Source organism: Mustela putorius, unplaced genomic scaffold (assembly GCF_011764305.1).
Source record: "Mustela putorius furo isolate JIRA1106 unplaced genomic scaffold, ASM1176430v1.1 tig00537227_pilon_pilon_pilon, whole genome shotgun sequence".
In the NCBI taxonomy this organism is placed as follows: Eukaryota; Metazoa; Chordata; class Mammalia; order Carnivora; family Mustelidae; genus Mustela; species Mustela putorius.
This window is the reverse complement of record NW_025422368.1, coordinates 36,568,405-36,629,352: the sequence shown is the minus strand read 5'-3', so window position 1 is coordinate 36,629,352 and position 60,948 is coordinate 36,568,405. Positions and strand designations below refer to the sequence as shown.

The following is a 60,948-nucleotide window of genomic DNA, read 5'->3' as shown; positions in this document are numbered from 1 at the left end:
AGTAAAGGTAGAAGATAATATATGTACAATGCTTGGTACTGAGGTTACTTGAGTGAGAGTTATATAAACAAGAGAAAAGTACAAAGATATGCTTGTACTTTTCCCTTGAAATGTGTAAAAATGAACTTTCATTAAAATTCACTGTTTTCATATAAAAGTGACAATGGTACACTCTGTCAGGGGGTCCACATATCACAAATGGAAGATGGGGTTCCTGGGGAAAAGAATGGCAATCACATGCAACAAAGGAGTTGGTCATTTGCAAGATGTATTTGTTCACGTAGGTTTAACATAATACAAACTATGATGATATCACTGTGGTTTATCCTGTAGCACCAAAACCATTAAGTAGTATAAACATAGCAATACTTAGAAAGCAAAGGGGAGTAATCCTGAAAACCATTTGCCCTAGAGTGAGCATCGCACAAAGAAGTCGAATCACTATGTTGTACGCCCAACACTGATGTGATATTGTATGTCAACTCTACTCACAAAAATTACAAGTTAAAAAAAAAATAAAGGAAAATAAAGGGAAAAAATTGTCCTATTCAGATGCTTACTGTTTTAACAACCATCAAAGTACTTAAGAGAATTGTCACATTTAAAATGTTATCCATTTTCCTTTTCTATAAAGGCGGGTCTCCTAGATTTGCTATCTTTTCTGTGATCCGTGACTGGCAGGTGCCCCTTAGCAGATAGTTTAAAAAAAAAAAAATAACATCTTCAAAGCAAAAGTGATTTTCTTTACAATGAGTAAAAGTGTCCACAGTGAGCAAAAATGGATTTTTTTTTTAAATAACCTTTGCTGTGGGTTTTCAAAATAGGTTTCTGGAAATGTTCCTATTCATCTTTTGTTGCTGAAGTGAAGTACTGCCCATCTATGAATTCTCTCACATTTACATACTATAAAACTTAAAAGAATTTACTAACCTCTTTATCTAGTTTCCATTTATTTTGAAAGTTATTGGTATATAACAATTTCTAACTGGTTTACATAAAGTATTTTGATACCAGGTAAATGGAAATTTTCAATGCAAATTTCAACAAAAACATTTCAATAATTGGTGAATGCAGTAAAAACTATATATGACAGCAGCAAAATACTTCTCTTCCATTCGAGCCCATATATTCTTTTCAGCTTTTAGAGCCATGGAAACCAACTATCAAGTTACACTGAACAAAGAAATAGAATAAGCCAATACCTTTACAAATACTGAAACATTTTAAATCACCATACTATTATTAAAATATTTTAGTTAAGACGTTTGGTACATTAATACAAACTTTTTGCCCAGTATTTCATCTTTCATCCTTATTTTTTATAACATATGCTATGCGTATATACTCATATATACATACATACATGGGGTCTATATAAAAAAATATAGATGTATCGAGGTGCATGCTCACTTTAAAAAATTTATTCAAATTGATTTATTGGAATGGATGATTCAAAGAACAGGGAGAGGACTGCTCTCAATGGTAGTGATGCTATCTAAATTTTAAATAAATTTACATGGAATCACTAGCAAAGTATCATGAGAAAAACTGCACGGTGGAGTTTTCCGCTTATTAACTTCAGGGAATTTATTCCTGAGAGGGGTGGCAGGAGAAAAACACAAGCCCCCTGCACCCTCCAAGTTAGAAATATACAAACGGGGGTTGTGAGGAGTGAGATTGAGAAAGGAAATGCAAATCAAAGGCACTGGAAAATTCTTCCTGGGTTTTCTCTTTCAACTGCCCTGGTATCTGTAAGGGAAGATGGCACTGGGATGATTAACAACCACTATCTTGATGTCTACCGATTGCTGCTTATCTGGGAGATGGAAATGATTAACTGCACACAGCACCAGCAGTAACTGAATGTCTATGAAGAGAGGGGAGAGGGCGAAGCAGAGATACAGGTAGGGAAAGACCTGGAAAGTTCAGCTCTGTAAAGAGTATGACTTCAGTCAATTCTTAACCATTACTAGTCTATTTTACTTTGAACAGCTTCAGGGTTATCTCAAACTATGCTTGTCAAAAGCTCTAGTATTAACAACTTAAACTATCCTAAGCCGACACAAAGTGAGCGGAGGGCAGAGTATGCCATCCACATTCAGCCTCTCACTTAACTGAGTTAACACTCACGGTGCAAGGCTGTTCCCACACACCTGGAACCTACATTGGCTGTTGCCTCCACGAACCTTTGCCCTGTAATTATATACAGATATAGATTACGAATCTCAACCAGTGAAATAAAGTTCTCCGGTCCCAGCCCTAGGTGTGACCAGAGGCAGAGTAACGCACAAAGGACAGCGGTGTATTAGAGTGGAGGGAAGGCTAAGGATAATTCTGAAATGACTTCGCTCTAACCACCAACTAACAACCGGATTCAGGGCACCTAAGTGGCTTGATGGGTTAAGCATCTGCCTTCATCTCAGTTCATGATCCTGAGTTCCTGGGATCAAGTTCCGGGTGGGGCTCACAGGGAGTCTGCTTCTCCCTCTAGCCCTCCTCCCACTCATTCTCTCAATCTCTAATAAATTAAATCTTAAAAAATAAAAAACAAAAAATTCACACACACACACACACTATTGCCAGTATTTATATTACTTGAGTTCTGTTCTCAACTGATGAAAGGGACTTTTACCCCTGGTGCCATGTCCATGCAGTAGGCACAGGAGTCAAGTTTTGAACCCCACATGAAGTCCTCTTTAAACAGTGAGATCGAGGCACGAGAAGATACTATGGTAATAACGTAGAAGTGATTTCTCATCTCTTCTGTCACATGCCTCCATTACGTAATTCTCTTAACAGAATACTGAGGAGACTCCAGAGGTGTAGGGAGGCACGGACAAGCTAAGCAACCTGTCATGTGACCAGCATGGACAAGCTAAGCAACCTGTCACGTGACCAGCATGGATTTCAGCTCCGTGGTGATTCCAGCCTTCCACCCCGTTGTGAAAATCTGGGTGGTTCTGGAGCTAGAGTGTCAAATGAAATGCTTTTACCCTAAGATAATGACAAAACTAATGTAGTATCACCCTTGTGGGACAAGATTAGCTAATTTTTAGAGATTTTTAACAGCCTGTTTCCTTTCTAGATTTCTCCTGTTTAATAAGGTTCCTATGCCATGATATACAAAATCTCTCCTCTGGAGTCAAGAGATTACATTTATTTTCTCTTTTCAACTGAAACCAACTACCACCTTCCCAGAAGTTTCAATCTGCATCCACTCTAAGACTTAAAGAACTCTATTATTCAAAATCTCAAAGTATTAGCCTGTTTAAATATCTTTTTCCATTCCATTCCACTAAAGAGCGAAAATACTTTCAGAAATGGCACTTTTGCAATAAACACAGGAGCCCCTTAGAATACTGCATCAATTGAGCTATTTGTGATAAAAAAAAAAAAAAAGCACCAAGCATCACTGTTGGCAAATAGTTGGCATGCAAATATATCAAGTTGTGTAGGGTTTCTCTGTGGGGGCTGTTCCATCACCTATGCTACTGTGGGATCACTGAGGACAGGATGACAACTTTCTAGTTATCTCAGCTTGGTTCCCACCCATCCAGCCTCTGTGTCTTGATAAAGCAATAAAAGTCCCTGATCCCTTGTTGTAAAAAGAAACAAAAACACAAAAACAAAAACAAAACCAACTTATTTCAGGCCCATCCTCACATCACACCCAATTCACATTCTTTCTTTGGTACCTACAGTGTTTTAGGGTTGTACTTCTACCCACTCCCAAAGATTTTCCCCCCAACTCTTTGCATGCATCATGACATTGTTTTTTTTCTCTAGAAATAGAGTAACAGTAAACCTGGAAACAGATGGATAGAATTTAGAGGTAAGGATGTTTAACTGTGAAGTACTGTTTATAATTTTTAAAAAGGTCTCAATATCCAGAAAGAGGGCAGACACAACTATGGACAGCTCTATAACTGAAATGTTGTGCAGCCAGTACAAATGAGGGGAGGACTCTACCTATGCTTGATAATGCGTAACAGTAAGGATAATCAGATGGGCAAAAAATGTCACTGCCAAATGTATATTGTTAGGACACTTCACAACAATATCTGAAAGACACCACAACAAAATTGTTTTAAATGAGCAGGAAGGGGTGAGGGACAGTTAGAACACCAGCTGGGCAGTAAACTCACCCATAGGATTCTAGAAACAGATCTAATGTTTGTTGTAAGAATAACAATTAAAACCTCTTCCCCTTCCCTGAAGTGCATCAGTTTGCCAAACACACACACACACACACACACACACCCACACACACACACCCATGAACATAAAAGATCTGAAAGAGACTGGTCAAAACAAAAAACAGAAAAAGACTTCCTGGTGGTCTTGAGGGAATCAGAACTAAGATGACATTTCTTCTTAAAATACTTTAAATAAAGTATTTAAATACTTTAAAATACTTTATACCTTTGAGTATTTTTGCCTTGTGCAAAAAACCAACTTCGGGGTTTTTTTTGAACTTGCAAGGCAATATAAGGTTCTTGAACAATCCACTTTCCCTTGCTTGCCATTTCTTAAACAGGCCAAGCACCCACCTTCCCTCCCTGTGGTCTTTGCATCTTTTCTCTCTGTCTGGAACGTTCTTCTCTCTAGATATTCTTACAGCTTTCCCACCTCATGAATCCATTTATAGATTATTATCATGTAGAGACCACCCCCCCATTTAAAATAAGTAAACCTCCTACAATTATGACAATCTTTATCCCTTTACTGTTTTTCTTTTTTTATCGTATATATTAGTATCTGACATTTAAATTTCACATTTATTTAATGTTTATTTATTCCCAATATTTGCTTACTAAAATGTAAACTCAGTGGGACTAGAGTCTTTTGTTGGTTTGTTCCCACCTCATCACCAGAATAATGCTTGGCACAAACCTAGGGCTCAAATGTACCTGATTTAAAGGATAAATAAATGTGAAAGGTGCAGTGTATCTGAGAAGTAACCACATAGCATTGACACATACTGTAACATTTCTCAATTCGAGGGCACCATCTTTGCTGGGGGAAGAAATTCCTCGCGTGGTTGGAAAGAAGCCCCCTTCCTCTTTTCTGAAATATGCAAACATACAACATGTAAACATACAACACGGCAGCTGGTGCTGAAAACCTGAGGCTGGACGTTCAAGAAGGTCAGAACTCCAAACTCCTTCCTTCATATAAAGAAAACTGTTAATCTAAACACCATCATGTCATCTCAGCGAAGATTAGGCAAGAGCAAAGGAATGAAGCATGCCTATTGCCGAACTCAGACAAGAACGTGTTCCTTTCCAGCTGTACCTTCCAAGAGGAATCCCATGGTCTCAAGCTCATATGCCTCCATTTATCAAATAGCATTCAGGCACCTTTACGTTTGGTTCTGAGTTTACTATTATGTGATTTAAGTAGTGTGAAAAGACAAAACAAATGCTAAGATAGGAAAGCATTCTCCAGTCATACACCTTTTTCCTTTCAAGGGTAAAAATTTTATTTTTGAGGAACTTCATACTGCACATTTTTAAAGAGTCACATAAGAAAGCAAAAATGTTATCCTCCCCTCATCCTAGAAATAAATAAGAAGGGCATAAAATTTCTTTTTTAAATCACGACACTTGGAAGTTTAGCACCAGCATCCAAAATGAACAAAAAAGGGAAAAAAAGCATTTACTATATATTTCAGATTCCTTTGGTTGGGGTTCTCCCCACGTGGTATTAATATTTCTTCTTTCAATTCATATTACCAAAACAGTAAAAACCAGGAAAAAAATATAAACCTAGTGGTTGCTGAAACTGGGGAGGTTGCTCTCTTGTCTTTTGTGCAGGCATTCCCGGGATCTCAGCTTGCTAGAAAAATTGGCTGATGTTTTCCTTTTGTAGTTGTCTGTTTCATAAAGAATAATAGTAAACATTCTAATGTCCACATCTTGGTTATTAGTCTTCCACATTATTGCTTGGATGTTTCTTTGGTGTTGGTTAAAGTCATGTTCTGCTTTCTGCTTTATTTTTTTTAATGGTCATTAATTCTTTAGGTCACCTGGAAAAAAATTAAAACCAAGAGTGACAAAATGACCAAAAGTTCAAGAATAAAAAGGCAAAATGTAATTCAAAAAACAGTGTTTCAGAAGCTCTAAATGGAATCTATCCTTGCATTTATAGATTTGTAAAGTATACATTTAGTAAAAATTTTTATAAACCAGAACATTCAGCACATGGTAGTAATATTTTTATAAAATTATTTAAGAGAAAATTACCATCATGAAGCTTTTTCAAATAAATGATTCTACAGTATCACCAATTCTTCATAATCATTTTAGTAGCTGCATAGTATTTCCTAACATGAATGTACCCCCAAACGAAGCCCTTTCCCAAGGTTCAGTTACAGGGAGTAGAAATATTTGTTTCCCTATATTTTCAATTATTTCCTTAGAAGACCTAGAAATAATGTTACTAAGTAGGAGTATGCAGCCAAATGATGGAAACACAGTTCTAAGTCAGTTAATGCAAGCAAATTTAAATAGGGACCTTAATTCTGATACACTGCCAACAGAACCTAGAGAGAAAATACAACAAATCCAGCATAACAAATGTCTGACACAACGTTACGAGTTTAACAATCTCTTTTAACTAAAAACTAATTCTTTATTTAATGAAAAGGGCAACAACCAAGAAATACTCAAAATTTAAGTCCCAGGAGTTACCAGGTAAAAAACCCAGAGTGAGAACTACTATTATGGCTTCTAAATTCCTTTAAGAGTGGCTTCACAATTGGGCTAGTCTTTCCAGTTATATTTCTTGCTACATAAAGTTTCCAAGGTCTTCACCAGGAAAATAGGAAAGCAGAAGATGTCGATAAAGATGCAAATTGACCTTCACCCAGAGGCTGCGCTTTACCACACCCTATTCAAGCCCTGTTCTCTGGCTAAATCCCGACAGAACCATAGTAAGTCTAGCTGGCACCCTGTTTTATCAGCAGCAGACACTGCTGAGGTAAAGGATAAACAAACCACCCGGTAGCATCCAGTAAATGCGTAGGAGATCCTGCATAGAGTACAGAAACCCCGACCCTCACACAGTCTACTGCACAGCCTCAAAATAAATTCTGTTGGTTATGAAAGAGAAGGAAAAAAACACTCTACGTTTATTCTGCAAATCAGTCTCGTTCAAACTGGCCAGTAGGTGTCACAAAGGTAAAACTTCCAAAGTTTTCTTAAGAGGTATTAGTATTAAAAATTGTCCTATATATATATATTCTCACTAACTCTCAGAATGCTAACACCCCCAAGGGCCTAGCAAATTAAGGTCAAATCCCGTATTTAACCACTACAAATCCTCTTTCTCCAGAACCCTCAAGGAGACAAAAGGTGGGCCCAGAGGAGCCACAGAGCTGGTCCAGGCCAGAAGCCTGGGGGCTCCTACCTGGTGATGGTGAAGGTGCTTGGGGAGCCTGGCGTCACTCAGCACTGCTCTGCTCGGTGGCTGGAGCGGGGTTCTCAGACGGCGCTTCGCCTGCCTTGGTCTCAAACACAAAACAAAACCACAGGTCAGGAATCAATCTGTCCACATGATAACTGGACAATTTGTCCAATGACAAAGTTTAAGACTAAAAGGTCTCAAAATTTGGCATCTTGCTGCTTATGAGAGTAAATCACCATGCAAAATTAACTGTTCTTAAGTAGGAGTCAAAAACCAGTACCACAGAAGAAAGGCCCATAAATGACAACAGAGCACCACCACTGTCCACAACAAAAAGTCCCTGATACCCAACTGTTTTCAATCCATACTTAAGAAAGGCTCTTCCCTAAATGCTGTCCTTTGTACAGAGGGCCCTAAACATACTAATTCTGATTCTCCATTCGTATGCATAATTGTTTCAGAGAATGTTAATTAGCTGAATTCAAATCCCATTTTGTTTGTGTTATGTACAGGCCATTCTCTCTCCATAACATATATTATATAGATATAGGTTTAAGCAAAATATTATATATTAACAATATATTATCATCTATATGAGATATAGAGTGCTGGATATGAAATTCCTATAAATGTTGTTAGAAATAACATTTTATAAAAAATGCTAATCATCAGTTACCAGGTTATGAAACCACTGTTAGGCTGGAAGACAAACTAGGGTCTGACGTGATTAAGGATGACCTGGCACCACCCCTTCCGGCTGTCTCAATCTACCTCTTTGCCATCTTGGGAAGGAGCATTAGGAGGACGGGGGCGACGCCGGTAGTTGTATGGGCGTCGGTATCCACGGCGAACAGATGGCTGGTTTGGCCCATTGGCTGCTTGTTGGTTCTCCTTGTCTTCAGCCTCGCCAACAGCTGGGGCAGGTCGGGGCCGAGGAGGGCCTCTACAGCAGAAAACACAAAAGGAAAAGAGCACAGGTGCGAAGGATAGGGGGCCTTGAGTACAATCTTTATTTTTTTAAGATTAAATTAAGATTAAGTCAATGAGGGGCGCCTTGGTGGCTCAGTGGGTTAAAGCCTCTGCCTTCGGCTCAGGTCACGATCTCAGGGTCCTGGGATCGAGCCCCACATTGGGCTCTCTGCTCACCCTCTCTCTGCCTGCCTCTCTGCTTACTTGTGATCTCTGTCAAATAAATAAAATCTTTAAAAAAAAAAAAGATTAAGTCAATGATTCAGTATTCATTGCAAGAATTACACACAGGCTAATGCAGCAAACAGAATCGAGAGTTTTGTGAAAAAAAAACCTGTTTTTCCACTATTTTCCCTTTTCTTCTGAATACCAATTTGTAGTGACCAAAGCTACACTGGACATATACCAGGACCCCACCAGGCACTGGCCAGGCCCCAAGGACAAGAAGATTTATAAAGAAAAGTGGTGTCTGGTATCTGCCCTCCTTGAACACTTTAGTGGAGGCATGGGAATTACACATGGAGGAAAACTCATATGACCATGTGCCAGACCCTGGTCTGGATAATTTGGTGTTAAATATTTCATTTCAATGCCAACTGAATCCAGGTGGATTCAATGCAGTTGAAACTGGATTTATGGTGAGAATACCAAGAGTAGTGTAGAGAGGGCAAGTATTTGGTTGAACCCTAAGGAATGCTGCTTTTTATAGGTCGACAAAGGTCAAATGGAATTTTCACAAGATCACACACAGCCAGGGATCAACAGAGCTGGAGCCGACATTACCACTGTCTCCTTTCTGTTTTCCTTAAGACACCTCCATTAAGTCTCTTATTTTTGAAAGTCCTTAGTGATTAATCATTAGGAGTGATTATTCTAAAACGGGAATGAATCTTGCAAGGATAAAGGACACACAGTGGTACAAATCCTATCTCAAAATGACAGACTTACTCTCCTTTCAATAAACCCATATTGCCAAACCTCAAGATGGTGTCAATGTCAATCAGGAGTGAAGGTCTACTTTTTTCACTCACATCAAGGACCAGGGAGAGGAACAGGAAGGCTTCTGATATAAAGAGCTTTACAAGGATCTTAAGGAGTCTAGCCCAACTCAGTCTTCACAAGGGATAAAACACAAACAACCTACTCCTTCACTAATATGAACATCACTGGTAGTAACAATGTCTCGTGCTCACTGAGGGCTTACTATAGACCAGGTACCGTTATCTGAGATTCATTCATACTTTTAAAAATTGTAAAATATTCTTAAATCTCCATCTTAAGAGACCTGGTATAAGTCTGAAGTGTTCAGGAATCTCGAAAGGAGACACAGGTCCTAATTGCCAGCAAGATGGGAATTTAAACACAGCCTGATCTGTAGCCTGACTTAATACCTACACTGCCTTGGTTATCTGAATTCAACATCCCAAATACTTTCCTGGCACACACTTCTTCTTCCATTTGTAGCTCTACCAGTAATTACCCATCAATTAATTTACTGCTTATATCATTAAATGTAATAAAAAATTAAGTATTAATTCATACCACATGAAAGTTATCAAATAACACTTGATCTTAGCCAAAAGGCCAAGAAGCAATGAAGGTTAACAAATACAAATAACATTTGGTAAAGAGGCACCTAAATACTTTGTTAGATTAGGGGGAAATGTCCCACGGCCATCTGAAAGCTTATTGCAGAGTTCCCCGAAAAGTTAGGATGCAGCCACTTCTTCTAAATATATGAGATCCATAAAACAGACCCACAACACTCTCATCCACCGTACTCACAAGTGCTTCAACTGGTCGTTAGTGAAAAACGTCACATACCTCCGGTATCTCGGGCGGTAAGTTGGATTTCGATGAACCGGTCCCTGAAGCTGTGCCCCCTCTGGAACTCCCTCCTTCATCTCTCCAATCTCACCAGCCTACAAGAAGGCAGTGAGAGCTGAAAATGAATGTCATACTACCAGATATAAGAGACATAGAGCCTCCAGTTAATTCAGAATTTTTTTTTTTAAGTAAAAAGAGGCTTCATTATAAAGCCAAGAACCATCAACTTTACCAGTGAACTGTTTACTGATTTAGATCTTCATGAATGATAGCAAAGAAAAACTTATTTCCACTAGAACAGTCCTTTGCCTATCACAGATCACCTTACTTTATAATACTAACTTAACATTTTGAAGTGCCCCATTCATCTCTTACAAAAAAACCCCCTCTACTTTATAAAAGAAAGACAATGATACGCCACATTTGACCTATGAGAACATTTTCCATTTTTCAATTCAGACCCACTGATTCTATGAACAGGGTATCCCTTCAACCATTCATGGTTTCTATATTCAAAGGTTTTCCCACACCTCTTAACTACACCTTCACCTCTAATTTCCTCCTTTCATCTCTTTGTGTTCTTTAAGTATACCCTTCAAAAAATAATAAAATTACACTTTCTTGATGGTAAATTTATTTTAGGTTGGGGATATAAAATTAGTTTACTGTAGGGGCACCTGGGTGGCTCAGTGGGTTAAGCCGCTGCCTTCGGCTCAGGTCATGATCTCAGGGTCCTGGGATCGAGTCCCGCATCGGGCTCTCTGCTCAGCAGGGAGCCTGCTTCCTCCTCTCTCTCTCTGCCTGCCTCTCTGCCTACTTGTGATCTCTCTCTGTCTAATAAATGAATAAAATCTTAAAAAAAAAAAAAATTAGTTTACTGTAGAACTCCCAGAGAAAGGAATGACTAAAAACTAGTAACAAAACCCAAGAGACATCTCTGGAATTCTTTATAATACACCCACATCTCCACTTTCTTTTCCTCCACACTAACAACCCTTCCTGCTCCATATTTCACTAAGAAAAGAGAAGCAGCTGGCAAAGAATTTCCACATTCTTTCATTCTCCAATCTGCCCACAAACCTGCGTTTGCTGTAATTTTCTCCTCTCTCCCAACCCTGGGTGACTGGTCCATGCTGAGGTCCAAAGCCAACTCCTCTCTTACCTCGAACACTCTGACTCGCTATCCCTCCTCCCCTTCACTGTATAATTTTCCCTCTTCTCTACACCCTCATTTTATCCAGGCACACAAAACAGGCTGAAAATAGCACCCATACTTGGCAATGCTTAAAAAAATAATCACAAACTTACAGAAAAGTTGGAAGGACAGAACCTAATCCCCAGGCCCCATTCAAGCTTCATGAGTTGTTCTAATAACATCCTTGACAGCAAAAAAGACCCATGCAGGACATGCAATGAATTTAGCTGTCTCTTTGCCTGGAACAGTTCTTCCATTTTTACTTGGTTTTCATGACCTTGACACTTTTAAAGATTACAGGCCAGTTATTTTATTCAATATGGGGCTGTTTGGTGTTTCCTCATGATTTAGCTTGTGCATCTTTGGCAGAGAAGCCACAGAAGTCATACTGCATTCTTCTCACTGCATCCTGCTGGAAGCCATATGGTTTCAATTTGTACCGTTACTGACAATGTTCATTTTCAGAAGTAGTTAAGGTCGTATCTGCCAAGGCTACTTCGTGGTAAATTTACTCTTTCTCTCTTTGTCCTTAATGAGGATTTGGAGAAGTACTTCCAAAGTCTCTAAGTACTTCCCTCCTCATCAAATCCTCAACATATTCATTTATGTATTTCTATCTGTATAGGCTCATGGTTTTCTATTTTATTCAATGAGTTATATCTGTTACTATCATTACTGGCCAATGGGAAGCCTTTCAAGCTGGCTCATGTCCCTCTGACATGTCTCCAACATTCTTTTGAGTACTTTCTTGCTTTTTGGCACAACAAGATGTTCCGGGCTCATATTGTACTTTCTCTGGCCCAGCTCTGAAATCAGCCATTTCTCCAAGAGAGCTTCTTTTTATTGGAGCATGGTACTTAGAAATGAAAAAATTGGGATCAGGTACGCTCAGTGTTATTAAGGAGTCTGTGTTTTCAGGCCATCTCTGTAGACAGAAACAAGGGACACACACGGTAATACATACCGATACATACACAGTATGAGCTGCACATCTATACGTGTGTGTGCGGGGACGTCAATGTAGAGCACATTAGACTCGCCCCTCTATAATGGCTTTAGGAGTAAGCGGTCGGGGAGGGAAGGGCTAGGGAGGCCAGGAAAGAATTCACTAAATGTCAAAACAAAAAGCAAACAAAACCTTGCCGTGATCCCATATCCTCCTCCAGCGGCTGCCCCACTGGAGTTCCTCTACAGACACACACACAAAAGAAAACCATTAACGCTACCGCCACAGAAACCTCAAGGGAGAATCTAATACCTTTTCTTCCTCAGCCTCTGTACTCTTCAATGCATTCTAACCAGACTTTTGCTCTTACCAGACCACTAACCTCCAAGTTACCAAACCCAGTAATCAATTCTCAGCCCAACTTCCTATGCTTAACAGCATTTAACACAGCATTTCCTCCTTGAAATATGTGCTCCCTATCTGGTTCTTCTTCATCTTCCTCGTCTTGCCTTGTCAGTGTGCCCCAGGACTCAGTCCAAGGATCAATTTTCAACCAACACTCATTTGATAGTTAATACCATCCCAGGCCAGGCCTTTTAATAAGTCCTTATGTCTCTGAAGTTCTACCTAGACCCCCCACAACTCCTGGACTCCCTTAGGCCTCTGTCCCTGCCAATCCCAGCCTTTCCCAATACCTGAAAGACTCATCCCCTCCCTTCATTTATGACCCCAAAGGCTTTGACAAACACCTAATCTAAAATGACACCTTCCTAACTTAAGCCACGTTATCCCTCTTGACTGTGCTTTCCTTTTCGGCCTACTTCACATCTCCAGGGAAAACTAATACGGAGAAGGGATGGTAGGGGGAGATCTCTAGATGAATTCTACCTTTCCTCCAAACCTGATCTTTCTTCGGTCTTACTCTATCTGTTTAAATCAAAAGCCACAGAGGTATCCTTTACTCTTTACAACACACATTCACTCCATTATCAAATGCCGTCGCTTCTGGGTTTAAAACATTTTCTAAACCTGGCCCCTTAGCCCACCTCCACCGCTAGCATTCCTATCCATGCCGTCACCAGCTCAGCACGGGGAGATTACAGCAGCTGGCCTCCCTACTTCCACTCCCGCCTCCTGTGGTCTAGCTTCCACAAATAGTCCCATGAGCTCTTCAATATGGGTCTTCCCTGTCTATATCCCTTTACTGGCTTTTTGTCACATCTAGAGCAGGTCAGCAGTCCTCACCAGTCTACCTGGCAGGCTGGAGCTGCTCTAAAACACGACCCTAATCTCCCCTCCCAGCCACCCCCTGCAGCCTCCCTCACAGCGGTCCTAACCACACAAGCCTCCCTGTAGTGCTCTTAACAAGCCAAGCTGCTTCTCCCCCAGGAACTCTGATTCACAAAAAACAGACAGAAGCAGCAATTAACATGTATGAAGGATTAGAATTTACTAGAATGGTAAGATGGGAAGAGCATCAGCAGAAACTGAGTTTAAATCAAGCTCTACAACTTCTTGCCCACGCAACCTTAAGTAAAAGTTGCCAGTTTTAAAAAATACTCAAATCTCTTCATTTGTAACACCACCAGTTAAAAATATGGAAACCACTGCCAATTTTATAAAGCTACAGGGAAGACTGAATGAGCACTGATTTCAAACATCTGTCACCTGGTCAAGGCCAAATAATTTATATGCCCTTTCCTCATACACTTCTTTTCTCAAAGACCACAAATAGCTGCTCTTCACTCAGTAACCAGTCCTACTTAACTTCCAAGTGCAAATTAAATTAAAATCAAGCTAGAATATTATCTTTAAAAAAACCAGAAGTCATTTAGTCACTGATGTATCATGCTATACATGTCCTTTGTACATAAGGGAAACACTATTGTCCTGTATATTATCATTTTTCCCTGTTGCATCCAATAAATTTCAGTATTTATGTAGTAGAAAATGTTTGCAAACACTTTTCTATCTGACCTCAAGAATTTTAACACCCTAGAGATCTCTCTACACTTTTTTTTTTTTGAGGGGTGATACAGTTTTGTTTTTTTTTTTTTTTTTTTTTTTGAGGGGTCTCTACACTTTTAAGCCATTACATTAACAGCCTGGAGGTAGCCTAGCTGTATGGAAGAGTTTTAGGGATTTTCATCTGATGCTGCTGATTGCCTTAAGCAGATTAGTATTAGAAAGACTGTTAAGGAAAAGATGTTAAAGGAATCTAAGCACAGTCTTTATTTCATATATGGAATGGATGAGAGGTTCAGCTCAAGTTAAAACAACTCCATGCAATTATCAGAATAAGCATACATTTCTCAAAATTCATTTTCAGCCAGCTTGTGCAAATGCTGCTCCCCCTAGCACTGAAGAATCATTTTGCTCTCAATCTTCAATTCCTAAGATGAAATATGATTTATTTTAAAAACACAGAAAAAAGAACCAACATGTTCTAAAAAAAAAATGACACATACAGACGTGCTAAATACTAAGAAAGATTATTTCAGTAAAGTACAACTAATGCCCTAAAAATAAATGTGTATTACAATCTCACTAACTCTTCCTGTTCTCATTTCCTAGAAGCCCTGAGTGCTGCTCTAAAGAAACCTACTATGCCTCGTGGACCCAATCTCTCCATATATGCAAGTCTAGTCATTATTTTTAGCACATTCGTCAGGGACAGCTGTTAGAGAGTGGAAGGGAAATAACAAGAAGCAATGTAGAAAGAACAGTCATGCGTGATGGGATAGGAGATGGGCAGCAAAGAACAGACTGAACATAGTGTTCAGTCAAAACACTTAGTGGAAAAACAGAAAACAAAAAACAAGGACACGAAGAGGAAGACGTTATAATGAGTGATAGCAAAAATGATATCCTATCCCAAGTCTTCCAAATTTCCTGGGGACTGTGAAATTGGTACAAGTTTATTAATTATAGGTCAAGTTCACAATAGCTGTATCAGTATTTTTCAGTAAAAAAGGAGAATCAATAACTAATCAACAATCTCCACGTCTACATTAGGTTTTCTTAATAATCAATGCCATCTCACAATATTAATATTTATTTAGAGATTTTATCTATCCTGAGGCAGTGCACTAAAATCTTTACCCTTGATTTAATCATCATAAATCCATGGAAGAGGTACCTTATTAACCCCCATTTAATGGATGAGGATTAAACTGGTTTTCTTGAAAGCTCACAGATTCTCACAGCAGAGACAAGACTCCAATCCAGGTCTGCCGACTTCAGATTTCAAGCTCTTAATGCATTCCCATCTATGTCTCTAACTTTACTACACGCTATTCACCAGGCTGCCCAAGTACAGGCATGGCTCCCGTGGCTATGCTTGTGGTACCATTACTAGCCCGGCTGCTCTGGAAACGTACACTAAAGGCCTTGCCCCAGCTTCTGCAGCATCAGGAAGCCACAGGCAAGGTTTGATTCCCGGCGGCTGACGTTGGAGGAGGAGGAGGAAGAGGAGGCAGAGGAAGGACGGAGGGGTGAGGACTGCTGAAGACAAGTCCCAGGTGCATTTTACCTGCATTCTGTTGGGATGGGGAAAGACCCGTGAGCGACGGTCAAAGGTCTGTCCCACGTGGTAAGGCGGGAATCGCCTCCGGTACTGAGGGCGATACTGGGGGCGGCGCAGCTGACTCCGGGCCCCAGAGAACTGCCCGTCAGTGGCAGGGGGCTCAAATCCTTCACTGCTGCCGCTCCCTTCCTCCTCCTCCTCCCCAGCGTACTAGCAAGCAAAGAAACAGAGATTCAGAAGAAGTTTCGGCAAGGACAGAACCACAGAATACCACTTAGGTTGAGTATCACCAAAAGAAAAAAAAAAATCCCCCCCCAAAAGAATAATTCCTTCTATTCATTTAACCCAGGTTTTCAAGGGATTACCAGGGATAAACATTGAGATCAAAGCAGGTCTGTGCAGATAAAATACCAAGCAGCAGAGAAGCGAGAGCAATCTATAATGAATTTAGCAGTCATCTAATTAGAATTGGTCACTGACTATTTGTTGATCAACCACCCCCCAAAAAACAACTACAAGGTTGGTACTAATTAGCTCTGCCAAATGAGTATTTCCCAACATTTGCCATCCACTGGGGTGAAGTCAGGACAAAGCAAGAAGAAATAAAGTACTTTGTGGTGTTCTCAATAGGTTTGTCCTAAGAGTCTAACCATCCCACAGCAGTTCTCAAAGTGTGCACAGGGTCTCGAAACCTTCCCAAGTGGGAGACAGGCACTGAATTCAAACATTCTCATAACACTACTAAGACAATATTTGCCTTTTCCCCTCTTATTCTCTCATGGGTATGTGGAGGGGTGCCAAAAAGCTACAATGACATAAAACCTCTTAGCTGACTAAATGCAGAACGAGATATGAAAATCCAGCTGGCTTCTATTAAACCAAATATCAGAGATTTTTAAAAATATAAGCAACATCACGCTTCTTACTCAATTTAAGAACAGTTTTCATTAAAAATGTTATTTATATTTGTGTAATGAGTTTAAATCAATTAAATATCTTTGAAATAGCTGCTCTAATTGCTAATATAATATTGATACATATAAACACACATAAACAAAAACTCTGGGATTGTCCATAACATTTAAGCATATAAATGGGTCTAAAAACCAAAAAGTTTGAGAACCACTGACTTATGGCATGATTCTCTTCATGTGTTTGGAATAAAGTTTTAATTGTACTTTTATAGTAGTAACAGATATGGGCAGTTTCTATATATAAACCTTATTAAAAAAGGAAACTAGACCTTATATTTTTTTCCCATTATTTAAGCTACCGTATCAAATACTAATGTTTTATATTTAAAAACAAACAGCCAAACATCCCTCAAAGAATTTACCTCAAATCTTAAAGGATAAAGATATGCAAATGCCAAAGGTAGTCAAGAGAAATTTATAGTTTTCAAAAATGAATAAATTAAAAACTAACAAAATAATGACCCATTTTTTTAAGATTTAGAACCCTCCAGAACCACCACATGGGCAACTAAATTCCCAAAGAGGAAAAGTCTCAACTGTAGTCTAATTTCAGAAAAATCAAGCCATTCTACACTTCGCAAAACCTGTATCAGACACAATGCCCAGCTATATAAGAACATACTAGCATAGGGGCGCCTGGGTGGCTCAGTGGGTTAAGCCGCTGCCTTCGGCTCAGGTCATGATCTCAGGGTCCTGGGATCGAGTCCCACATCGGGCTCTCTGCTCAGCAGGGAGCCTGCTTCCTTCTCTCTCTCTCTCTCTCTGCCTGCCTCTCAGTGTACTTGTAATTTCTCTCTGTCAAATAAATAAATAAAATCTTTAAAAAAAAAAAAAAAAGAACATACTAGCATAGAAAATATACACCAAAATAGTTCAGTGTGAGACTGCATAAAACATTATTTATTACAGCCAAATCTTTCATTAAGAGTTTTATAAAATAAGAATAATGGCACTGCCATTGCCAAACACGTTCTTTCCAGCTAAGGAGAAAAGTCTTTGAAGAAGAATTTCTTGGGACGCCTGGTGGCTCAGTCGGTTCAGCGGCTGCCATCGGCTCAGGGCACAATCACCAGGTCCTGGGATAGAGCCTCACATCTGGCTCCTTGCTCAGCAGGGAACCTGCTTCTCCCTCTGCCTGCCACTCCCCCTGCTTGGGCTCTTGCTCTCTGACAAATAAATAAATAAAATCTTAAAAAAAAAAGAAAGAAAGAAAGAAAGAAAACAAAAATTTCTCACTAAAAAGTTTGTCTACCATTTTTACTTCTGAATTAACCTACTAATCAAAATACAGTTGGCCCTTGAACAATGTGAAGGTTAGGGGTGCCAACCCCATGCAGTCAAAAACCCCAAAACTTTTAACTTCCCCAAAACTTAACTAAAGGCCTATGGTTGCCTGGAAGCCTAATGATAACAGAGTCAATTAATACCCACTTTATATGGATGAGAATAAGTAGTATTTTTAAGAAAATCATAAGGGAAATACATTTACATTACTGTACTGTATTCACCAAAAAAGTTGGCAGGTAAGTGGACCCACACAATTCAAACACTTGTTATCCAAGGGTCAACTGCCATCAAAACTAGAGTTCTGTGAATCTGATGAACGTGACAGAGTTAACTCGATATAATCAATGTTATAGTAATCTCATTCCTATCTCTACCCCTGCACGGGTTTTTACTAAAAATTGAATAGGATAAGCAAGATATGTGTAAGAAAATAACAGAACTAGGCAGGAGGATGGGGGCGATGGGTGGGTGAAACAGGTGATGGTGATTAAGGAGGGTACTGGTCGGGTTTAGCACTGGGGATGTACGAAGTGTTGAATAACTGTATTATACACCTGAAACTTATGCAGCACTCTATGTTAACTAACTGGAATTTAAAAACGTAAAACAAACAAATGAACAAAAAACCTAGAGAACAGTAAAATAAAATTTAAAAAAAAACAGAAACAGAAAACTAAGTAACAAGTGTCTGATAAAAACCAATTTGGGCAGGGTGTTAAGATGACAGAATGAAGGGGGAAAGCATTAAGGTAAGCAGAAAGCTGTAAACCTACCAAAGCATGGGGATAAATCATTCTCATTCTGCAGACATTTTATTCTGGTGAGATTTTTCAAAAGCTTTTCTTGGATAATATACACAGCCACAATCTAGTGCTCACAAAGCATCTTCAGTTTTATTCTGTAGTGCCAATCCCATGTCATAATTTTTAAAACATCAAAAATAACTCAAATCTAATGGGATCCTCATTGAGTACAAACAAATGGGATTCTTTTCAGATCCTTGAAAGTACTTTAAATAGAGCCTTCTAAGGTAAACTGCAGACAACACTTGGTTGTAAACCCTTTCACCTGGATTGGTACCAATCTAAAGAATTAAAAATCTGGAGAATTACTTACTGCTTCTTCACTTAAAAATAATGGGGAAATGCTAAGCTAAATAAAATAGTTACTTGGTCAAAGCAAATTAGTATTTCTGTGGTCAGTAGAGTTTTTTTGCCTATTCCCAAGCTATTCAGTCATTCTCCCTTGCCAACCAACACTTATTTTCTTAGAGGTCAACAGTGCTAGTGCCAAGAGATGAACAACAGGTTTGTACCAATCATGGAAATCCCATTCCCCTTTGCCAGTAAATGCCACATGACTAGGTTCTGGCCAGATAAAAGAGCCAAATAAAGAGAAAGCCCTTTGGACAACCCTGGCACAGCTTATCTTAATTAAGCCTTCTTGTTAAAGGATAATTGTCTGTTACTTGCAGCCAAATTTGTACAAACTGATACAACTTCTGCATGGCAGGTATCCAAAGAGACCTTTGGCTATGGAAAAATGCTGGACATTAAAAATTTCCCACCCAGGGGCGCCTGGGTGGCTCAGTGGGTTAAGCCGCTGCCTTCGGTTCAGGTCATGATCTCAGGGTCCTGAGATTGAGTCCCGCATCGGGCTCTCTGCTTAGCAGGGAGCCTGCTTCCCTCACTCTCTCTCTCTCTGCCTGCCTCTCTGTCTACTTGTGATCTCTCTCTCTGTCAAATAAATAAATAAATAGAATCTTTAAAAAAAAAAAATTTTCCCACCCCCCCCCAAAAAAAAATCATTTTGTGCCTCCAAGAAAAGATACATCTATCTGCTCCAAGGATGCACACTTAATTTCAGACATGAAAATTTTTTTCATCACCATTTAAGAGGAGAGACAACATACATTACGGGGAGGTCCACGGCGCCTGCCATAGTAGCCGCGTCTGTAACGGCGCCGATCAGCAGCATAACGGCTCCCTTCCACGGGAACTCCATCTGGTCCAGTCACATTGGCTGCTTCTGCACCCTGCGTAAGAAAATAAACAAAGATGGGGGCGCCTGGGTGGCTCAGTGGGTTAAAGCCTCTGCCTTCGGCTCAGGTCATGATCTCAGGGTCCTGGGATAGAGCCCCACATCGGGCTCTCTGCTCAGCGGGGAGCCTGCTTCCTCCACTCTCTCTCTCTGCCTGCCTCTCTGCCTGCTTGTGATCTCTGTCAAATAAATAAAATCTTTAAAAAAAAAAAAAAAAAAGGAAAGAAAATAAACAAAGATGGCCTCAAAATTAAAAGATGCTGAACACCATCCCCCTCCAACCTCCCAAAAAAACAGCCTGGGACAGTCAGAATGTTAAAGACTGGCAGAACATACTCACAATTCCTATCAGAACCTCAATAAAATACACCCAGGTATTAAAAAGGTGAGCAAGGTGCTTGGTGTACTAATTAGAATGTAGTTTCTTTGCTCACACAACCTCAACTTTTCCTTCCTGTTCGGCATACTAAGTTCAAGACAGGATGTACCTCTTTAAGAACATAAACTGGTAAATATAATACGATTATAAGAGAAATAATGCCAGGCCAGGAAGAATGTTGCTCAAAGGAAAATAACTGAAACATTATCTTCTTAGAATAATATTGAAACCGGACGCCTGGGTGGCTCAGTCAGTTAGTTAAGTTGTCTGCCTTTGGCTCAGGTCGTTATCCCAGAGTCCTGGGATCCAGCCCTGAGTGAGGAGTCTACTTCTCCCTCTCTCTCTGCCCCTCCCCATGCCTCGTGCACGTGCTCTCGCGCGCTCTCTCTCTGTGTCTCAAATAAAAAAGGTATTTATTTTAAAAAGGAAAAAAAGAAAAATGTTGAAACCTGCATGATTCTAAGAGGCACTAGGAGAATAGCTATTCATGGGCTCAGATGGCTCTGTCCAGCACAGAGTGTTTGAGAGAGAAACTTCTCCCATCTTGGCAGCAACAGAAAAGGGTCCTTGATTTAGCAAGACATAGTTTTCCACAAATGTAATGCCACTTTAGCCCTCCTTATTATCCTTGAAACAGACTTAACATTCTCCTTCTCAAATGGGCAGATAAAATAATGCTTCAAAAACATAAAAAATTCAGACAAGCTATTCAAAACAGTCTATTTCACTCTCTACATCAATTTGTAAAACCTCACATTCTGAAAACATACAAGGTAAAAATAACCTGGCAACACAGTTTTAAGGATTCAGTGAGGTAACAGAAATCACTACAGGTCAGCATTCACTGGTGGATGACTTGAATCATTTAAATTTCTCTATTAAATGCAGTAACTTTTGCTCTTTCAGCAAAACAGCTTGAGAGCTGTTAAGAATGTGGACCACAAAATGATGTGCATGTAAGTGGAAAGAGCACTTGCACAGTACTTCACTAGTCATTCTCTCGGTTTCTAATTCAGCTGTCACAAGCGACCATGGCAGGTATACCACATATGGTTCTTTTTTTAAATTTTTTTTTTTTTTTTTTTTTGGACAGAGATCACAAGTAGGCAGAGAGAGAGGGAAGCAAGCTCCCTGCCGAGCAGAGAGCCTGATGCGGGGCTCGATCCCAGGACCCTGGGATCATGACCTGAGCAGAAGGCAGAGGCTTTAACCCACTGAGCTACCCAGGAGCCCCCCACATATGGTTTTAAAATATTTTCTGATTCTAGATTATTTTACTGATATCTGTAATAGACTGTTGATTAAAAACAAAGCATAAAGGACATTACTAATATTGGAACAAATATGTAACAGTATAAAAAAAGTTCTGTAGATACATTTCAAGATGATCCATTAGCTTCTCGTATGGTTCCTAATCTGACCAAAACTGTTACACAGTCTACGGAGATGCTTCTGGCTTTCCAAAATCCAAGCCAAAGAGAAAACAGAGTGATTACGTTAAATTTGAATCTTTTTTGGGGTGCCTGAGTGGCTCAGTTGGTCAAGAGTCTGACTCTTGATTTGGGCTCAGGACACACTCTCAGGTTTATGAGACCGAGCCCCACCCACAACGGGCTCCAGACTCAGTGGGGAGTCTCTTGCTTGAGATTCTTTCCCTCCCCCTCCCTGTCCTGCCCCCAGCCCCAGGTGTGTTCATGCACATGCTCTCTCTCTCAAATAAAGAAAGAAATCTTTTTTAAAAATTTGAATCTTCTTGGGGTGCTGGGGTGGCTCAGCCACTTAAGTGTCTGCCTTTGGCTCAGGTCATGATCTGATGATCCCAGGGTCCTGGGATCGAACTCCCTATCAGACTCCCTGCTTAGCTGGGAGTCTGCTTCTCCCTTTCCTTCTGTGTATACACACACACACACACTCTCTCAAATAAATAAATCTTTAAAATAACTTTTTGAATCTTCTTTTATTGAGGATAAAGCATTCTTGAATGTGTACTATTTCTGCAGAAGTGCTTATAAATCAGAGTATGAAAATTTTATACTTATAAAAAAGAAATCTTTCTCCCCAAAGCAACTTTTATCTATTTTGAATACTATGAAAATTATGAGTACCTGGCTGTTTCTGCTGGCAAAGCATGCAACTCTTGATCTTGGGGCTGTCAGTTTGAGCCCATGTTGAGTACAGAGATTAAAGTTAAATTTTAATCTACACTTGAGTATGTATTTGGTAGCAAAACAAAATATTTCCTTTAAATTTTGAAAAATTAGCTTCTCCCTCCATAACTGAACAGGGTTCATCATTTATTAAATGAGAAATTAAAATGCCCTTTTATAACAAGTCAAAGAACATTTATAATGATATTCAATAATCAAAAATTTTCTACTTAGGGGCACCTGGGTGACTCAGTGGGTTAAGCCCCTGCCTTCAGCTCAGGTCATGATCTCCGGGTCCAGGGATTGAGCCCCACATTGGGCTCTCCGATCAGTAGGAAGCCTGCATTCCGCCCCCCCTTCTCTCTGGCTGCCTCTGCCTACTTGTGATCTCTGTCTGTCAAATAAATAAAATCTTTAAAATAAATTTTTTTCTACTTAAATGTCACTTCTTCCTGTCAAAAATCCAAAGGAATGTTAATTCAAAAGGAGCTGAGGCACCATTTATTATGCAAGAAAAGCACAGGCCTGCACACTCTGGGATACCCAGCCACAATATTTTCTCACCTTCTCTCCTTCAACCACATCAAATTCTACAGTCTCTCCATCGCCTACACTGCGCAGATATTTCCGTGGGTTATTCTTCTTGATGGCAGTCTGTCAAGAGAACATAAAATTCTAAATGAAGTATACATCAATACTGGCCACAGATTTCATCTTTCAAGTTTACTGTTTGTATTATTAATTATTTTTTAAAATTATTCTCCCACTAACCTGGATCTCCAAAACCAACAAAAGCATTATAAAACTATGTTACACATTATTTTCTGGATTCATGCTATCTTCTGAAATTTTTCTTGATAGATGGATTAAACAGAGTGTTTAGTTACCACACACTTCTGTTACAACCCGATTGTGATACTGGATACTATTAGTTCCCTCAAACTATTAAGCATCTAAGATTCAGACTGAACATCCATCATTTGGGGGCAGGGGGTGGGGTAGGTGCTGTGATGAGGAACACACAAATACATATTGCAGGTAGAGAGGTTTCTACAGACAAGAGATACTGCTAACTTCAAGAGGAACTGTAAAACATAAGAAAGGAGGGATGATGAAGAATAGAAAAAAGGAATTTAAAAATGCCAAAGGGATCATTTTCTGACAGAATACACAAAATTATCTCAAGAATGAAACATTACTAATCATCATAATCTGGCCTCTTCCTTCCCCCCCACCCGCCCCCACCCCCGTCACTTTATGGATAAGAAGACACAAGCCTGGTTAGTGATTTAGCAGAATGCCTAAAAGATAGAGCCTGGTGGGGGAAAGTATAGGGGGAGTGGGTGGTGGAAATGCATACCCCTGTACTGTATGATCTTTATTCAGCATTTTCCCCATCACACCATTCATCTCTCACTCATCCCTACACATATATTCCCTGATGATGCATTAAAAGGTTCATGAAGCTGTTCTGCGGCAGGAGACACCTGCCTGTTAAAAGGCCTCCCTTTCTCCCTATCTCAGGTCCGTGGAGGGGAGAGAACAATTCTGCAATGAATTTCCATTTCTTTAGCTGGTATCTCTAAATAGTTAAAGGGGCTCGGAGTTTCTGTGGAACTAGGTCAACCTTATTTTATAAAGCGATTAGGCATGTGTAATCCAGCCCTTCCCTTACTCGAGTGGGAGGGAGGAGGGAAAAAATTGAGCCAATAGGGCAGAGACCTCACCCACAGAGGAAGAAAGGCAGCTCAGGACAGGATACATGTACCCGCGGTTAGAACATTCAGCCATTCCAAAAACAGCCCCTCCCTGCCGGCTCCTTCCCTTTTTCCTGTTAAACTGGGCAGGCCTCAACACATCGAGGTGACTCACACAACCTCATGGGGGCTGGAATCAGGTCATATGCTTGCAGGCTAGTGATGCTGGCCACCAGTACAGAAACTTGGGAGGTCCTTCTACTACAGCAGTCACCAGACACAAGAGTTCTTTACCCAAAGAGTCTATTTATTAGCTTATAGGTATTAAATGCAATACTTTCAGTCCGTTATGATTTCAAAAGTCACTATATCTCAACAACAACAAAATCTATTCACCTTATCTAGGTACGACTGATACATATCCAGTCAAGCAGAAATGTAAACAAGAGAAACCACAACTAGAGAGCTTAATCTTAGATATCCCCAGCTCCCGTCACCACACCCACCTCAAAGCCACCCACAACACCAAACAGAAGGAAACAAAAACAGAAAACCAGCCACTTGACAGCCCTGCGGGTCCATGTGCTGGTACCTGGCTCTATACCTTCCTGTTATATGCTAAGAGCTCCCACATATTTGAAACAAGTCACTGAAAATTAAATATATAAAAAGAACAAGGGGAGGCATATCTTCTTTGAACCAACATTATAAAACAAGTCCAGGATACATGATGAAATAAATAGCATCCCAGGCCAGGAATGTAAGGACAGACAAAGATACCAGTAGGAGAGAAGCCTGCGGTTCTCACATATTTTACCCGTTTTCTACATTTCCTTTGAATCCAAAGGAATGTGGACCTTTTGACCTGGAGATGTGCTAACCATGCCTCATTTTTTTTTTTAAGATTTTATTTATTTATTTGACAGAGAGAGATCACAAGTAGGCAGAGAGGCAGGCAGAGAGAGAGGAGGAAGCAGGCTCCCTGCTAAGCAGAGAGCCCGATGCGGGGCTTGATCCCAGGACCCTGGGATCATGACCGGAGCTGAAGGTAGAGGTTTTAACCCACTGAGCCACCCAGGTGCCCCAACCATGCCTCATTTTAACAGGAGTGAGGACTATTCTGGGAATTGGGGAGTTTTCTCATGTCTTGGATACACACACTCTAACCATCTGCTTCACTGTGCTTTTATTTACCTCAAGTCAGAGTTCCTCCGGTAGAAGGGCTTTAACCAAGACCCACCCAGGCAAAAGTCAGATCAGTTCCAGCCAAACACTGAGGAACCACAAAGTCAGCAAAATAAGATGCTAACATGGAAACAACTTTGTTAAGGCCTCAAAGGCTTTAAAATTAGAAACTGGTCTTCACTGATTATTACTCCATTTGAATATTACTGCAAACATAAAAACTAAAAACAGTTAATATCGTGGGATAGAAGAGTTTACCTGCCAATCTTAAAAATGTGGAAATGAGCTCCCTTGAAAAAAATAAAAGTCACAGTAAGAGTTTAGAGTAGAATAATAGTTTATAGGACTTCATTTTGGAAAAAAGACAAGGGCAGATCACAGACACCCCTCCCCTCACACAGCAAATATAACATTTATTATTCTTCTTACCTGATGTACAAATACATCTTCTTTGGTGTCATTTCTGTTGGGAGACAAAAAATTCACAAATAAAAGTACTAGGTATATGGAAATACTTAAAAGAACAGATGTTTTTATGGGTTTTGATTCCAAGACTTCAAAAAGACAACATAAATTTTTGTTTAATCTCTCAACTTAACTCAGATGCCTGGAATCAGCCCTTGTGAAAAACTTTCAAACCTGCAAGATACCTGTCTTACTCCTCCATACTACCAGAGTGCTCAGATCCAAATGTGCAGATTCTACAGAAACATCCCTTCCCTCTCATCTCCTCCTAAATCACGTGGAATGTAATCAGAGCCTGCGATTTCCCTCCCAGTAAAGCAAAGTAAGACAGTTAAAAGGACAGGGCACAGCTGTGAACTAGGCTCTCCTTACACTGAAACCTAAAACAGCACCCCTACATCCTTCATGCCCTAACTCACCCCCCACCCCACCAAATCAGATAAGGAAGAAATTAAGGAATTTTTTAAGGGCGGGGGCAGGGGCAAAAAAAAATGACAATATCATGTAAAATAGCCTCATACTCCCAACAGCCTACAGCTGTGTTCTCGTTTTTATGTGGTTAGAAGCTACAATCACTTTAAAGAAAACACTACGCTTTCTACACAGGACTCAGGCCAGACCTGAGTTACAGATCCAGCTCAATTACTCACTAGTTGTGTGACCTTAGGAAAGTTGCTTAACCAGTCTAAGACTCCATTTCTCCAGCTGTGAAGTTATGGATATGGTCCCAAGTATCCTAAGTCCCTACCTGTTTCTCATTTATCTCCCTCACCTTTTTTCTTTTAATGATGGAATTTTATAAAACGTTACTTATCAGTATTCTGGAAATGTATTTTAATTAATATTCAACACCAGTAGCTTACAAATGAGAATGTTGACAGTACTTACAAATCTTAAAACTTACTCCAGACATCAGTTAAAAATAAAACAAAACAAACTTACATAAGCCTTTTAAAAAGTATGGTAAAGATTTATAAACTCCTGGTGCCATAAAGTAAACATGCATTTAAAACATGTACGGAGATATACACACATACCGATTTATAAATCCATATCCATTTCTGACGTTGAACCATTTGACAGTGCCAAGGACTTTGGTGGCTAAAATAAGATTAAGCAGATAAATTAGTATCTGACCTACAAAGAGATAAAGCTCATATCACTAAGGTCTTGATAGCATTATATAAAGCCTAAACATACCTGAGGAAACCATTAAAGGCTTAAATCTAAAATATATTTGGAAAAGAAAATGGAGCAAGGGAAGCTACCACAGGAAAACACTTTTTAGAAGACTAAACCTCTCTTCCTCGTTAAACTTTTCAGTAAAGTCATAAGATAAAGAGTGGTCATAAGTCTATACAATTCCGTAGTAATTAAAACTGGAAAGCATTATTTAAGGGAAAAAACCAAACAAAAAATATTCTAAGTTTTAAAACTCCAAGTTTTAATGCTGAAAAAAATTTTTTAAAGATTTTATTTATTTATTTGACAGAGAGAGATCACAAGTAGGCAGAAAGGCAGGCAGAGAGAAAGGGAAGGAGCAGGCTCCCCGCAGAGTGGAGAGCCCGATGCAGGGGCTCGATCCCAGGACCCTGAGAGCATGACCCAAGCCAAAGGGAGAGGCTTTAACCCACTGAACCACCCAGGCGCCCCAATGCTGAAAAAATTTTTTAAGTGCAAAAGAAGGTCACAATGAAAGATAAGGCAGACGGATGAACAAGGTTAAAGTAAGTACCAAGGACTCCAACACAGCACTTTCACATTTTGACATATAAAGCTTTGACATATAAAGCAAACTTGAGTAAGTGAATCCCGTAGTTCCTACAAAGCTACTGTTTTGTAGCTAATCTACAAAGATAGAAAGTATCTCGTGTAGTTGCCAGCTGGGGGCTTTTAAGAGGAGTCAAGAGTAATAATAGAACCAATGCTGTCTCAATCCCAGTCTGTACTCACCACCCCGAGACATGATGTAACAGGCCTTTCCAAACCAGAGTGATGAATTTGGGCTTCTGTTTCATTGTTTACCCTACTCTCTGCAGTTGGTGAGAGTCAAACTCAGCATTTTTTACAAAATCCCCCTCTTTAACCTGATTACCTCCACTTTCCATCATGAGGACAACTTCTGTACAACACACCAGAACTCAACAGAATTCAAGAGAATCTAAACAAATACTATGGTCATATAACTTGTCCTTCAGAGAGATTCATCTGTCAGCCCTCAAGCACGATTTGAGAAGACTCCTTTGAATCAACTGTGAATGCTAAATTCAGAATGTCTAGGAAACGCCTACGTTCAGGAAATACATAGAGCAGTTATCAAGACTCAATGAAACAGGAAATATGACAATAAGAGTATGGTTAAAAAAAAAGTTTAGTAGAGAATGAAAGTAACAACAATCTACACTGAGATACAAAGTTGATAATTTCCAAGGATAAACAATAAGGATTTGGTTTTTAAATTCAAGACTAAAATAGTAATTAGTGCTTTGCTTTGTTGTGGGCCAAATGCTGTCCAGTTTTGCTATATTGATTTGCCTAAAGAAGTATGTCAGCTTTCTTTGTAAAAAAAAAAAAGAAAGAAAGAAAGAAAGAAAGAAAGAAAGAAAGAAACAGAAAAGAAAAAAAAAAACTCATTATGCCTCCAAAGTCATTCAGCCCACCACTGATGAGAAATCTCCAGCTCTATGTCCAAGTAACAAAGATCTCTCCAATGCAGAGATTGAACCATTGGAATCTTCAGTTTTAGGGCATTCTAATTAGAGCAACAGGTCAAAGAAAAAAAATGTATTAGATCTAACTGTACACAGAAGAGGCTCATTTTTGATAAATCATATGCTTTTAAGTTCCACATTATTTCAAATAATAGGCTTTTTGTGCCTCCTTTCATTTGCCCAAAAATTAATGACCTGGAAAAATATAAAGACAGGAACTGTTTGATTCATTTTCGTATTTAATGTCTAACACTGTCAAAGGAATGATCTTGATTAGAAAGGCAATGTTTATGGGAAAAAAAGATGAAATTTTCAAATCTAACTTCAATCCAAGCTGAAGGCCATTTTTACTACTCAAAGTAGTTTTTTAAAATGTCCTAATTCCACAAATATTCCCAACATCATGGGATCCAACATCCATGCACACCTCTTGCTTTATAACCATAAACTCACTTCACATACCCAAAGAGAGAAGGCAGGGAGGGGGGCATGTACCGAGGAAGGCCATATGGCTTCCAGGATATTTATTAGTTTTCTTTCACTCAGGTAAACTACTTTCTCTGGCCTATGGATGGCTATCCACTGAAGTTAAAGACTGTTTGCAGGAAGTAGAATGAGAGAATCCAAAACCAGAATCCATTTCAGTCAGCACTGTGCCTGGCACATTTTAGGCACCCATGTGTTTGCCTGGCAAAGGAGAGGAGATGGCAGAACACACTGGACAGGGACAAACAGTGCTGAAATGTCATGTGGAAGGCTGTTCTTCATTTTAAGAGTTGGAGTTACAATGGAAACATGAAAAACCTCCAGAATGATCACCTGGGATGTGGTAGAGGCTTGAGCAGTTGGTAGTTAAGAAAAAACGATTAATTTATCTGTTCCTTTCATCTTTAAAGATAACTGCTTCCATCTGAAATCCAGCAGTTTAGTTTCGATTCAAAAGGATGCAAGGATCAAGTGAAAACCTGCAAACGTTCCTATATATAAAAACAAGTTGTGAATATTAAGAATATACCTTAACACTGCTTTGTATAACCCCAAGGTTGTCTCTCTCAGACATTGTACATGGACATGTTCCAAGAAACACTTGTTGGAAACAATATCTCAATACAACAGTGACTAGACTGGAGTAACTTTCAGTCCAGCAAAACTAGGGCAATTTTGTTTCTTAACCTACACAGGTTACATTTAGCATGTTGTCCCCCAGTAACTGAGTAAAAGCCCTGGAAGAACAAGAAAACGGGCCTGGGGGAGGGGGGAGGCGGGGCATGGAATTGTATTACACTTTCTTCACCTTAGTCCTTCAATTTTCTTCCTAGGAAATTGGGTAGGCAAGACTCAGAGAGGTCAAACATGCCCCACCCCAAAATACTGGAAATTGCTCTGAAGCATCCTACACCAACTCCTAACTTTCCTGTTTTAAAAAAGAGTGAATGACATAAGCACACACCCTTCAGTTTATTCACCACCCACCTGCTTAAAGCCTTGCACTGGGAGTTCGTTCAGCCTCCAGAAGGCTGAATAAGCGACAAAACCAACAATGACCGCACAAACCCTTTCCACTGCTGTGCCCCACCAACCCGAACGTCTCATCTTCCCATCTGTTTTGCTAAGTTACAAGTCCCTAGATAAGGAAATTCTGAACAAACGTCATACCCACCCTATCGACGAAGTTTTTTCAGCTGCTGCCCCAAGCGCATTCCCACAGTCCGGGGAGAAGAAAACGCGTAAGCGACTGGCAAACACAGAATGGTTTTCTTGCAGCAACGGGCAGAGGGAGGACATAGGATCAAGACCTAAGTTTCCCGGAGAGGATTGCAACACCTCCGAGCCGGCATGTGGCCGCCAGAAGCATGGCGTCTTTCCCGTGCCCATGTGGGAAGGGCATCCGGGACAGACACCTGAGCCTTCTCAGCAAGAAGCCTCTCCACCTTGCCCTCCCTGTGCCCCTCTCCCCCACTTTTCCCCGAGGGAAATCCTCCCCTCACCCAGATCCCAAGCAAGGGCTCCACAGTCCCCGTCCCACGTGTCTGTCCCTCCCTTACATCCACATCCATCCCTACCCTGGGTACCCCCTCCCAGACCGTCGCTCTTTTCTCCTCTTTGGACCGAGGTATTCGCCACTGCGGGAGTGTGTGACAGTGCCCGCGCCTAGGTGACAAAAGTGAAGCCCCCAACCTGCTGGCCCGGGACCGGGAGAGGCGCGCACGGGGCACACAGGAGCGCAGGGCGCCGCGCGCTCACCCGGGAGCCTCCGCAGGGCGGGCGGGCTGCGGCCACCGGCGCCGGGCACCCCGACTGTCACGCTGCCGCCCCGCTGGCAAATGCAGCCGGGAGCTGCCCGCACGTGCGCAGCCGCCCGCGGCCGCCGGCCCCACTCGGAGCAGCCCCCACCCTCCGCCGCCTGACTCACCGAGAACTTTTTTCTCCGCGTCTTCGCCGCCGGCGGGGGCTGAAGAGGCGGGGGCCGCGGTGCCCGTGGCTGCGGGGGCCGCGTCCCCACCGGGGTTTCCTGCGACAAGGGCGGCGGGCGCTGGGGCCGCGGCCTGGGACGCGCCGCTGCCCACCGGGCTCTTGGGCGCGGGGTCCTGGGGGGCCGCGGCGGCCGCCTCCGCCGGAGCCTGCGGGAGGGTGGTGGTGCTGGTGGTGCTGGTGGCCTCGCCCGCCTCGCTCATGCCGCCTCCTCTGCTCTCACTCGGGCACCTCGGTGGCGGTTGGTCGGCGGTTAGCGCGGCTGGTGGTCGCGGCGGCCGGGGCTCGCTCTCGGGGAGGCCGGTGCGGATCTCGCGGCGCGGGCGGCGGCGGCCGAGGTGGGGTCTCGCGGCGGAGGCGGCTCGAGCTCTCGGGCTGCGCGCTCGGTCTTGGGCTCCTCGCTCGATCTTACTGCCCCAAAAATGGCCCCGCACAAGTTTTTCTAGGCGGCGCGCTGGCCCGGGAGGGAAGGGCGGGCGAGGGAAGAGGGTGGGGAAAGTTGGCTCCGGAGTTGGGCACGACTCTCATTAGCATTTAAAGGCGCCCAGTGCCCTTTGCAGGCCACCAATCTGCCCGGGACGGGAGCGCAGGGGCCGCGTTGGAGAGGCGAGGAAGCCGGGGTAAGCTTCGCACTGCAGCCTGGGGTTCGCTGGGGACCACGCGCTGCTGGCCCTTTGTTGGAGCGGGTGCGGGGCTCCTTCCTCGCGACATCTAGACACCTGAAACGGAGCTGTGGGCGAAGTAAAATAGGGGATCCGAATTACGCGGCGCTTCTCTGCTCCATACCCTTGTTTTTAAACCCTTTCTATTTATTCATTCAGCGTTTATGAAGTACCAGAAATTATTTCTGACACAACACTTAGGAATGAAACAATCATAACTCTACTTGGCCGCTTATTCCTAAGCGATAACTTACGGATAATTTTATCTATAACCCACAAGTAAGGAAACTGAAGTGCAAACGTTAGAGAATAAATTCACATCCTACCTTCTGCTCGGGTTGCATCTCTTGCTGGTGAAAGTTGAAGCAACTGAGCCCTCTTAGCTTCAGGGATGAGGGGTACAGAGAAACAAAGCACCGAATAAACATATTCCCAGTTTGAAGGGTCCACATGGCCTTTAAAGAATGCACTGGGTGATGCTAAACGCGTAGCTAGAGGGACTATTTTATTACCTGTTCCCTGCGCCTATTTGGAATTTAGTAGGAGTATTTGGCGTTCTTTGCCTAGAGGGTCCAGGCAACCCTAAGTAAAAATTCTAGTGGTGCTGTTTATTGAGAGAGTTCACTTAGACTAGATGTGAAGTGTCACAGAGGGTGTTTCCTCCTTTTAAAGTTTCTCCAAGGCACTATGGAAAGGAGATGAGATTATCATACGTTAACTCCAGTGTCAGATCATCATATGTTAACTGCTGCTTTTGTCCAACAAAAGCTCATTTTCTTCATTTCATAGTGTCCTGAATCATTTACCTATTGATTTCCCCTGGAATTGTCTGTTTTGTGGCTACATCAAGGGGATGCTATCAAGTGCAATTCACCATCCTATCCCCACTGGCTAACACAGTACCTAGCTAGCAGAGAGCTAGAACACAGTAAATGTTTACTAAATGAAAACAAGTGAACAAAAAGATCAAAATTTTCCAAACTTATCAACACACCCGTTATCAAGTGTGTTAACTATAGTTTTATTACTTCCTTCCTCCGTTCATGAAAAAATACAAATTAAAGAAAATAAATTCTTAGAAAAAAATAGCAAAATGTGGAATTTTTTAACTTTCCCATGTACTTATATGTTTTCAAAATAATTAATGCCTAAATGTCAGATTCATATTTTAGCTTGACTTCAATATGGAGTATATGGTAATGTTAATTGTGGGCGTTTTTAAAAATACTGGTCAAACACTTAGCATGATTAAAGTATCTCTTAATTTTAAAGATTTTAGTCTTTATATGATAAGCATGATTGATTCTGGCAAAGACTGGCCATTGACTTTCTTAGCCAACAAAGTTATTATCAATGCTGTTTACCATGTAGAATTGGATCGCAAGAAAAGAGAGGGCTTGAACTCTTCAAATCCCATTCTCGTGCCCTTTTTAAAAATATATGCACATATGCCCCACCTTTCAAAAATTCACATTAAGCCATTTCACTTTCACAAAAGACCTCTATTAGTACCAGTTTTCAACTAACAGAAAGAAATCCAAAGAGGATTTTGCTTCTATTAAAAAAAAAAAAAAGGCAAAAATCGAAGATAGCATTCTACATTCGTTTTGTGGCAAGTCATCACAGAGCAGTGTGCACCCAGAGCAGTGAGGATGGCCCTGCCAAGCTCTTTCCCCAGGAGCCCACTCAGCATCTCAGAATCAAGCTGCCATAGCCTTGAACTGTGTCTTTGAGCATCTGTGTTCTTTCTTGATTTATTTTGTGCATCTGTTAGCAAGATGTGTCCTAAGGTATCATAAAAGCCCAAGAGAGATTATCTTTGGGTCTGGGAATGCTCAAGAATTTTTTCATATAAATAAATGGTAATTTATTTACCTTTTTTTCTTGTTGTTGTTTTGTGTGTGTGTTTAAGCCATTTCCGGCTCATGGAAACACTCTACATAACAATAGCAGGAGAAACCTGTATGTATATTCACCCTTGGAAAATAATTCCTAGTTAACAGGTAGGGTTTCCAACCTCTGGGAGATCCAAAAATACTTACAGATGCATCCTGGGACTTCCTAGAATTTTGTGCTGGAATGGCTCCCAAAACTAGTCATCATTTGCATCCAAAAAAAAGCAGTGAGCAGCTGGTAATTCTTGGTATTGTGCTAAGTAAATCTAGAGAGGATTATTTAGAACAAACAAGACCTATGGTGTTGTTTCTGGTTTTTTTTTTTTTTTTAAGATTTTTATTTATTTATTTTAGGGAGAGAGAGCATGCAAAAGCAGGAGGAGGAGGGGAAGAAGGAGAGAATCTCAAGCACACTCCATGCTGAGCACAGAGCCCAAATTGGGGCTCTATCTCATGACCCTGACTGAGATCACGACCAGAGCAAAAATCAAGAGTTGGATGTTTAACCGACTGAGGCACCCAGACACCCCAAGAGCTATGTTGTTTTAATTATCATAACTCAAGAGCAACTTGGATACAGATGCACAGAAAGTCTTCCAGTCCTTCACTCACTCATTAATTCACACACTCACTGAGCACGTAGTTACTAAGCCTACACTATCTAACAGATAAAATGCTACATTATGAAACTCCACTGTGGACCAAAATGAAGTTTGCACTAAAGTTTTATTTGTTTGTTTGGTTGGTTTTTTAATGTGATGTTAAATAATTTTTTTCACTAGCATTCCCTTTATAAGAAAATGTCATTTCTAAAAAAGAAGAAGAAGAAAGAAAGAAAAGAAAATGTCACTTCTTAAATTTGAGATTAAGTGGACTATACAAAAAACAAATTGTAATCTAATTGTTGACCACAAACATTTTTAAGCAATGACTGACTCGATGATGAAAATAAAAGCCATTCTGTTCCAGGATGAAGAAACTTGGAGCTTCCACAACTTCCACAAGAGCTGGAGGGTTGGGGGATGAGAAAAAATCCAAGAAACTCCACTGAAGATAACAAATCCAGCCCCAAAGCCAGTGGTTCTTGGGAACCCTCCCAATGCCACTAGAGTTATAAGATCTCTAGTAGGAGACTCTCAACCACTCAAGACTATAGCTGGGTTGGGGAAGACTTACAGTTTATGCAATTTACAAACCTCTCTTTAAGAAAAAAATAATGAATACAAAATTACTCTCATAGTCTTGAAAGAGCCCCTGCAAGAAAGAAGCCCCTTAGGTCTATACATCCTTAGCTTACGTGTGTCCGCACGTGTCCACCCTATACCAGCTACCTTAATCAGCAACGTAGATGCTAGAGTTCCTCAAGAAGTTTATCTATAAGCAGCTTTGAACCTCTGTCTGTCCAGGTATCTTCCTGTAACTAACTGGAAAACAATGACATCCTTCTATTCTGCCTTCTAGATCTTGAACTAAATCTTGAACTAGTCTCATTGATAGATTCCAACCTGGAACCATACAGAGAAGGAACTTCTGGGAAATACAGTACTGCCTTTGAAGAGGCTAAGGGTGATGTTGAGTTGCCCAGAGACTATCCAGCATATCACCCTAGGGAGGAAAATACAGTTGATTCACAGAGATTAAGGAGAGTTTAAGCCATTCAGAGAACTAGAGCTTTAAAGTATGTAAGCACTGATATATTAGCATATCTGAGATTGAAAAACAGTGCTCTTCTAAACCTGATGGATGCTAAAACAACCAAGGTGAGCAAATGGTCTGTTTGGAATAAAAAATACAGAAGTAAGAGAGCAAAAGACTAGTCATGGTCTTCAGCAATGTTCTTCTCCTTCCAGGGGAGGAGATAGCTTGACTGTAAGTCTGTTTGGCACTCACTCACTGTTGAATAACGCATTCAGCACGTTATTATACATTCACATTAGGTGCTAAAGATATCATGCAAATCAAGACCAGAATATTCCCTGTATTAAAGGAGCTGCATAACTGAAATACAACTTGAGCCCCAAATATGAGACATATGTGTAATTTTAAAATTTCTGCCAGCCACAACAATCAAGTAAAAAGAAACAGATTAAACTGATTTTAATATATTTTCCTTAACCTGATATATCCAAAATACATATTATCATTTCAACACATAACCGTTATTAATTATCTGTTTTACATTTTTTTCTTTGGATACTGTTTTTAAACTCTGATGTGTATTTTAAACTTACAGCACCTCTCAGTTTGGACTTGCCACATTTAAAGTGCTCTGTGAGGCTAGTGGCTACCACACTGAGCTATACAAATATTCTAGACAAGAAGAAGTTTAATTTTTTAAGCTTTTCTTTTCTTTCTTTTTTTTTTTTTTAACTAATGTTTACATCCAACATGGGGCTCAAACTCACAACCCTGAACTCAAAAGTCACATGTTCTTGCAACTGAGCCAGCCAGATGCTCCTAGACAAGGAGAAGTTTAGCCTGAGTAATTCTCCACAAGCCCATTGTGAAAATGTCCTAGCCTTGAAATCTGAACACACATCTATCTGTGGTAACCCATTAAGATAAGTTTAGGTGTCAGGCTCACATGAGCTTCCCTATGACATAATACCCAAAGAACTTACATGAATCATAATTCCATGATTCTGATTAGTGGTATGACAGTGTTACTGACTTTGACAGAGATCACAAACAGGCAGAGAGGCAGGCAGAGAGCCAGATGCGGGGGCTCGATCCCAGCACCCTGGGATCATGATCTGAGCTGAAGGCAGAGACTTTAACCCACTGAGCCACCCCAGCGCCCGAACTTCTCTTTGATTAAGCTTATAAGAATTGGAATCTGGTAGAATGTAAGAAACGTACAGAAATCTGTAAACACTCTGAACTCACCTCAGAAATAGAATCAACTGATGGGCACCTGGCTGGCTCAGTCAGTAAAGCGTACAATTCTGGATCTTCCCATTGTGCGTACAAGCCACACATTGGGTTTGGAGCTTACTTTAAAAAGAGAGAGAGAGAGAGAAAGAATCAGCTGTGCAAGGCTCTCTGGCCACTAGAAGATAGTCATCTTTCCAGGACCCCTGGAGAGGAAACCAAACAGCTGTGTGCAATTACAGTTTATAGCATTTGGAACTGACTCTCTAAAACAATGCATAATTCTCCTCTTCCTGAAAAAAGCTTTCTTCTGTCTCTTTCTATGCAGATTACTTTTTTTTTCCTGTTCTAATCCACTTTCCCTATTCCTTTTCATCTTCTTCAGTACTTTCATTTATATCTTTACTTGTTCCTGTTCAAAAATTAAATCTAATTGGATACCTAATCCTAACTCTGGGAAATCTAATGCCTTATGGGTGTCTCTTTTTTCTTTCCCTCCCTTCCTTCCTCCCTCCTGCCTCCTTCTTTCCTTCATTTCTTTCTCTTTTCTCCCTTCCTTCCTTCCTCCCCTCCTTCCTTTCTTCCTTCCTTCCTTTCTCTTCCTTCCTTCCTTTCTTGGTGGATATGATAATTCTGGGAAATAAATCCTTAACCAGAAAAGAGAAGAGGGAAAGCATCTAATAGATCTCTTCCTCAATTTTTGCTCTTCAAAATTCTTTTCTCCTCTTTAATATGAACTCTTCCTCTTGGTCAGACTCTGTTAGCAACTGTAACTGCTTCCTGTAGTGACATATTTTGGTTTTGGGGACGCTTGTTCAATTTGACTGTGATATTCCCTGAATATGGGAACTTTGGAATAGAAACTGAGAAGGAGGAAACTTGTAAGGGTAAGGGGAAAAAGTAGCTCCTAATAAAACTGCAAGAGAGAAAGACTAATATTAACTAAGTACCATCAGACTTTTGACTTCCATATGATGAGTTCACCATGTTGAAGAAAAAACTCAGTATAAAGTAGCAATATTTGCTAGGATAATATGAATGTGTACTTATTTTTACACTTGGAACTAAACAGAGTAATATCTAGCTCTTTCAAGTGTTTAGATCTCTAGAAATCTCACTGCACTCTGAGAAAACTATTTGTAGTCCTTTCCACCCACCCCCCTAAGTAATCTCTATGCCCAGTGTGGGGCTCAAACTCCCAACCACAAGATCAAGAGTTACATGCTCTCCCAGCTGAAACAGCCAGGTGCCCCATCTAGTCCTCTTCTTTTTATTCTTCCTTCACCTGAATTCTTTGCACCTGTCACTGTTGGTCTAAATAGAGGATGTTGGGGAATTTGAGTCTAAGCTATAAGAGTCAAGTGATAAGTAAAGTACACATCACCCCCCAGAGCAGACTCCCGCTCCTGTCAAATCCTGGTCATAGAATCCCAGTTAAACACATCCTTTCACAATAAGTCAAGACTCTATTCCACCACCAACTTCCTGCTCACAAACATTGTCTTTAGAACCTCCCCAAACAGAGGTAACTGAAAGTCATTTTGTCACCATTGAGTTTGAACAAAAATCAGTATTATGATGGGTTACCTGTGTCCTAACTAGATTGTATTTAACTACGATTTACAATTACATATAAGCTTGTTGCAAATTCCCAGAAACACATCCACCTACTGCTGTTCTTGTGAGACATGAAATATATTTTCAAAAATTCTTTTAGTAAAATACTCTTTCCTTTATTTGCATTCCTGGTTAGACAACTGACAGTGGTTTTCAACCTCTTGACTCTCAACAAGGCAGCTTTTTCTTCTCTTTGACTTATTATGCCATTTAACTTGAAAAGAAGCGACGCATAAGAGGGTAGTTTCACTGTTAGAGGTGGAGCGATCTTAGTCTTTGGTCTCGGCAGCAGAAAGGAGAGGACGAAGCGGACTTCATCATTTAGAAAGCATCACAATAAGACGCCCTCGTTGTGTCGCCACTGTGGATCTAAGGCCTGTCACCTTTATAAGTCACCAGCAGCACATGCAGCTATGCTGACAAGTGAAAGATAAAGGGTAACTGGAGTGCCAAAGCTAAAATACCACTTGGCTGGTGGGGTGAGGCACCTAAAAATTGTATACCACAGATTCAGACCTGAATTCCACGAAGGAACAACACCCAAAACCAAGAGGCCAGCTGTCAGAGTATCCAGTTCATCTTAAGGATTTCCAGGATTTAGTCACACGATGAATGTTCTGGTTTAAGAGAAGCCTTGGTGGTTCAGTTAGTTAAGCGTCTGCCTCCCCACTCAACTGGGGTCATGAACTCAGGGTCCTGGGATGGAGACGGGCATTGGGCTACCTACTCAACAGCGAGTCTTCTTCTTCCTCTCCCTTTGTGATCTCTCTTGCTCTCTCTCTAATAAATAAATAAAATCTTTAAAATAAATAAGAATAAACCTTAAAAAGGATGCAGCAATTTCAGAGTTTTTTTAAAAATTGTTTTGAGTGCTGGAGTGGAAGGGTATGGGAAGAATGGGGTGGCTGGATGATGGACATTGGGGAGGAAATGTCTTATGGTGAGTACTGTGAATTGTATCAGACTGATGAATCACAGACTGTACCCCTGAAACAAATAATACATGATATGTTCATAAAAAAATAATAAATTGTTTTGAAGATTTCATTTACTTATTTTGTGAGAGAGAGAGAGTGCACATGCGAGATCAGGGAGGAGACAAAGGGAGAGGAAGAGGGAATATCTTAAGCAGACTCCCCACTGGGCGGGAGCCCCAAGCAGGGCTCGATCTCACCCCATAAGATCCTGACCTGAGCCAAAATCGAGTCAGTTGCTTAACTGACTGAGCCACCCAGGCATCCTGCAATTTAAGAGTTTTTAAAGATGAAAGCAGATGTTCTTGAATTTAAAGTTACACCACACTAGGAGTCCTCACAGTGAGAGTTTACATGGAAAATGAAAAAGACTCAGAGTTATATAATATCTACAAGAAACACAAATTCAGGTAGGCTAATTTTTAAAACGAAGATTGCAGGAATTAAGTGGAGTGATTTTGTTTGTTTTCTGAGCAGGTTACTTTGTTTTGGTGGTTGTTGGGGTGATGGTTTGCATATGTGTGTATGTAAATGTATTATAATTATTATTACTCTGCCACTGTGAAAAAAAATCCCACTATGCTCAAAACATGGCTTCGAGATGATAGTAAAGACATGTATTATGCTGTTTAACTATGGCTACTCTTATTCTCCTGTATGTTAATTTTAGGAGATTTTATTCAGAGCCAAGGTTCATAATCTATAACTATAATGAAATTAAATATTGTCCTAAAGTTAACATATGAAATCTGACTTCTAAAGGAACCCACTACTGGGGCCTATGAAATTGAAGAATGACCATTTACTTGAATTTTACTAATGTATAAAAATGCTAGCCAGCTATTTTGTTATCTCTGACAAGAGTAAATCAAAAGAACACAAGTGAAATCGTACCAAGAAGGAACTCAGTTTAATAGCATCTAACCCTGAGACGGTGAGAAATTCCATCACGTGACAAAATGACTTTGAGGTGTTCCTATTTGGGAAGGTTCCAGAAACAATCTTTGTAGGCAGGAGGTTGCTTGGTAGTTGGAGAGAGTCTTGACTTACTGTGAAAGACCCACAGTGTTGTGTTTAATTGCTATTTTTAACCCAGATTTTACAAGAGTGGGAATCTTCTCTGGTGGGCAATGCCCACTTCACCCCATCACTTGACCCTTCATTTTAGCTCAGAAAACAAGATGCGTTATGGCTGCTCAGCAAGTATAACTGGGCACACCTTAACCTGAGTTTCTGATCGCAATCTATTCTAGTCTCTTAAGATTAGCTGGCACTTTCTTGACCTCTATTATGGCTGAAACTCTTAAGCAAGCTGTACATACCTTCAGAAATAGGCCACAGTGTCTTTAAAATACAAGTCTGTCAAGAAAATGCTAAATTGAGATTACTGATGCCTGTTCCTCCAGATGAGGACCAAACTCATATTGAGAGCAAGTTTTGTGATCAGGATCCCTCAAACAAACAAACAAACAAACAAAAAATAAAAGAGAGAGAGAGAGAGAGAGAGAAATAGCTCCTAGTTAGAGACTTTTTATTCTCTTCAGCTGACCCTTTCTCTTTGCCATTTTTTTGAAGATTTTATTTATTTACTTGAGAAAGAGCAAGAGAGAGCACCGAAGGAGAGGGAGAAGCAGACTCCCCACTGAGCAGAGAGCCCATTGCGGGGCTCCACCCCAGGACCCTGATATCATAACCTGAGCCAAAGGCACATGCTTAACTGACCGGAGCCACCCGGGTGCCCCTCCTTTTGCCATTCATTTGTCGTCTATAGTAATGACCGGGGCACAATTGCTCAAATACTAATAAGAGGCATCATTTATTTGCTATCTATCATGGTCTAGGAACTAAACAGGGCCTCGTATTCATCATCTCTAATTCTTGCATCCGCTCTGCAAGGTTGGTATTATTATCCTAATTTTGCAAATGAAGATGAAGAAATCAAAACTTAGAGTGGTCGTAGAGCTTGTGCATCATAGAACAGAAATTCATACTCAGGTCTTTCAAGGTCTAAAGCCAGAACCATCTCTTCAGTTCTGCAGTGATATTCCCTCTAGCTCTTATCCATATAGATTATGTGAGGCTACCAGCTCCAAAAAGTAACCTGACATTCATTCAGAGAGGCAAGTTTGTTTAAAAATGGTACATGAAGCCGTATCACTATATGGTTACTCGTATCATCCCACATCCCTCCATTTCTATCACACTCAGAGACTCAGACACATGGAAGCAAAATGAGAAGAGGGAAAGAATATATGAGGAGTGAATTCAGTGACTAGGCTATGGCCATTTTTCTGTCTTTTTATATATTGATTTCCTTCACTTACATATCTTTTTCTGGTTTCTGTCTTACATGTTAGGATTCATCTCAATTTCCCCTTCTATAGTACCCCAACACAATTTAAATTTCCAGTATGATTTCTATAAGTCAAGCTGTATGTTATTTATGTTGCAATAGAAGAATCAGAGAGAATTCTAACTAACCATTTTTTTTTTTTTCCCTGTGGTTTTCTTCTTCCTAGTTTCAGGAAGAAAGCTAAGATTTTGGTAGGTAGTAGTCTGCAAGACTGACGAAAGAAGCTGACTCAAGAAGCCTTCTCTTGGGCGCCTGGGTGGCTCAGTGGGTTAAGCCACTGCCTTCAGCTCAGGTCATGATCTCAGGGTCCTGGGATCGAGTCCCACATCGGGCTCTCTGCTCAGCAGGGAGCCTGCTTCCTCACCTCTCTCTCTGCCTGCCTCTCTGCCTACTTGTAATCTCTCTCTGTCAAATAAATAAATAAAATCTTTAAAAAAAAAAAAAAAGAAGCCTTCTCTTTATTTTATAAAAACCCAAATCCACTAAAGATAATATGTGAAGGTGTTTTGAGTGGAAGAGGAGCTAGTGTCCTTGTAAAAAGTTACGCAAAAGCAGGGGCCACGGCAAGAAGATTCTCAAGCTTGGGAAGGGGACAGTAGCACACTGTAGTTACTGGGACTGGGATCTGCTTCCCCTAGCATCTGGAAGGGCTTTGTATTGTGGAGGCTCTCTGCATGGTGTACACATTTGGGTAGTAGTATCACGTTCCTCTGTGTTCTCAACTCTGGTAATAACTCCCATAAATGCTATAATTCAGTCCCAGCTGTTGGACATTCTTGCAAGTTTGGATAATGCCCATCTCAGATTCAACCACAAATACAAGGTAGACTAGTTTGCCCTATGCAGTAAAGGTCTTAGCTGGGATGAAGGCAGGCAGGCAGGAAGGGAAAGAAGATTAATATATTAACTTCTGTATGAATTCCACTAATGACTGAATTTCTTTACAACTTTGATGGGATAGGTTCTTTAAGCAAAATTACTTATAGTTTTGTTTGTCCCTTAGATCCATTCTCTACCTTTCTCTTCCCTGTTCCGTGCTTCAGGGGCTAACATTTCCAGGCATCTTCTGTAGACATCTTTGCCCCTGGATTCCATTTGTGTCCAGTCATTGGGAGACATGGGCAAGAGATCAGAGATCAGAGATCAAAAGAGAATGAACTGGGGTATTTACTTCCAAGGATCCCTTCTTATGGGTTGACTGGGTCCCTTTACTGAAGAAAGCAGATTCCACTTGGTGACCCTCTCTAATTTTTTTTTTAATATTTTGCTTATTTATTTGAGAGAGAAAGAGAGCATGAGAGAGGGAGAAACAGATTCCCCACAGGCAGGGAGCCCAATGCTGGACTTGATCCCAGGACTCTGGGATCATTACCTGAGCCAAAGCCAGATACTTATTTAACTAACTGAGCCACCTAGGCACCCTGGTGGTCTTCCCTTATAGTTAATCTCTCTGGGTTGGGTTCTGGTAACCATTTATTCCCCTTGTCCCCTCAGACCTAAGATCTTTAGAAACTTCCCCATTCTGGGGTGAGGTCAGGAGGAAAGTGAGGGGGTATTATAATGTTTCCAGTTGATTTCCAGAAGAAGATGAAAAATTAGGATAAATACCACTCTGCTCAACAATTGTTTCAAGAATACCCTTTGGTGGGTCATGAATATAAGACTTTCATTTCAGAGGAAAATGTTAAAAATTAAATCTCTCCTTGAAGATGGAGGAGCAGTATTGTCAGAATCCTGGATACAAGGTTAAAATTATTCTCCAAAGCTGGACATGCCATTTGAGGCATGGTTTAACATGTTGGAGCAGATGATAGAGCTAAGGGAAGGCCGTTTAGCTTGTGATGGAAATGATCACCAGAAACTAAGAGTGTTTTTAGGAGAGACAATTTCCATCTCAAGAGAAAAGACAGTTCTCCCCTTGATAAAGCTAATCTTGAGATAGCAGGGAGCTGAGAAAATAACATGATCTATGGAATGTCTGAGGAGGTCAATCTGAGGAGGCCATTAGCCCTCTCAATTAAATGTGTCAGTGGCTGCGGTTGAAGGTGCTTGAGAGTTGGTTCCAAGGGCTTAAATCCAGAGAATATAGTAGGCAAACCTCCTAAGTATTGTGAGAAAGCTAGGGAAAGCTGACTATCCTTATAGTAAGTTTACAGACTTTGTTACAAAGGAATCTGCCCTCAAAGGCTGAGGAAAAGTGGAGCTGATCTACTTAGCACAAGTGCGGCCAGAAGAAAGAATGAGCATCTCTCCCTGTGCAAACCTTAACCCTGCTGAAATCAAACACTTTCCAAACTTCTTCCCAAAGGTGAGGCTGGTGAGAAAGGAGGAATAAGAAAAAGCTGTTTGCTTCCACAGAAGGGAGGTAGAGTTTAGGAAAACTGGTCCTCTTCAGTTGATTGGCCCAAACCAGGCAAGAGTATATGGGGAATTAAAATGGCAGGAGAAGTCTCTGAATGCCAGATACTTTTCAGAGTTTTAGATAGGAAGAGGTGGTTACCTCTCCTTTCTCCAGTGCCCCCTGAGAACAAGCTTCTGTGATGAGTGAAACCTGGTTCTCTCAACAAATTTTCATAGACCTTAATTTGCAATCAGTATGATAGACTGAGGCACCCACAGAGAGCCTGTGACTGAAAAAAGGTGGACCCCACAGTGAGGCTAGCATTGACCTGTATGCTAGTATTAAGAATGGTGTTAAAACCCAGGAAATATGGGTTTTAATCTTCCAAGCTGTGTAACTTTGGGAAACTTTATTTCTCCTTACTTAAGTTTTATTATCTGTAAAATGGAGATAATAATAGTACTTCTTTTATAAACTTGTTGTGATGATTTAATGAGATAATGTATATAAAAGTCTTAGAAAAGTACCTGTCCCATGGAAAGTATTCAGTGAGTGTCTATCTTCCTCCTCTTCATCAGAAGAAACACATTTATAAGAGAGCTGCTTATAGTTTAGGGGATACACTCACTGTTTTTTTATTGTGCCTTTGAGGAAGATGCACATTCCATGATTGGGTATACAATGAGTGCTTGGGAAGGAAAGGCTAAGGTGTGTTTTGAAGTTCCCAGGGAGCACCAAATTAGGCCACTGTCATCTCAGTAGAGGTCACACGCAATTGGCACCTCTTTTGCTTGACTCATAGCACCTTAACTCAACCCTTTTATGATCTACTTTATGTGCCCATGAATCAAATAGCATTAGCTCTACACAATCTTCTCAGAAAATGAGTTATTAGTTATTACCAGATAATTTCTCTCCTGTAAGACTTTCTCCTGGAAAATTTGCTGTGCTGTATTTGGGGAAGGATTTCGGGAAATAATAAATACACCAGAATTTGAAGGGAAGAGAGGTACAACCTCAACATGGATGAATGTGAGCAGAAGACTCTGACCAAAAGACTGAGAGGAAAAAGAGGGAGATGGTGCCTCTAAGGATGAGGAGGCTTGGCTGAAGATTTGATTTGAGTGAGAAACTCAAATTTCTTTCTACCAATGGACCCTGTGTTTCTGTCCTAATCCCCTGTTAATTTAATTAAGCAAGGAGACCATTACACTGAAGTGCTTTAATGCCTTAGTAATCTATGTAAGCAAACCAAAATCTGAGCTTGTAATGCCTCGAGGTTAAGAAATTAAAACCTAAGGACAATCAATCACCAACAGTCAATTAGTCTTTCCCAAATAATACAACAGCTAAACCTACAGCCAATCAATTTCCTGGCTTTGTTTTCTGTCTTCACTACAAAAGTCTTTCCCCTACTTCCTGTTGGTGGAGTGCTCCTAATCATTTCTGGTTTGGCCAATTTGAGTCAATTTTTGTTCAAACATATTCTCAGAATTATTAATAAGCCTCTGTTAATCTTTTTACAATTCTGGTGTCAGTAGTGGGATTCTCTTTTCCCCGACCCCTGGGAGCAATGATCAGTAAATGTGCATAGGCACACACAGAGTTCATTGTGCTTACTGCTTTCTTTCTCCATTTGGGGGTCATAAGTAAGTCCCTCTAAAATATATGAGCTGTACAATTTTGCATTATGAGCCCCCAGACTTTATTTGAGCATTCCTTTTGTTGGATTGGGTCCAACTTAAATCAGATTGGGTCTTACCTAAACCAGACTGGTCCAGTGTGAGACCTCAGGTAAATAAAATTTCTTTTAAGGAAAAGAGAGAGAGGTGCTTCCAAGTCCAAAGAGTCCAGGATCCCAGCTAATTATAAATACATAAATTATGAACCCAGAACTTAAGTTTGTCTGGACAAATGGGTTAAACTTACGAAAGATAGTCTTGAATTACAATGGAAGTGGGAGACTTTTAACCTAGATAAATTTATCCATTTATAAGGTGCCCTAGAGAAAAAGGAGTCTCAGCCAAGAACTCATAAGGGTAGAGGAAAAATTATTTTCCCTCCTCTACAGTTTCTGATGATCCAGATGGGACCTGCTGGGACACCCCAGTCCTTCTGGAACCTGCAGATGGGATCCTGGGAAAACTAGCAGAAGCTGGCAAAGAGCAAGAATTCTTACTAAAGTCAGCTTTCTGGATCTCTGTCCAGAGTGCCTGGTCAAGAAAGAAAAGTAAACTTCGCTTATCTCTTCCTTTCCAAATTCAGATTCTAGTGATTTGTTTCCTCAGTGCCCATTAGTTATCAATCTTTTCCCTACCAAGGACCCTACTCTTTTCTTGTTTGTTTCATTTTCTGTCCTGAGAACTTGGCTTGGCTTTGTCTCTGTTGGGGCATCCATGTTGCCAGCTCTTGTGTGTGAAGGCAGCTTAACAGCCAGGTTTGAGGCCCCAAGAATATGTTTAGACACCTGGGTGGCTCAGTCAGTTAAGCATCTGTCTTTGGTTCAGGTCATGATGCCAGGGTCCCAGGATTGAGTCCCCACTGGAATCCTGTTCAGTGGGGATCCTGCTTCTTCCTCTGCCTGCCACTCCCCCTGCTTGTGCCCTTGAGCTCTCTCTCTCTCTCTCCCTCTCTCAAATAAATAAATAAATATTTTAAAAAAGAAAAAGAAAAGAAATACTTAATGAAATGTGGATTTCACCCCATTTGCAGAAATGTCCTACTGACTCTTGTCTGCTCTTACCAAAATTGCCCAGGTCTTCCTTTCTTTTGGTCATCTTTGTGAGTGATGCTGCATGTTAAGAGGACTATGGCTTTTAAACTCTCTTTGAAGATGCCTCTTATGTCTGTGATTAAGCCATAAAAGGAGAAGGGAGTTGGGGAGAAATTGGAGGGGGAAATGAACCATAAGAGACTATGGACTGAAAAACAATCTGAGGGTTTTGAAGGGGTGGGGGGAGGGGGCGGGTTGGGTGAGCCTGGTGGTGGGCTCGTATTGCATGGAGCACTGGGTGTGGTGCATACACAATGAATTCTGGTACACTGAAAAGAAATTTTAAAAAATTATTTAAAAAAAAGGGTTTATTGATTTTGTTTTTGGATCATTTGAATATATAACTTTGGCTTAAAAGAAAAAAAAAATTAAGGAGTTCAATACAGTCAGCAATATTTCTGTTTGTCCTGGCTAAAACTTGATAATTAAGTATTTGAAAGGATTTTTTTTTTTTTAATGAGCTCTATGGTCAAAAACTGGTCAACTTGGAAGCTGATATTTAGAGCCTGACTGGAACTCTTTTCAAGCCCTCCTCTCATCAGCTCACATGCCACAATGTGCTCAGAAGGAAAGAAACATCCTGAAACTACTGTGGAAGGATTTACTAAAACATTCCCAAGACATGCAGCTCTAAATCTTTTGATTTTCATCTTAGGTGGAAATCTTCTTCTTGGTATTAAGAAATAGTTTGGATGGGTGGGTCAGCCCCTTGATAATCTTTCAGGTCGCAACCCAATTATCTGAGGAATTAAACAAAACAAAACAAAACTAAACTAAGAACAACAAAAAATGTGCTTGTTTTAAATAACAGAAATGCAACACTAGAAGCAATTCAAGGCCTACCAATCCTTTTTAACAGTTCTCAAACCTTTCCTATTCGTCTCAAAAGGCTTGCAGATATTGAAAAAGATCCAGACATTGGAAATAAAACACCTTCTTGGAGAAAACTTACATCCTTCCTCCGTGCCTTTGAGATGTAAATTTTTGACCTAGTCTTTGGTAAGAACCCAGAGCCATCTCTTTGAAATGCAAACTTCAGGGAGATAATTCCCAGGGCGGGGGTGGGGGTGGAGAAGAAGCTATGTAGAAATTGAGCAAATGAAAAAAATCTTAAAAATCTTGTTCATAGGGGCACCTGGGTGGCTCAGTTGGTTAAACATCTGCCTTGGGCTCAGGCCATGATCCCAGGACCCTGGAATTGGCGTGCACTACATCAGGCTTCCCACTCTGTGGGAAACATGCTTTCCCTGTCTCTCTGCCTGCCACTTCTGCTTATGTTCTCTCTCTGTCAAATAAATAAATAAAATTAAAAAAAAAATCTTGTTCATAAATATTAGCACAAAGTTTAAGCTAAATGAGGAGGTAAACTTAAATTATCCCTTCCACCAGAAACACAGTTTGGAACTCTTCTTTTATGAACCAGTGATTTTTGCACTACTGCACCTGTCTTGTGGCTAAAGAATTTTTATTTTTATTTATTTATTTTTTTAAAGATTTTTATTTATTTATTTATTTATTTATTTATTTATTTATTTGACAGAGAGAGATTACAAGTAGTCAGAGAGGCAGGCAGAGAGAGAGGAGGACGCAGGCTCCCCGCTGAGCAGAGAGCCCGATGCGACTCGATCCCAGGACCCTGAGATCAGGACCTGAGCTGAAGGCAGCGGCTTAACCCACTGAGCCACCCAGGCGCCCCGTGGCTAAAGAATTTTTAAATACAAGCTATAAGGTCTGTTTGTGTCTATCTATATGTTTTATGTCTAGTTATATACACATATAGATTTGTGATTTTTCTACCTCTAGATGGTATTGCCAAAATTAATTTGTAAAAGAGCTTTTTATTTAGCTTCAAGTAAAATTAAGGGCTTATATACATCAGTTATTCTTGCAGAAATATGAAAAATAACTCAAATATATTTCAAGTTCAAGTGATCTGGGATAACCTTCAGTAAATGAATCCACTTTGTTTTGTTAGTTTAGTAAAAACTAGCATGTCTTCAGAGTTATCAGCATGAAATACAATGCAGACATACAACTTTTATTCTACCCAGGTTTACTAAAAGTCTAATTAGCTCTTTCATCTCGTTAGAGAACTTGAGCAATTTGAACATAATTGTTTAAAAATAGTTTCCAAAATCTTTTTGTAACTTGAAACCTTAAAGTGATACTGTTAAGTAAAATGATGGATATTCATTGACCATTTCGATCATTCCAGATAAGATAAAGCTTTGAAAGGTTAATTACCAAACATAGGTTTATCTACTTTTGCTTTCTTGTTAAAAAGGAACTAAAGATGTTTGTTAGTATAAATGCCTGTGTCACACTGAAAAATGTACTACGAGGAAGAATGTACTTCTAGAAAGTATGAAAAGTTTTTATAAATTTCCCAATCACAGAATGCAGGTATAACAAACAGTCCATAATTGCTTATTTCTTAGTTTTCACTAGAAATGAAGGTTTCTAAGGGCTAAGAATTCTGATCAGTGTATGTAATTAAAAATACTAGAAATAATAATGAAAGGAAACTGTATAAAAGATAGGAAAGAAAAGTAAAATGTGCTTTTAGGATAAGGAAAGGTGTAAAGGACATGCTTTTGTTAAGAGAAAAAGAGAGTCATTTTGTCCTAAAGTGAAATGACTGGTTGTTCCAAACTGAGAATGAAAAAATATAGGACAAAACCCAAATGGATGCAAAAACACTGTAGAAGGTTTGTAGAAAAAAAATTCTGGGGGGAAAAAAAAATTTATGTGTGGTCAAACTGGCTATGAGCCTTAATATCAAAAAGTATACTGGTGCAAAAATAGAATTTAGTTTTCTCTCCATAAAGATGACAGTTTCCTCGGAAGAGATTATGAAAGGTTTTTCTTTTCTTTATCTTTTTGTGTGATCTGCCTGGAAAGCAAAGATTTTGGGTCTTACCAAAACAGTTTCCCGTACTTCATGTTTTCTTGATCAGGGCTTTGATTAGGGGAGACCTGAATCTACTCAATATTAAAAAGAGCTAAGCTTTGTTCACAACAATGTAACCTTCTATATTTACCTTTAAAATCTTCCATGAACACTTTTGGGAAGAAGGTAAGTACTATTTCATAAAGACCTGTGATCCTATTTGATCAAAGTTTCAACCTTTTGGCGTTCTTTACAATTTCCCAAAATCAAATCGAAATGAAATCTTTTTGTCCTCAACCTGACTTTGAAATTTCCTGTGGGGTCCCTGAAAGAAATTTCAAAGGATGTGTCTCTCACTCTGTGAAGATGTTAAACTAATGAGACCTATTTGGCATGTTAACGTATGTGGGAAGCACTGTCACATAAGTAGCAATGAAACAAACACACAGAACAAACTCTGGATTGACAGAGGGAAGAGGAGTGGAGAGATGAGCAAAATATGTGAAGGGGATTGAGAGGCACAGACTTCCAGTTATAAAATAAATAAGTCACAGGGATGAAAAGTACAGCATAGGGAATATAGTCAATAATAATGTAACAACTTTGTATGATGACAGGATGATAACTACACTTACCGTGGTGAGCATTTTATAATGTACAGAAGTGTTGAATCATTATATTGTATACCTGAAACTAACATATCATATGCCACCTCTACTTCAATTAAAAATTTAAAAAATGTAATGGTATTACCATGAAAAAAAGAAGTGATAGAAGTGATCATAAACTTTCTTAGGTTGTATATGTATGGGCATATGTTACTAATACAGGTATTCTAGAAGTTGAAGTTCACAGGAGTTCATCAGTACATTCATTGTCCAATTATTGTCTTAAATTCTTGTATGCCATGGAAATAACTAAGTTTCCTTATCAAATGAACTCTCATCAGATCTTTAACCACAGCCATTTTTAAAGTTTTTTCATCATTTACAGTTACTGTTTTGTACTGACACTTTTGTAACAGGGTTTTATCTTTAGATGATTCATGGAAAGGCCTCCAACAAGTACTCCATGATTTAGGTTTCTGATGCTTGGAGATCATATCATACCACTAACTGGGTGAGAATTTTCAGAATTTTAATGGAAAAGCTGGATTCAACCAGAACAAGAATTAATACTGAAGGATAGTTTGGAAGAAAGAAGGACAGGTAGGGAAAGAGGCCCTCACCCTGAGAGGAAACCACACATAAGAGGATTTTACACCACCCTGGAAGGAGCCTTCTACCCTTTCCCATCTGATGGAAAGATGACAAAAATCTGATTAGATGACAGGCAATTTGGTAAAGTATACCTTTGTAGAATTGAAACGTTTTTTTCTCCCTGCCTGTTCCCTCTAGAATTTGGATTATCTTTACTAGAAACAGGCACGCTGGCAGAGAGAAAAATTATGTTTCAATGGAAAGTTAGCATAGTCATGTGGGTATTAAATTCTATTCTTGTTCATTGTCTTATTTAACTATAAATTAGACTGGATCCTGAGTTTTTCCAGTTTCTTCAAATATTTGTCTATGACTCTCTGAGCTAACATTTTCAATTTTCTCCCATCCTTCTAACTTAGAATCTCTAAGAACAAAGAACCTCTCTAGAAGGGAGGAACGTTTCTAGAAGGGAGGCTCTTAAACATAATACCAGGTCACTCTCTAGTGGGCAACCAAACTTCTTGTGTGCATATCTCTCAACTAAAAAGAGCCCCTCCAGATTCTTAGAACTGCACACCAGCTGGAGATCTAATATTAGAGTTAACTAGGAAGATTCCAACCCAGAATCAAACAGCTCCTTAAGGCGTACAGTTCTTTAAGGATTACAATAAGGTTACTTCTGAGGTCTGAACAAGGAGGAATCTGTGCCATAGTAAATACTTCCTGTTGGACCAACACCTCTGATAACAGCAAATACAAGAAATGAACAGACCAGCCACTTCACTGAAACAGGTAGATGACCTCTTTGAGGTACAGTCTTTGATTTATTTGATACCAACTGGTTTGGTTCATGGGGGCTCTGACTAAGGAGCATACTTCAGTCTCTTGAAATTACACTCTTCATAGTCATCATTGATGTGCTCTCTTCTCAGAGGGTCTTAAATATGTGGTCACAGTCATTACCAGTGACGAACATTAGACAGTTATGCTGTGCTTATAGGGACAGAAATAAGATGAACAGTAAGATGAATAAAAACAATGCTTCCCTGGACCTGTCGTCATACACTACTAGTTTCATGACAAGACAAGTCTTTGTTGGAGACCCAGAGTGGCACTAGTATCAAATTCTAGGTTAATCTCTCATGTATGACAGGATGACCAAGAAGGGGAAATTGTTCAATTAATTAAACAAGGAGGCTATTAGGCTGAGGTTATTAAAATGTCTCTTAGTCTATATAAGCAAACCAGAAACTAAATCTGTTAATGCCTCGAGATTGAGAAATTAAAACCTATGGACAACCAATCATAGATAGACAACAAGGCTTTCCCAGATAATAGAACAGCTTACACTGTAGCCAATCAATTTCCTTCCTTTGCTTCTGTCTCCTCTAGAAAAGTCTTGGCCCTAGCACATGTCATTGGAGTGCTCATAACCACTTTTGATTTGATTCTGCCTGATTTGAATGGATTGTTTTTTAAAAATGTTATTTATTTGTCAGAGTGAGAGAGAGCAGGGGGAGCAGCAAGCAGAGGGAGAGGGAGAAGAAGGCTCTCTGCCAAGCAGGGAGTCTGATGCAGGACTAGATCCCAGGACCTGAGGATTACAACCTGAGCTGAAGGCAGGCACTCAACTGATTGAGCAACCCAGGTGTCCCTGAATTGATTTTTACTCAAAGAAATTCTTTAAATGTTAAATAGGCCTCATTTTATCTTTTAACACCCCACACAGTTATTCCATTTTTTGAAACTCCAATTTATCTGAGGCTAATTACAGATCCTAGGCCAGCTCTGTCAATGGGCAATGGGCAAACATGAGCCTGTTCTAGAAGCAAAGGATCTTTTTTCCAAGAGGACTCAGTTCTTAAAATGGACAGGAAGAAAATGTTTCTGGTAATCCTCACTTTGTTCTCTATAGTTAAGAGTCTGTTTCTTGGTTTCATTCTCTCTCTCTCTCTCTGTTTTTCCTTTGCTCATTTGTTTTGTTCCTTAAATTCCACATGTCAGTGAAATCATATGGTACTTGTCCTTCTATGACTGGCTTATTTCACTTAGCATTATGATCTCTAGCTCCATCCATGTCATTGCAAAGAGCAAGATTTCATTCCTTTTTTATGGCTGAATAATATTCCATTGTGTGTGTGTGTGTGTGTGTGTGTGTGTGTGTACACACAAGGAATATATATACAAAATATATATACATATATATATCTCACATTTTCTTTATCCATTCATTGGTCAATGGACACTTGGGTTATTTCCATAATGTCTATTGTAAAAAATGCTGCAATAAACAGAGGGATGCATACATTCCCTTGAACTCCTGTTTTTGTATTTCTCAGGTAAATACCCAGTAGTGGGATTACCAGATCTTAGGGTAGTTCTATTTCTAACTTTTTGAGGATCCTCCATACTGTTTTCCATGATGGCTGCACCAGTTCACACTTCCTGTGTTTCTTAAGCAGTACACTGTAAAACCAGTTCTACCTAGCTCATTTGTACACCTAACCAATCAATCATAAGGTTTTTAGAGGCCATCAGTCATCAGTGCAAATTCATTACTACTGCTGGAATTTGAATTCCAGAAATTTGCTTTCTTAAGTTTGATTCTTATATAAGAAAAAGAACATGAGGAGGGCTCATCTTGTCAAGGACATGACATGACATGGTGCCTCTAGAGTTCCCGAAGAAAATCTCCTCTCACGACTTATTTTTCCATTTGATCTTTTTTTTTTTTTTAAAGGAATATGTACTACTTCTGTTAAAAAGCATAAACTGTAAGAGTAAAAAGTTAAAATCTCTCTTTAAAGCTTTTCCCCATGTATCCCACTCATCGGAGATAACCACTATTAAATCTCTTTTACCACAATGAAATATAACTCATTGAAAAAAAATAGGAGTTCATGAATCAGACTGATCAAAACAAGTAAATGGAGAAGAGGGAGTGTGCTTGCTTAACAATGCGATGCTAAGTACCGACTGGTGATGGTGGAAGATGGGCGGGGGTTGTAAGTTAGCCTTTTCTAACTGTCATGGTACAAACTGCATCAGCTAAGATTCATCCATGGATACTCTGTGGAGGAGAAAGAGATTTGATGAGGAGCAAGAGATTTCTGTGGATTTAAAGTGTCCACCCGCAGATCTCTTTTTAGTCAGAAGAGAAAAAGGAGTAATGATGTGGAGAAATTGAACAGCACCTTGAGCAAGTTAGCAGAACTAATACCATGCATGAAGGCAGATGGAGGTCTTTTGTCTCTATTTAAGGGACACTGTGAGGGGCACAGGATCGCCCAGGTAGTGCTCCAGCTGCAAATGTGTACTCTGGCTCTAATAACGAGGAAATGCTAGATAAACGCAGAATAAGAACTGTTGCATTAAAAAGGGAGTGACCGCCGCAGGGCGGGGTGGGGGGGGCACCTGGGTGGTACCTGGGTGGCTCAGTGGGTTAAAGCCTCTGCCTTCCGCTCAGGTCATGATCCCAGGGTCTTGGGATGGAGCCCCGCATCGGACTCTCTGCTCAGCGGGGAGCCTGCTTCCTCCTCCCTCTTTCTCTCTCTCTCTGCTTGCCTCTCTGCCTACTTGTGACCTCTCTCTCTGTATCAAATAAATAAATAAAATCTTTTTTTTTTTAAAGGGCATGACTGTATTTTTCAAAAATGCCCATGTTATGAGAGACAAAGAAAAGCTGTGAAAATATTCCAGATTAAAGAAGACTAAAGAGACATGACAACCAAACACAGCACCAGATTGGATCTGTGTGCTAGAGGAGAAAAAATATGCTGTAAAAGCATAGCTGGGTTAATTTGCAAAATTAATTCAGGCAGTAGACTTAAAGAGAAAACTATTATATTGATGTTAAATGTATTGAAGTTATATGTAACTGTGGTTTTAGAAGAGATTATCACGATTCTTAGGGAATACACACTGAAAAGTTAGGGGTAAGAGGTCATGATTTATGTAACTTACCCTCAAATCATCCAGACAAAAAGAGAACAATAAAGCAAATGGGGTAAAACATTAATAGACGGAATTGGGTAAAATGCACGTGGGCTCTCTTCCTTAATTGCAATTGTATGCTTTAATTGCAGTTTTCTGTATGCTTGAAAGTATTTGCTAATGAAAAGTTAAAACAATTTTAAAAACATGGGTTTCATGTTTTCATGCCTTTTGTATGTATTTACAATGTTTCTATGTATGTTCAGACACATTTTTTAATATATTCAAATATAGTTGCATGCATTCAAATACATTTTTCTGACATTACAAATCAGATTTACTTTTTAAATTTATTATTCGACCTATTGATAAAACCACAGATCTCAGCACGGAAGAAGAATCGGAGCCCTTCTCGGCTGGGCATCATGAAGTGGAAGGCCTAAAAGCAGTATCACAACTCTGTAACGATCAGATTATTATGGTCAACAGGCAGAGTAGGGAAGGGAGCAAAATGAAGGTGACAAAGAAGGAAAGAGAGTGACTCTCTTACTCTGTCTAAGCATCCAAATTAAAATATGCATCACATTATATATAGTAAATACGGGCTGTTATACATTTGATATACTGTGCTGCTTAAGCACCTTAACATATGTCAGATTTGTAATCTGTGCAGCACCTCACCTATTATGAAGATTTACTAAAATTCCAAGATAAGAAAATAACATTATTCTCTTTAATTCCTTATTTTGCTCATGACCAAACTGCAAAAGAGATCCCAGTTATTAAAAAAAAACCTGTTTTTTATTGTCAGCCCTCCCGAAAACAACCTGCTAAACTGAGACCTCTTTTTCCTATTTGTAAAGGATTAGAACAACGCTGATCTATTTCTCACAATTGCTCTGAGGAGTAGCTCGTGAAAAAGAGCAAAAGATTTCAATAATTTAGGAAAGGCTCATAAAAATAAGGAAATAATGCCGGGCATTTCCGCCCCATTCAATACTGCAGTCTCTGTGAATGGAGGAATGAGGGGGCAGTAAAGAGCTTTGCAGAATATTGTATGGGCTGACCACGGGGACTGACGGGTGTAAGTTACCGTTAATATTTGCAGACATATTCCAGGAACAAGGTACATTGTACCTAAGCCGAATTCAATGAGTATGAAACAAAATTTCAAAAAAGCCACTGAAAGGTAAGCACTCAGACCATCCAGGAAGGTGCTCTCTCCCTCTCCTGCTAACAGTCTGTTTCTTATCACTCACTTCAGTGGTAAGAGGAAGAAAAAATGTAACAGAAGCCTCAGAACTTGACTCAGCATGTTCTTTTCTTGTTCCTTTAACCACTCTTCCTCTCTCCGCATCCCTACCGCACCTTCAGCAACACCAACTTCTCTTTGCTCTTATCTGTCATATGGACCGAAGGTTGTCCCTGGAAATAGAAGTTAATATATTCAGCTAGGGAAGTTTTGGTCAGTAGATTTCATATTCCTCGAGAACTTCGGTTGATGGTAATGACGACCTGCACCACCTTGCTCAGAAGAACTCTGAGATAGCTGAGCTCAGTATGAAGGAGAACCTTGATAGATTGGTGATGTCAAGAACAGTTGGATAAGGGGTTTGTGGGGGGGATTCCTGAGCTCAATCTTCCTTTCTAGGTAAATAAATGCATTGCACCCCCTAGAAATCCTTTTTATTTTTTCTATGTGCTGTCGCATCTCTGTGCATTTTTACAGACGGTTTCATCTGTCTGGAATACACCTTCCCTTTCCGTGCATCTGAGAGCTTTATTCCTTCAAGACTGTGTTCAAACTTCACTTTCTTTATGACATGTTCCCCAGCTTCTCTAAGCATATTCTAAGATTGCCAGATCATGTGCCCCTGGAAGTCTGATTCTTTTTTTTTTTTTTTCTGGCTACAAATTTATTCAACACAAAACAATCTCCAACTTTACTGAGATTGCTGACCACGTCCATGACCAATTCCGCCTCTGAACTGGAACTCCGTTGCTGAACCAGCCCCGGCCTCAGCTTTCTTGTCGGCACCAGGGGGCACAGCGCTTCGTCTGTAGGTGTCTCTGTCAGCTTCCCCTCGTGTGAGTCTTGCAGGTCGCTCTCCCTCCAGACTTTGGGCCGTGGTCTGCCAGTCTCAGGGCGGCTGCAGTGCAGAGTGGCAGGCACAATCTCAGGGGGCAGGTGGAGGTAATCACGCAGATACTGGATACCCTCGTTGGTAAGGTACCAGTAGAAATGTCTCCAGGCAAACTGTTCCTTTACGTAGCCTCGTGATTTGAGAGACTGCATGGCCTTCATGACGTGAAGATTGGGCACATTCTTGTCTGCCAACTCAGGGTGTTTGGGCATGTGGACATCCTTCTTGGCCACCATCACTCCCTCCTTGAAAAGGAGTTCATAAATGGCAATTCGGTTCTTCTTGGGCATCAACATCTCGGCGGCTGCTACGTCCGGGGCCGGAGCTGGAAGTCTGATTCTTGGTCTCCTTTACCATATAGTGTCTGCAGCACCAGCAGAGTGACTGACTAAAAATAGGCTTCAAAAGCATGATGAATAAATAAATAATCAGTCTCTCAAGAAATATCACAGTCTGGGGGTGCCTGGGTGGCTCAGTAGGTTAAGCATCTGCCTTCAGGCCCGGTTGCAATCTCAGGGTCCTGGGATCAAACCCTGGTCTGGTAGGGGCTCTATGCTTAATAGGGAGTCTGCTCTTCTGTTGTCCTCTGCCCCCCACCCCATGCATTTTCTTTCTCAGATAAATAAATAAAATCTTAAAAAAAAAAAAAAGGAAAAATAAATAAATTCAAAAAAGAAAAAAAAAGAAAATCACAATCTAGTGGGGGATAAGAGAAAACAAGTAGTGTATAAAACAGAAAGTTGGGCAAGGAAAAACACACCAAAAAATGTGACTTAAAGTGCTTTGGGGATTTGGAGGCTAAGAAAAATCTGAGAATAAGGCAAAGAGGCAAAGAGTCATGAAGAAAATGACATTAGATGAGATTTGACTGGGAGAGGGGGCAGTTATCACTGAGAAGGTATCTATATTATGAAGGGAGAGTAAGGGAGGATGAAATGTCTTTTTATAATTATATCATTGACAATACAATACAGATCGGTTCTGCTAAATAGTGTTTCTTTGGTATTGAATAGTCAGAGAGGATGAGCAACATGTCGAAGAAGTTCAGGGTCAGATTTTTTTCCCCCTGGGAACAGAATCTAATAGCAGAAAGACTGAAGGATTATTGGAGTAATGTAGGGAAAAGTGGAGACTAGATTATTAAAAGTAAACTTTTCCCCACATCTTATTTTTGCCTAGTTAGGTCTGCCAACGAGGTTTTGATGAGTTAAGATATCAGGTATGGGAACATTGCTTAGAGAGAAGAAAGCTGAGGGCTTGGCTTAGAAATCAACTCAATGAGGAAGTTACGTTGCTCTGCAGTGAGAACCTCTGGTTCCTAATTACAGCCAGGCAACTCGAATTGAGAAAGCTAAGAGGGAGAAGAAAAAACCATCTTTGTAGCAAGGCAAGCTTCTGGTATCAAACTGCTGCTGGGGCTTTGACCTTGCAATGTGGCCTGTGTGATCTGGGGATTCTGTTTTCTTGTTTGCAATGTGTGAATGATGGTTGTTACAATGAGGATTATGATAATGATCATGAATGGAGGGGATCTCCTGAGGACTAGACAAGCTAACGTGCCCAGTGGTCTGCCATGCACACAGCAGGACTCTAATATATGGGGGCTATTAGTTGGGAATGCCTGCTATGTGCCAGACATTTAAACATATGTTACCTGATAGTGTCCTCAACATTCATTTTTAACTGGTATTATGAGAACCTGTGTATATGATTCCATACTTGGCAAGTAGCCGACCTAGTCTTTAAACTCTGGATGGCCTGGCAGCAAATTCTGTAACAATTCCAATATACCAGGATCCTTCACAGACATGTGACAATTGGACACCTAGAGCTTTGGTTTCCAGTTGTCTAATATGAGCCTGGATGCCAGCTTTTGGGTTTTCATTCATCTCTGAGAGAAAATGGGATATTACTTGTGAATGTGTGTACATGTATCTAACTCTGCCAACCGCCATTATCCCCATGTCCAATTTAGATAAACCAGGACCCTAAGAAGGAAGCCAGTAAAATATTTTGCTGTTTGTTTGTTTTGAGTGCATTTGGTTGTATTTGGTATAAATGTCTGAGCCCAGACAAATGCCAGTTAGAAATGGATCTTCTGTCCTGAGCTTAGTGCAGGAGTTCTTGAAGTTTTCAAAGCTCCTTGACATTAGTCTTGATAAAGAGTTTTGGGATTTGACACTAAAAGCAAAGGCAAAAATAAACCAGTGAGAGATCATCAAGCTAAAACACTTCTGAACAGCAAAGGAAACCATCAACAAAATGAAAAAGCAACCCAGAAGAAAATGGTAGAAACATGGTTACCAGGCACTGTAGGGTGGAAGAAATAGGGAGAGGTTGGTAAAGGGATACAAACTTTCCGCTACAAATGAATAAAGTTTAAGGCTCTAATGTAAAACGTGGCAACTATAGTTCTGATACTATACTGTATAATTGAAATTTGCTAAGAGAGTAGAACTTAAATGTTCTCACATACACAAAAAGAATATAGATATGTGAGGTGATGAACACGATAATTAACTAGACAGGAGGAATCTTTCACAGTCTCTACCTAATTGACAATATGAAGTACATTTTAAATATCTCACAATTTTGCCAATTATAGCTCAATTAAGCTTATATTTATATTTATATATAAAGACAGCTGGGTAAACTCCAAGAATCTGGATGAAGTTTGTACACATTTTAAACCACATTCTGCACTGTGCACACCTTTAGCTCAGACAGATATGAATGGGGCGGGGAGAACCTGTAAAGCTATAAAGAGAGCAGTAAGATGATCAGCCATTGAGATGCTAAAATACAGACCTGAATTAAATTCCAGATTCCATATAACCTTTCCAGACCCTTTGTTAGCTGTAGGATGAATGCATTGCCAAAGAGAATCCCCCTCTTAGTTTTTCCTAATCACCTAAGCTCCCAAATGATGCTGTCTGAGCGGGACTGACACTTGACATATCACATAGCTGAACTTTTTTTTTTTTTTTAAAGAGAGAGAGACCACTCCCCATTGGGGGCGGGGGGGGTGGGAGGGGTATGGGGGGAATGGCATGGAGGGAGAGGGATGGAGAGAATCTTAATCAGGCTCCTTGCCCAGAGTAATCTCACAACCTTGAGATCATGACCTGAGCTGAAATCAAGAGTTGGAAGCTCAACTAAGTGAGCCACCCAGGTGCCCCCACAGCAGAACTTTTTTTTTTTTTTAAGATTTATTTATTCATTTGACAGAGATCACAAGTAGGCACAGCAGCAGGCAGAGAGAGAGAGGGAAGCAGGCTCCCTGCTGAGCAGAGAGCCTGATGAGGGGCTCTATCCCAGGACCCTGAAACCATGACCTGAACGGAAGGCAGAGGCTTAACCCACTGAGCCACCCAGGAGCCCCCACTGCTGAACTTTAAAAAATGAATATAGAAAAGAACCATAAGGTTACAAAGGAAGGAAGGAAAGGAGGAAGGAAGGGAGGGAGGGAGAGAGCGGGGAGAGAGGGGAGGAAGATGAAAGAAAAGGGAGGGAGATCAGAGGAAGAAATGATTCCTTTGCCTTGAGTGTTTAGAGCAGGAGCTCTCAAAAGTGCAGTCTCTGGAACCAGGAACCTCAGTGCCATCTGGGAACTTGTTAGAAATGCAAATTACAAATTCCCAGACACTAGCCAGACCTAAAGAATTAGAAACTGGAGAGGCAGGAGGAGGTGGACCAGGCAGCAATTTGTGTTTTAACAAGACTTCCAGACAATTCTGAAGTGCACTACAATTTAAAAATCACTGATGTAGGATATAAGCAACATGTAATTTTTAGCTCTTGATAGTAGCTAGCGTTTCTAACATATTGGTAACTTTCAAGTTTCTTTTTTACTAAAAAGAAAAAATGTTGGTTGTAAGCAACTTAAAGATGTTGCCTAAAATTCCATTGACCTGGTTCGAATATTAAATATCCTTGCTAGATCTGCTTTATTATTCAAGGAGCACTTCCCAGAAAGAGGTATTCTTTACAAGTGACAACCTATTTTAGTGACTCCAGCTTTAGTCAGAAAATTTTTCTGTATGTCAAATTTAAATTAATCTTTTATGAT

The 60,948-nt window shown here is 40.2% G+C and overlaps 2 protein-coding genes across 3 annotated transcripts; both read right to left on the bottom strand.

Moving 5' to 3' along the window:
- Positions 1-250: 250 nt before the first annotated feature.
- On the bottom strand, positions 251-31,693 carry YBX3 (Y-box binding protein 3). Of its 2 annotated transcripts, XM_045072895.1 has the most exons (10): positions 31,169-31,693; positions 27,082-27,145; positions 26,009-26,042; positions 23,262-23,351; positions 20,044-20,166; positions 15,877-16,080; positions 10,201-10,298; positions 8,179-8,350; positions 7,411-7,510; positions 251-6,028 (listed from the first exon to the last, which is right to left on the bottom strand). In XM_045072895.1, exons 1-9 carry the CDS (start codon positions 31,428-31,430, stop codon positions 7,445-7,447), a joined length of 1,113 nt encoding a protein of 370 aa, XP_044928830.1. In that variant the 5' UTR covers positions 31,431-31,693; the 3' UTR covers positions 251-6,028; positions 7,411-7,444. The 2 variants fall into 2 exon arrangements, with proteins under 2 accessions (XP_044928830.1, XP_044928831.1); XM_045072896.1 differs by lacking the exon at positions 15,877-16,080 and having other exon boundaries at positions 31,169-31,691.
- Positions 31,694-56,624: 24,931 nt separating this feature from the next.
- LOC123389986 (40S ribosomal protein S10-like) lies at positions 56,625-57,205 on the bottom strand. Its single transcript, XM_045073188.1, is given in 2 exon segments — positions 56,625-56,854; positions 56,857-57,205. Coding segments are annotated over 2 exon segments (495 nt in total). The 5' UTR covers positions 57,176-57,205; the 3' UTR covers positions 56,625-56,678.
- Between the last annotated feature and the right edge of the window lie 3,743 nt (positions 57,206-60,948).

Coding starts and splice junctions, on each gene's coding strand:
- YBX3 (XM_045072895.1), bottom strand. CDS start 31,430: ATGAGCGAGGCGGGCGAGGCCACCAGCACCACCAGCACCACCACCCTC. Junction 26,043..27,081: donor GGATATGGATTTATAAATCG/GTATGTGTGTAT, acceptor GTCTCCCAACAG/AAATGACACCAAAGAAGATG. Junction 23,352..26,008: donor AAGATGTATTTGTACATCAG/GTAAGAAGAATA, acceptor TTCTCTTGACAG/ACTGCCATCAAGAAGAATAA.